General features: G+C 45.9%; 3 protein-coding genes across 3 annotated transcripts; all 3 read right to left on the minus strand.

Moving 5' to 3' along the window:
* Window positions 1–266: 266 nt before the first annotated feature.
* On the minus strand, window positions 267–1,861 carry LOC123131300 (cinnamoyl-CoA reductase 1-like). Its single transcript, XM_044551001.1, has 6 exons — window positions 1,702–1,861; window positions 1,481–1,611; window positions 1,169–1,351; window positions 1,063–1,083; window positions 546–877; window positions 267–450 (listed from the first exon to the last, which is right to left on the minus strand). The coding sequence occupies exons 1-6, from the start codon at window positions 1,859–1,861 to the stop codon at window positions 267–269; spliced, it is 1,011 nt and encodes a 336-aa protein (XP_044406936.1).
* A 25,827-nt stretch (window positions 1,862–27,688) lies between these two features.
* On the minus strand, window positions 27,689–28,840 carry LOC123131302 (dehydration-responsive element-binding protein 1H-like). Its single transcript, XM_044551002.1, has one exon. It carries the CDS (start codon window positions 28,745–28,747, stop codon window positions 28,007–28,009), a length of 741 nt encoding a protein of 246 aa, XP_044406937.1. The 5' UTR covers window positions 28,748–28,840; the 3' UTR covers window positions 27,689–28,006.
* A 2,323-nt stretch (window positions 28,841–31,163) lies between these two features.
* On the minus strand, window positions 31,164–54,968 carry LOC123129792 (cinnamoyl-CoA reductase 1-like). Its single transcript, XM_044549815.1, has 6 exons — window positions 54,806–54,968; window positions 54,551–54,708; window positions 54,285–54,467; window positions 53,859–54,211; window positions 53,652–53,690; window positions 31,164–31,314 (listed from the first exon to the last, which is right to left on the minus strand). Exons 1-6 carry the CDS (start codon window positions 54,966–54,968, stop codon window positions 31,164–31,166), a joined length of 1,047 nt encoding a protein of 348 aa, XP_044405750.1.
* Between the last annotated feature and the right edge of the window lie 17,121 nt (window positions 54,969–72,089).

The raw sequence follows: 72,089 nt of genomic DNA on the forward strand, positions 1-72,089 counted from the left end.
ATTTTTCTGTGATGAAATATGTGATAAGAAATAATTGTGTTGATAATTGAACGCCGAGACACGGCGAAACCACGCCGAATATGGGCCTATTATCGCCCACATGGGCCCTTTATTCGCCGAAATTAGGCTGCAAAGTGGGCCAATTTCGGCGCCTGGGGACGACGACTGGGCGCAAAACCGCCCCCAGCGCCGATTGTATCGCCGGCTCGCCCCCAGGGGGCGATTTTTATGCGTCCTGGGGGGGGGGGCAATGGCTGGAGATGCCCTTACAAGTAGGCACACTTTGGCGCCAGGGGATCAACGGGCAGAGGCAGGTGGCCCTTTTTCTGCAAGCACGTCACCCTCTCGTACAAACTTTCCCTCACTGGAGTGAACTCCAATCCCAGGTCCGTGAGCCTCCGGTTGGAGAACTTGTAGGGCTTCGCCATTGGCTTGCCATCGTCTTCACACCTGCCATGCCACCCCAACAAAATCCACCATGAGCAACCAATCAAATAGGTTGAAATATAAGGTCAATCGATATGGCCATCAATTATCATATGTACTTGGCGGTGATGTGGTACTGCGAAAAGAGCTCGCTGAGGAGCTGGAGGAAGTGTGTGCGATGCAGCACAGCGCCGATGCAGAGGTAGCGGCCGCAAGCCTCGGGATGCTCATAGACAAGGACGTGGGCGTGGGTGACGTCGTGGACGTCGGTGTAGGTGGCGACGGCGTTGGGGTAGGTGGGCTCGGCGCCGGTGAGGTAGCGGGCTACGTGGTTGCTGCTGAAGTTGAGCGCCGGCTGTAGCATGGGGCCCATGGTCATGGACGGCACCACCACCGCCAGCTCCAACCCCCTCTTGGCTGCCTCCTCCGTCGCCGTGATCTCCGCCATCATCTTCGCGCAACAGCAGTGGCGGAGCTTGGGCCAAAATTCTGGAGGGGCAATGGGCTGAGGGGGGGCTAAATTATGAGGTCTGGCCTTATTTTCCTATTCTTATGGCCCAAATACCTAGGGGTAGTGAGGGATTTCTTCATGGGCTGGGGGGGCGGTGGCCCAGGTTGCACTCCAAGAAGCTCCGCCACTGCGCAACAGTACACGTTCTGCAATGCACACGGAGATTAGTAAGTTCAGTTCAGTCGTGACGGGCAGAGCAGAGGATCCAGGGGGAAATGAGCTTGTTCTTACGCCTGTGCTTTTGCAGAAGTCATAGTCACTCCAACAGGTCTCGTCGAGCACGGTGTCGGGGCTGCGGTTAGGGTCCATGTGCACGGCGCCGTAGGACGACGTGAACACCACACGCCGCACGTCGGCGTCCGCGGCCGCGCTGATCACGTTCCTGGTGCCCTCTACGGTGACCGGCACGAGGTCCTGCAAAACCAGCAGCACATGTAGATGTAGCAGGTAAGTACGCGGCCCTTGCAGAAAGCCCGAAACTTCGAGAAGTAAGCAGAGTAGAGGAAGTGAACTGGCGGGGTCGTTGGATACTGACGAGGCAACGTGGAAGACGCCCTTGCAGCCGCGGAAGGCGGCGCGGAGGCCGTCGTAGTCGAGGACATTGGCGCGGCACAGGGTGAGCCTCTCATGGGCACCCTGCAGGGCCAGCAGCTGTGCGTTCTTGCGGTCAGATGCAGAAACCACTCCAGCATTAGATGTGCTACAGAATTGAGCAAGATCGATCATGGAGCAACGCACGGTGTAAGTAAACTATGACTTACCGAGGTCCCTGGCAGTTCCCCTGACGCGGTAGCCACGGAGGAGGAGCTCCTTCACCACCCACGAGCCGATGAAGCCTCCCGCGCCCGTGACGCAGACCAGCTCCTGCTCCGGCTGCCTCTGCTTTAGCTCACCGTTGTCGGTGGCCTTGTCAATCGACGGCATAGTGGATTAGTGTCTGGTGACCACGGTGGTCAGCCGATGTGTGGATGCAAGCTTGCTTCTTAGAGCATTTCTAGCCGTTCGCCCCCAGGGCGCCGAAAAAGAGCCGCCGCGAGATTGGCTTCTGAGGGCGACCTAGCTTCCAGTCGTCAGCCCACAGGTCGTCCCGGGTTCGGCGACGTTTCGTACAAAATATATGAAAACTCGACGATTTTTGCATGAACTCGGCGAAACTTCATTTAAATTTGTACAAAAAACACGAACACATGCAAACTACGCCTGAACCATACCAAACTACGCCTAGCCGCCACCGTCGTCGTCTACATGCCAAGAAGCCTGTAGAAGCGGATGTAGTCGCTGCCGTCGTCATTGTCATCGTCGTCGCGCGGCTGGCTTAGGACGGTGCCGTCCCTGCTGCAGCCCTGGCTCGAGTCGCCGAGGTGCGGTGGTGCGCTGGACGGCCCGGCCTCGCCCTCCTCGTTGCTGTCGAGGACGATGACGCCGCCCTCCTCACGACCGCGGCAACGGGCCTGGAGCTCCGTGTACGTCCGGCGCTGGCGGCCTACCTGCTCCCAGACATAGTCCTCCTTCGCCCACTTGAGTGCAGACTCGTCGTCGGGGGCCACCATTTCGACGTGCTCCGGTTTCATCGGGAGACCGAGAAGGCCTCGTGTGTGTTGCAGCCCAACACCCTTCCAATTTGGCCCAAAACCTCTTCCATCGTCTAGAGCGTTCGATCACGATCGCGTGGCCGAAAACCGTGCTCAATTTGGAGACTCCTAGCTCCTCCTACCTCTATATAAAGGCCTCTCCCCAAAATTCCCGGATCTCTTCTTCCCCAAACCCTAAAAATTCGCCTCGCGCCGCGCCGGACACATCCCCGCCGCCACCTCAGCCAACCGGGGGCCTCCACGTGGCGCGCCGCTACCCACAGCCACGCCGGCCCGCTCGGCCCGCCGCAGGCCCCGCCTCCACCGCCCGGGCCAGAGGCGCCCCGCGCCCTTCCTCCGCAGCGCCGCCCGCGCCCTGCCACGACGACGCCCCGCCGCCGTCCCGATCCGCTGCCGCCGTCCCGATCCGCCGGCGCGACCCCGCCGCCTCGCCCGCTCGCCGCCGTCAACAGCTTCGGCGCCGCTCGGCCTCCTCCGACTCCGGTGCCGCCTCGCCGCCCTCCTCGTCGCCCGCGCCGCCCGGCCTCGTACGACTCCGGCCGCCGCACCGCACTTCCTCTTCGGCGACAGCCCCGGCCGGTGAACCTCGAAGTACGTGCTCAAGCGAGATCCAGATCTGGATCTGGATCTTCACGGTTGACTTTTCCCCCTCCAAACCCTAGCTAATTTGCATTTTTCCGCATGCCATAACTCTGCATCCGTAGCTCCAATTTGTGTGTGTAGCATATCGGAATGTTCGTCTCGACGAGTACATCATTTCATCTCATTGCATAATTTTTATTTGAGCTCATCTTGTTGCCCGAAATGCTGTTGGAAGAGGGCTATGTGAGGAATTTGTCAGATCTATTTCAGCAAATAGCCTTTTGTCATTATTGCCATGATTAATGTGTGCATGATATGATCCTGAGCTCTAGATGTGTTTTGTTATATGCCATGCCATCTTTACAGAGGTGCTTGCCATGTATTTTTGTGATATTTGTGGTGACTAGCACAAGCTTGCAAAGTAGCGTAATCGGTAATGCTGATTTCAGGGACTTATAATTCCTCTAAGTCCTTGTCCTGATTTTGTTGTTATGCCATATGTTCATGTTGTTTCCTAGTGATCCGTGCCTCTTTTGAGGATGATCAGTAAGGATGTTTTGTTAACATTGTGGTGCTCCGTCCATCCATGTCCTTGTTTTCATTTATGGAGCAACCTAGCTTGAGTCAATCGAGCTCTACTTTTGCTATAAATTGATCCTGGCAGATTGTTGACATGTTTAGCGATTTTGCCGAGGATGTTGCTATTGATCCGTGCAAGCTATGTTGTTGTTCTTTCCATGTCTAGCTCCTATGCCATGTCTTCTTTATGGGTGTATGCTTAGTTTGTCATGCAATGCTCTGTAGTGAGTGCATGGAGCTCGTAAACATGCCTACTCGTTAACTGATTTGCATGCTCCAGTTTTTCACCAAGTCTGAATTTGTTTATGTTTTTGCCATGTTCACATGCTTGCAATTGTATTTTCTGATCCCTTTTGGCTCAAGGTCACTAAGGGACTTTTGTTTAGTGCTTTGAGTAGCTTCATGCCATGCCTTGTTTTGCCATGTTAAGTTCCTGTAGCATGTAGTTTTCATGCTCTAAAGTGTGCTTCCTGATGATAAATTCTAGACTTGTGTTAATTTCACAAAGTCTGAAACCTGTTATCATTTGCTTTTTTGCCATGCTTGTTTGAACCTGTTAATGGATGAATTAGCCGTAGCTCAGTGTTCATCTTTTGTCAAGATTTATGAGTGGATCCCTGCCATGTATCTTGTTGTCATGTTTGAGTGATGTAGCATGTTTATCTTGATGCATTTAGTTGGTCACTTGCTGATTATCGCGGACCAATGCCATATTTGTTTTGCTTGCCATTTCCAAACCGTGCATCCGATTCCGGTGATCTTTATATCGATTTCAACCGAAATCACCTCACCTTTCCAGTGGCACTCTTGGATTTCCAAGTTTGGGCCAGGTTTAATCATTCCTTGTCAAATCTTGCATATGCATCACATATCGCATCGCGCATATCATACCATGTTTGCATCATGTTATTTGAGCATTGCACGTGGTTGATTGTGCTCCCTTTGCTTGTCATTCTTGTTTGGGTAGAGCCGGGAGACGAGTTCGTGAATGAGGAGCCCATTGAGTTCGCTTACGAGGATCAAGGCAACTCTGAGAACTTTGCAGGCAAGATGACCATACCCTCGAAATCACTTCTATCTTTGCTTGCTAGATGCTCGCTCTTTTGCTATGCCTATGCTACGATACCTACCACTTGCTTATCATGCCTCCCATATGGCCATGTCAAACCTCTAACCCACCTTGTCCTAGCAAACCATTGTTTGGCTATGTTACCGCTTTGCTCAGCCCCTCTTATAGCGTTGCTAGTTGCAGGTGAAGATTGGGAATCGTTCCTTATTGGAACATTGTTTATTATTGGGATATCACTATATTATCTTGTTTATCTTAATGCACCTATATACTTGGTAAAGGGTGGAAGGCTCGGCCTTATGCCTGGTGTTTTGTTCCACTCTTGCCGCCCTAGTTTCCGTCATATCGGTGTTATGTTTTTGGATTTTGCGTTCCTTACACGGCTGGGTTATAATGGGAACCCCTTGACAGTTCGCCTTGAATAAAACTCTTCCAGCAATGCCCAACATTGGTTTTACCATTCGCCACCTAGCCTCTTTTTCCCTTGGGTTCCGCAGACTCAAGGGTCATCTTTATTTGAACCCCCGGGCCAGTGCTCCTCTGAGTGTTGGTCCAACCTGTCAGCTGCTGGTGGCCACCAGGGGCAACTCTGGGCTAGCCTACCAGAACCTTGGACAATCCGGTGTGCCCTGAGAACGAGATATGTGTAGCTCCTATCGGGATTTGTCGGCACATTCGGGTGGTTCTGCTGGTTTAGTTTTACCATTGTCGATGATGTCTTGTAACCGGGATGCCGAGCCTGATCAGATTGTCTTGCGAGAAGGAATATCCTTCTTTGACCATGAGAGCTTGTGATGGGCTAAGTTGGGACTCCCCTGCAGGGATTTGAACTTTCGAAAGCCGTGCCCACGGTTATGGGCAGATGGGAATTTGTTAATGTCCGGTTGTAGATAACATGAAACTTAACTTAATTAAAATGAATCAACCGCGTGTGTTACCATGATGGTCTCTTCTCGGCGGAGTCCGGGAAGTGAACACGGTGTTGGAGTAATGCTTGACGTAGGTTGTTCTAGGATCACTTCTTGATCATAGTTGTTCGACCATGCTTTTTCCTTCTCTTCTCGCTCTCTTTTGCGAATAGGTTAGCCACAATATAATGCTAGTCGCTTGCTACAGCTCCACATCATACCTTACCTTACCTATAAGCTTAAATAGTCTTGATCGCGAGGGTGTGGGATTGCTGAGTCCCCGTGACGCACAGATTCCTTCCTAAACCAGATGCAGGGACAAATGGTATCGCTCCAGACGTTGCGCTTGAGCTCAAGTGGGAGTTCGATGAAGACTCTCGTCGTTACTATGTGTCTTTCCCAGATGATCAATAGTGGTGCCCAGTTGGGGCGATCGGGGACTTTGTCGCATTTGGGGGTTGATCTTTATTTTGGTACCGTAGTCGGACCATGAGTGTATTGGATGAATGTAATGCTATTTATGTATTTGTGTGACGTGGCGAGTGTAAGCCAACTATGTATCTTTTCCCCTTTATTTATATTACATGGGTTGTTTGCGAAGATTGCCTCACTTGCGACATTGCTTTCAATGCGGTTATGCCTCTAAGTCGTGCTTCGACACTTAGGAGATATAGCCGCATCGAGGGCGTTACAAGTTGGTAATCAGAGCCTTCCCTGACCTTAGGAGCCCCCTGCTTGATCGAATCGTTGACGTTGTTGAGTCTAGAAAAATGTTTTGAGTCATTTAGGATAATATATATCGGAGAGTTTAGGAATTCTTTTTACTCCCCAGTCCCTTCATCGCTCTGGTGAGGCACCCTGACATAGAGTTTTGACTCTTCTCAAATTTCACTAAAAAAATTTAGGATCACGCGGGTATCTTGGAATCGTTCTGATGGTTTTGTGACGAGAACATTGTTCTTGGTGCCTCCTGTCATTTAGGGGTTGTGGCAGTGTTCCGGGGAGTTGAGCTCCGAGGTGTTGTCGTCACAATTTTATCGTTGAGATTCTGGAATACCTGAGTTTCGCCGACATCGAAAATCTCTTTTATGCAGTTGTTGGTGAGATAACCTCGACGCCACCCAGTACTGGGGCGGGAGTTCGGGAGTATTGCCATAACTTGTATAACGGATGCTTTTCTAAGGTTGAGGTAGATGATTTCCGAAGTTTTTCTCGGTTATGTGTTGAAGGATGGATACAGCTGGATGTAGGATTTGCTAGATTTGGGTGAGATATTATGCTTCCCCTGTATCCCCAACACCTGATTGCATAACCGGAAAGGTTCGGGAGTTTCATAGGTGGGAATTCTTGTAGCTCTAGTTCTTCTTCCGCGGATATTTGGTTTGTGATTGGGTAATCCTCACCAAGTATTCATTCTTGTCCGTACCTTGTTGTTATTCTTCTACCTCAATTCTAAGTGGCTTCTCAATTTATGGATATGTGACCATTTCAATTGGAATGCATTCGTTCATTTTGTTCGGATGTGAAGACTTTATGTTGCAATTTCAACCCGTTTGATTCAGCTTCAATATTTGTCTGTCAAGATGCTAATGGATGTCAACCTCTTCAGGATGGCTCCTCCAACGCGCACGACTCCGAATCCTGATCCGCCACCACCACCTCCACCTCCGGAGGCATGGCAAGCTGTGATGGCCGCTACCAATGCAAACACGCAGCTGATCATGCAACTTCTTCAAGAGCGCAACCAAGGGAACCAGGGCCATGGCAACAATCAGAATCAGTTTGCTACACTCAACTAGTTCCTTGCCAACCAGCCAAAGACCTTCAGCAATTGTGTTGAGGCAACATACGCTGATGATTGGCTCGTGGACATATGCAAGCATTTCGAGTGCAGTAACGTCAGGCCTGAGGACTTTGTCAAGTTTGCCTCCTTCCAACTCAAAGACCAAGCTGCAGAATGGTTTCAGCAGTACAAAGATTCCAGAGGAGGCCGTGTGATTACCTGGAATGAATTCCGTCAAGACTTCAAAACTCATCATATTCCTCAGAGTGTGGTTGAGAGCAAGCGTGAGGAATTCCGCAACCTGAAGCAAGGCACTATGTCTGTTTACCAGTACAACATCATGTTCCAGAAGGTCGCTCGTTTCGCTAAGCAAGACGTCCCTGACGAGAAGAGCGTGATATACCAGTTCAGGGGTGGTCTCAGAGAAGAACTCCAGCTAGCTCTCGTCCTCTTTGAGCCCAAGAAGTACGATGAGTTTTACAACATGGCAATGAAGCAAGAGACTGCTCAACTGAAGTGCGATGCTTCCAAGAAGCGAGTCAGAGATGCAACTCCTTCTTCTTCAACTCAAGTGGCTAAGTAGCAAAAGTATTGGCTTCCTCCTCCTCCGTTCCGCCAGCCTTATCAGCAGAAGAGCAAAGGTGGCAGTGGATCTTCCCACCCACCCAACCCTGGCTTTCAGAACAAGACTTCGTCTCAAGCTCCAAGATCAAGTGCTCCGTATCACCGTCTGCTTTCGGAGGTCATGTGCAACAAGTACCAACAGAAGGGTCACTATGCCAACAAATGCTTCAATCAGAGGCGTCTTCCTCCTCCTCCTCCTCTTGTGAGGTCTGCAAGTACAGCTGTGGTCAAGCATAACCCCAAGTACGCCAAGGTCAACTTGATGAATGCAGCTCAGGCAGAGGACTCGTCAGATGTCATCATGGGTAACCTTCCTGTTAACGATATTCCTGCAAAAGTTCTTTTTGACACTGGTGCATCACATTGTTTCATCTCGAGACCTTTTGCATCTAAGCATGAATTGGCTCTCCAAGTTTTGCCTAGACCGATAGCAGTTGTCTCTCCGGGTAAACGCATGAATGCTAACTCTATGGTTCCGGATGTTACTGTCATGTTGGGCGACTACAAGTTTCTGTCTTCTCCTACGGTTCTTGGTGACTCGGATATTGATCTTATTCTTGGAATGGACTGGCTTTCTAAGCACAAGGCTCAGCTTGATTGTGCTGCCAGGCAGATTCAATTAACTCATTCGTCTGAGGATGTAATTGTCTTTGCCGCTCGTGATGATACCATCCGTCTGTTTTCTCACAATGGGAAGGGTGAACTGGATGCCATCTCTCAAATTCCAGTCATTTGCGAATATCAAGACATCTTTTCAGAAGAGCTTCCGGGAATGCCTCCGCACCAGCCAGTTGAATTTGTCATCGATCTTGAGCCTAGGACGGAACCTGTTTGCAAGCATCCTTACAAGCTTGGATTTGAAGAGTTGAAAGAGCTGAAGAAGCAACTCGATATTCAAGAGCGTATGGGTCTCATCTGACCTAGTTGTTCTTTGTGGGGTTGTGGAGTTCTTTTTGTGAAGAAGAAGGATGGAACGGACCGACTTTGTGTTGACTACCGTCCATTGAACAAGAAGACTATAAAGAACAAGTACCCACTACCCAACATCAACGAGTTGTTTGAAGAACTCAAAGGTGCTCAAGTATTCTCCAAGCTTGATCTCCGTATGGGCTATCACCAGATTCGAATTCGTGAGCAAGATATCCCCAAGACGGCATTCAGAACAAGCTATGGTTCATATGAATACACTATCATGTCTTTTGGCCTCGTCAACGCTCCTCCGACATTCTCTCGCATGATGAACTTCCTCTTCAACCCCTACACAAATGACTTCGTCTTGGTCTACCTTGATGACATTTTGGTCTTTTCCAGAATAAGGAAGATCATGCCAAGCACTTGCGTTTGGTGCTGGATAAGCTCAAAGAACATCAGTTTTATGCCAAGTTTTCAAAGTGCGAGTTTTGGCTCGATGAGGTTCTCTACCTTAGGCATATCATTTTTGCCAAGGGCATAGCGGCGAATCTCGAGAAGGTGTCTGCAATTATGAATTGGGAACTACCTCAGAACGTGAAGCAACTCTGCAGCTTCCTTGGTCTCGCAAGCTATTGTCGAAGGTTCGTTGAGAACTTTTCAAAGATCGCGAAGCCTCTTTCAAACCTTCTCCAGAAGCACGTGAAGTATGTTTGGTCTCCTGAATGTGACATTGCTTTCAACACCCTGAAAGAGAAATTAGTCACTGCTCCAGTTCTGACTCCTCCTGATGAATCCAAACCGTTCGAGGTCTTCTGTGATGCCTCTCTTCAAGGTCTTGGTGCAGTGTTGATGCAAGAGAAGAAAGTTGTGGCTTATACCTCTCGCCAGTTGAAGCCCGATGAAAAGAACTACCCCACTCATGACCTCGAGTTGGCGGCAGTTGTGCATGCTCTTTTGACTTGGAGACATCTCTTATTGGGAAGAAAAGTGGACATCTTCACTGACCACAAGAGTCTCAAGTACATCTTCACTCAGCCTAATCTCAACCTCAGGCAGACTCGTTGGGTCGAAATGATTCAAGAGTATAATCCGAGCATTGAATATACTCTAGGCAAGGCCAATGTAATTGCTGATGCATTGAGCAGGAAGGCTTACTTCAACAGTCTAATTCTCAAGCCTTACTAACCCGAGTTTTGTGAAGCTTTCCGCAAACTCAATCTGCAAGTTGTTCCTCAAGGTTTCCTCGCCAATCTTCAAGTCTCTCCTACTTTGGAAGATCAGATTTGCGAGGCTCAACTTCTTGATGCTATGGTGAAGAAGGTGAAGATTGGGATTGCCAAGAGTCAATCCAAGTACAAGTGCTATCGCCTTGATGACAAGTATACTCTCATCTTCGAGGATCGCATTGTTGTGCCTAAAGGTGACCTTTGTAAAGTCATTATGAATGAGGCTCACAATTCACTCCTCTCTATCCACCCTGGAAGTACAAAGATGTACCATGACCTCAAGCAGGCGTATTGGTGGACTCGAATGAAACGTGAGATTGCTCAGTTCGTGAATAAATGTGATGTCTGCAGAAGAGTGAAGGCAGAACACCAACGACCAGCTGGCCTCCTCCAACCTCTTGCCATTCCAGAATGGAAGTTTGACCACATTGAGATGGACTTCGTGACTGGATTTCCAAAGTCCAAGCGTGGCAATGATGCTATATTCGTTGTCATCGACAAACTCACTAAAGTGGCTCACTTTCTGCCTATCAAAGAATCCATCACAGCAGCTCAATTGGCGGAGCTTTATACCTCTCGGATTGTCTCTCTGCACGGTATTCCGCAGTTGATTTCTTCAGATCGTGGCAGCATCTTCACCTCCAAGTTTTGGGATTCTTTTCAGAAGGCCATGGGCACCAACATCCGTTTCAGCACAGCTTTTCATCCTCAAACTAGCGGCCAAGTCGAGCGTGTCAATCAGATTCTTGAAGATATGCCCAGGGCTTGCGTTATCTCTTTCGGTATGAAGTGGGAAGATTGTCTTCCATATGCCGAGTTCTCCTACAACAACAGCTTTCAAGCGAGTTCGGGCAAGGCCCCATTTGAAATTCTCTATGGCAGGAAGTGTCGTACTCCTCTTAACTGGTCAGAGACCGGTGAACGTCAACTTCTTGGAAATGACTTGATCACAGAGGCAGAAGAGATGTGCAAAGTCATTCGTGATAACCTCAAAGCAGCGCAATCGCGCCAGAAGAGCTACTATGATAGTAAGCATCGTGATTTGGCTTTCGAGATCGGAGACCATGTTTACCTCCGCGTCTCTCCAATGAAAGGTACTCGTCGCTTCGGTATCAAAGGGAAGCTTGCCCCTAGATACGTGGGTCCTTTCAAGATCGTCAGCAAGAGAGGCGATCTCGCCTATCAACTCGAGCTTCCCTCCAACTTTGCAAATGTGCACGACGTGTTCCATGTCTCTCAGCTCCGCAAGTGCTTCAAGACCCCTGACCGCACCGTCAACTTCGAAGACATTGATCTCCAAGAAGACCTTTCTTATCGTGAGCACCCAGTTGCTATTCTTGAAGAAACTGAGCGCAAGACTCGCAACAAGTCAATCAAATTCCTCAAAGTCAAGTGGTCACACCATTCCGACCATGAAGCCACCTGGGAATGCGAGGATCACCTCCGTTCTGAGTACCCGGAGTTTTTCCAGTCCTAGATCTCGGGACGAGATCCTTTCGTAGTGGTGGAGTGTTGTAACACCTCGGATGTAATTTACCTTATCTGTACTCCAACTCTTGCCGTTTCCGGTCCTAAGTTATTTTATTTCCTCGTTGTCAGGTTTTTTGTCTCCGTGTGTTGTTGTCTTTGTCATGCATCTCATATCATGTCATCATGTGCATTGCATTTACATACGTGTTCGTCTCATGCATCTGAGCATTTTCCCTGTTGTCCGTTTTGCATTCCGGCGCTCCTATGTCCTCCGGTGGTCCTTTCTACCTCTTTTCGTGTGTGGGGGTTAAACATTTTCGGATTGGACCGAGACTTGCCATGCGGCCTTGGTTTACTACCGGTAACCGCCTGTCAAGTTTCGTGCCATTTGGACTTCGTTTGATACTCCAACGGTTAACCGAGGGACCGAGAAGGCCTCGTGTGTGTTGCAGCCCAACACCCTTCCAATTTGGCCCAAAACCCACCAAAACCTCTCCCATCGTCTAGAGCGTTCGATCACGATCGCGTGGCCGAAAACCGTGCTCAATTTGGAGACTCCTAGCTCCTCCTACCTCTATATAAAGGCCCCTCCCCAAAATTCCCGGATCTCTTCTTCCCCAAACCCTAAAAATTCGCCTCGCGCCGCGCCGGACACATCCCCGCCGCCGCCCGCAGCCAACCGGGGGCCACCACATGGCGCGCCGCCACCCGCAACCACGTCGGCCCGCTCGGCCCGCCGCAGGCCCCCGCCTCCACCGCCCGGGCCAGAGGCGCCCCGCGCCCTTCCTCCGCAGCGCCGCCCGCGCCCTACCACGACGACGCCCCGCCGCTGTCCCAATCCGCCGCCGTCGTCCCGATTCGCCGGCGCGACCCCGCCGCCTCGCCCGCTCATCGCCGTCAACAGCTCCGGCGCCGCCCGGCCACCTCCGACTCCGGCGCCGCCTCGCCGCCCTCCTCGTCGTCCGCGCCGCCCGGCCTCCTCCGACTCTGGCCGCCGCACCGCCGTGAACCTCGAAGTCCGTGCTCCGGCGAGATCCAGATCTGGATCTGGAACTTCACGGTTGACTTTTCCCCCTCCAAACCCTAGCTAATTTGCATTTTTCCGCATGCCATAACTCTGCATCCGTAGCTCCAATTTGTGTGTGTAGCATATCGGAATGTTCGTCTCGACGAGTACATCATTTCATCTCATTGCATAATTTTTATTTGAGCTCATCTTGTTGCCCGAAATGCTGTTGGAAGAGGGCTATGTGAGGAATTTGTCAGATCTATTTCAGCAAATAGCCTTTTGTCATTATTGCCATGATTAATGTGTGCATGATATGATCCTGAGCTCTAGATGTGTTTTGTTATATGCCATGCCATCTTTACAGAGGTGCTTGCCATGTATTTTTGTGATATTTGTGGTGACTAGCACAAGCTTGCAAAGTAGCGTAATCGGTAATGCTGATTTCAGGGACTTATAATTCCTTCCTTGTCCTGATTTTGTTGTTATGCCATATGTTCATGTTGTTTCCTAGTGATTCGTGCCTCTTTTGAGGATGACCAGTAAGGATGTTTTGTTAACATTGTGGTGCTCTCTCCATCCATGTCCTTGTTTGCATTTATGGAGCACCCTACCTTGAGTCAATTGAGCTCTACTTTTGCTATAAATTGATACTGGCAGATTGTTAACATGTTTAGCGATTTTGCCGAGGATGTTGCTATTGATCCGTGCAAGCTATGTTGTTGTTCTTGCCATGTCTAGCTCCTATGCCATGTATTCTTCATGGGTGTATGCTTAGTTTGTCATGCAATGCTCTGTAGTAAGTGCATCGAGCTCGTAAACATGCCTACTCGTTAACTGATTTGCATATTCACATGCTTGCAATTGTATTTTCTGATCCCTTTTGGCTCAAGGTCACTAAGGGACTTTTGTTAAGTGCTTTGAGTAGCTTCATGTCATGCCTTGCTTTGCCATGTTAAGTTCCTGTATCATGTAGTTTTCATGCTCTAAAGTGTGCTTCCTGATGATAAATTCTAGACTTGTGTTAATTTCACAAAGTCTGAAACCTGTTATCATTTGCTCTTTTCCCATGATTGTGTGAACCTGTTAATGGATGAATTAGCCGTAGCTCAGTGTTCATATTTTGTCAAGCTTCATGAGTGGATCCCTTCCATGTATCTTGTTGTCATGTTTGAGTGCTGTAGCATGTTTATCTTGATGCATTTAGTTGGTCAGTTGCTGATTATCGCAAACCGGTGCCATATTTGTTTTGCTTGCCATTTCCAAACCGTGCATCCGATTCCGGTGATCTTTATATCGATTTCAACCGAAATCACCTCACCTTTCCAGTGGCACTCTTGGATTTCCATGTTGGGGCCAGGTTCAATCATTCCTTATCAAATCTTGCATATGCATCACATATCGCATCCCGCATATCATACCATGTTTGCATCATGTTGTTTGAGCATTGCACGTGGTTGATTGTGCTCCCTTTGCTTGTTGTTCTTATTTGGGTAGAGCCGGGAGATGAGTTCGTGAACGAGGATCACGTTGAGTTCGCTTACGAGGATCAAGGCAACTCTGAGAACTTTGACGGCAAGATGACGATACCCTCGAAATCACTTCTATCTTTGCTTGATAGATGCTCGCTCTTTTGCTATGCCTATGCCACTTGCTTATCATGCCTCCCATATTGCCATGTAAAACCTCTAACCCACCTTGTCCTCGCAAACCATTGTTTGGCTATGTTACCGCTTTGCTCAGCCCCTCTTATAGCGTTGCTAGTTGCAGGTGACGATTGGAGATCGTTCCTTGTTGGAACATTGTTTATTGTTGGGATATCACTATATTATCTTGTTTATCTTAATGCACCTATATAATTGGTAAAGGGTGGAAGGCTCGGCCTTATGCCTGGTGTTTTGTTCCACTCTTGCCGCCCTAGTTTCCGTCATATCGGTGTTATGTTCCTGGATTTTTCGTTTCTTACACGGTTGGGTTATAATGGGAACCCCTTGACAGTTCGCCTTGAATAAAACTCTTCCAGCAATGCCCAACATTGGTTTTACCATTCACCACCTAGCCTCTTTTTCCCTTGGGTTTCGCAGACTCAAGGGTCATCTTTATTTAAACCCCCGGGCCAGTGCTCCTCTGAGTGTTGGTCCAACCTGTCAGCTGCCGGTGGCCACTAGGGGCAACTCTGGGCTGGCCTACCGGAACCTTGGACAATCCGGTGTGCCCTGAGAACGAGATATGTGCAGCTCCTATCGGGATTTGTCGGCACATTCGGGTGGTTTTGCTGGTTTAGTTTTACCATTGTCGAGGATGTCTTGTAACCGGGATGCCGAGCCTGATCGAATTGTCTTGGGAGAAGAAATATCCTTCGTTGACCGTGAGAGCTTGTGATGGGCTAAGTTGGGACTCCCCTGCAGGGATTTGAACTTTCGAAAGTCGTGCCCGAGGTTATGGGCAGATGGGAATTTGTTAATGTCCGGTTGTAGATAACCTGAAACTTAACTTAATTAAAATGAATCAACCGCGTGTGTTACCGTGATGGTCTCTTCTCGGTGGAGTCCGGGAAGTGAACACGGTGTTGGAGTAATGCTTGACGTTGGTTGTTCTAGGATCACTTCTTGATCATAGTTGTTCGACCATGCTTTTTCCTTCTCTTCTCGCTCTCTTTTGCGAATAGGTTAGCCACCATATAATGCTAGTCGATTGCTGCAGCTCCACATCATACCTTACCTTACCTATAAGCTTAAATAGTCTTGATCGCGAGGGTGTGGGATTGTTGAGTCCCCGTGACTCACAAATTCCTTCCTAAACCAGATGCAGGGACAAATGATACCGCTCCAGACGTTGCGCTTGAGCTCAAGTGGGAGTTCGATGAAGACTCTCGTCATTACTATGTGTCTTTCCCAGATGATCAGTAGTGGTGCTCAGTTGGGGCGATCAGGGACTTTGTCGCATTTGGGGGTTGATCTTTATTTTGGTATCGTAGTCGGACCATGAGTGTATTGGATGAATGTAATGCTATTTATGTATTTGTGTGACATGGCGAGTGTAAGCCAACTATGTATCTTTTCCCTTTATTTATATTACATGGGTTGTTTGCAAAGATTACCTCACTTGCGACATTGCTTTCAATGTGGTTATGTCTCTAAGTCGTGCTTCGACACATAGGAGATATAGCCGCATCGAGGGTGTTACACGTAGGTCTGAAGTAAACTACTCACACATCACTGGAGAGGCCATGTAGTTGATGTACAGGCCCTCCGTGATCAATGCCCCCTTCGGCAGAGCTCCGGAAGAGGCCCCAAGATGGGATCTCGGGTACAAAAGGTTGCGGCGGTGGAATTAGGTTTTCGTTGTGCTCCTGGATGTTTGGGGGTACGTGGATATATATAGGAGGAAGAAGTACGTCGGTGGAGCAACGGGGGGGCCCATGAGGGTGGAGGGCACGCCCGGGAGGGGGGGGGGGGGTAGGCGCGCCCCCTGTCTCGTGGCCACCTCCGTTGTTTCTTGACGCCCACTCCAAGTCTCCTGGATCACGTTTGTTGAGAAAATCATGTTCCCGAAGGTTTCATTCCGTTTGGACTCCGTTTGATATTCCATTTCTTCGAAACCCTAAAATAGGCAAAAAAAACAACAATTTGGGCTGGGCCTCCGGTTAGTAGGTTAGTCCCAAAAATGATATAAAAGTTTAAAATAAAGCCCATTGACATCCAAAATAGATAATATGATAGCATGGAGCAATCAAAAATTATAGATACGTTGGAGACGTATCAAGCATCCCCAAGCTTAATTCCTGCTCGTCCTCGAGTAGGTAAATGATAAAAGAAGAATTTTTGATGTGGAATGCTTTCTAACATATTTCTCAATGTAATTTTTCTTTATTGTGGCATGAATGTTCAGATCCATAAGATTCAAGGCAAAAGTTTAATATTGACATAAAAATAATAATACTTCGAGCATACTAACTAAGCAATTATGTCTTCTCAAAATAACATGGCCAAAGAAAGTTATCCCTACAAAATCATATAGTCTGGCTATGTTCTATCTTCACCACACAAAATATTTAAATCATGCACAACCCTTATGACAAGCCAAGCAATTGTTTCATACTTTTGATGTTCTCAAACCTTTTCAATCTTCACGCAATATATGAGCGTGAGCCATGGATATACACTATATGGTGGAATAGAATGGTGGTTGTGGAGAAGACAAAAAGGAGAAGATGGTCTCACATCAACAAGGCGTATCAATGGGCTATGGAGATGACCATTAATAGATATCAATGTGAGTGAGTAGGGATTGCCATCCAACGAATGCACTAGAGCTATAAGTGTATGAAAGCTCAACAAAAGAAACTAAGTGGGTGTGCATCCAACTTGCTTGCTCATCAAGACCTAGGGCAATTTGAGGAAGCCCATCATTGGAATATACAAGGCAAGTTCTATAATGAAAAATTCCCACTATTATATGAAAGCGATATCATAGGAGACTCTCTATCATGAATATCATGGTGCTATTTTGAAGCACAAGTGTGGAAAAAGGACAGTAGCATTGTCCCTTCTCTCTTTTTCTCTCATTTTTTGGGCCTTCTTCCCTTTTTTTCTTTTTGGCCTCTTTTCTTTTTTTATTTGGGCTTCTTTGGCCACTTTTTTTTCGTCCGGAGTCTCATCCCGACTTGTGGGGGAATCATAGTCTCCATCATCCTTTCCTCACTGGGACAATGCTCTAATAATGCTGATTATCACACTTTATTTACTTACAACTCAAAAATTACAACTCGATACTTAGAACAAGATATGACTCTATGTGAATGGCTCCGGCGGTGTACCGGGATGTGCAATGATGCATGAGTGACATGTATGAAAATTATGAACGGTGGTTTTGCCACAAATACGATGTCAACTACATGATCATGCAAGCAATGTGACAGTGATGAAGCGTGTCACAATAACGGAACGATGGAAAGTTGCATGGCAATATATCTCGTAATGGCTATGGAAATGCCATAATAGGTAGGTATGGTGGCTGTTTTGAGGAAGGTACATGGTGGGTTTATGGTACCGGCGAAAGTTGCGCGATACTAGAGAGGCTAGCAATGGTGGAAGGGTGAGAGTGCGTATAATCCATGGACTCAAAATTAGTCATAAAGAACTCACATACTTATTGCAAAAATCTATTAGTTATCGAAACAAAGTATTACACGCATGCTCCTAGGGGGATAGATTGGTAGGAAAAGACCATCGCTCGTCCTTGACCGCCACTCATAAGGAAGACAATCAATAAATAGATCATGCTCCGACTTCATCACATAACGGTTCACAATACATGCATGCTATGGGAATCACAAACTTCAAGACAAGTATTTCTCAAATTCACAACTACTCAACTAGCATGACTCTAATATCACCATCTCCATATCTCAAAACAATTATCAAGTATCAAACTTCTCATAGCATTCAATGCACTTGTATGAAAGTTTTTATTATTGCCATGTTGTTCTAAAGGACTCTCAAAATAATATAAGTTAAGCATGAGAGAACAATAGTTTCTATAAAACAAAACCACCATCGTGCTCTAAAATATATAAGTGAAGCACTAGAGCAAAAACTATATAGCTCAAAAGATGTAAGTGAAGCACATAGAGTATTCTAATAAATTCCCAATCATGTGAGTCTCTCTCAAAAGGTATGTACAGCAAGGATGATTGTGGTAAACTAAAAATCAAAGAATCAAATCATACAAGACACTCCAAGCAAAACACATATCATGTGCTAAATAAAAATATAGCTCCAAGTAAAGTTACTGATAGACGAAGACAAAAGAGGGGATGCCCTCCGGGGCATCCCCAAGCTTAGGCTTTTTGGTGTCCTTGAGTTTTACCTTGGGGTGCCATGGGCATCCCCAAGCTTAGGCTCTTTCCACTCCTTGTTCCATAATCCATCAAATCTTTACCCAAAACATGAAAACTTCACAACACAAAACTAAAAATAGAAAATCTCATGAACTCCGTTAGCGAAAGAAAACAAAACACCACTTCAAGGTACTGTAATGAACTCATTCTTGATTTATATTGGTGTTAAACCTACTGTATTCCAACTTCTCTATGGTTTATAAACTCTTTTACTAGCCATAGATTCATCAAAATAAGCAAACACTACACGAAAAATAGAATCTGTCAAAAACAGAACAGTCTGTAGTAATCTGTAGCTAACACAAACTATGGAACCCCAAAAATTCTACAATAAATTGCTGGACGTGAGGAATTTATCTATTAATCATCTTCAAAAATAATTAAATAAATATCACTTTCCAAATAAAAATGGCAGCAATTCTCGTGAGCGCAAACGTTTCTATTTTTTAAAGCAAGATCAAAAAGACTTCCCCCAAGTCTACCCAACGGATCTACTTGGCAAAAACACAAATTAAACACAAAAAACACAACCAAAAAAGAGGCTTGATAAATTATTTATTACTAAACAGGAGCAAAAAGCAAGGAATAAAAATAAAATTGGCTTGCCTCCCAACAAGCGCTATCGTTTAACGCCCCTAGCTAGGCATAAAAGCAAGGATAGATCTAGGTATTGCCATCTTTGGTAGGAAATTTTCAATAAGACACCTATAACACTTAGGGGTTTCTTTATTTTTATTAATTATCAAACTCCTAGGTACAAAATCAAGGAAATCATTTGTAGCAAAAGGTTCCTTAAGGATAGTGAGAAATTTGGGGTGAACACTTATGGATTTGAGGTCCGCATTTTCCTTACTAGAAGTTCCACCCTTATTTTTAGGAACATACATCAATTTGGCAATCTTAGCATTAGGAGGAGTGTTTTTCACGGAAGAAAAGGCAGACCCAAGGTTGGTAATAATATCCTCAATTTTATCAATTCTAGTGGAATCTTGATCTATCTTTTCATTAACCATAGGTTCCTTTTCTTTAAACCTTTTAAGAGCAACTCCTACCTTAGATCCGTATTGGGTAATTTGGTTATGGATATTTCTATCCAAATTTTCAATTAACTCTATGGTGGCAACTTTATTTTCAATAATTTCAAGCCGTTGCATCACATGTTCCAAAGTTAAAATAGTTCCATTAACCAAAAGAGGTGGTGGGCCAAACAGATCTATCATAGCATTATAAGAATCAAAAGTATGGCTACCCAAGAAATTCCCTCCGGTAATGGTATCAAGAATATATCTATTCCAAGGAGTGATGCCTACATAAAAATTGTGAAGAAGAACGGAAGTAGATTGCTTCCTAGTAGATCTATTTTGCGCAATGCAAATTCTGTACCAAGCATCTTTTAGATTTTCTCCCTCCCTTTGTTTAAAATTAAGAACTTCATTCTCGGGAGACAAAGGAGTAGATAAAGGACTAGCCATAACGATAAAGCAAGCGATCCAACACACAAGCAAACAAGAAACGGGCAAAAAGGCAAATAGAAAAAGAGAAGGGGAACGGAAAGAGAGGGAGAGAGGAAAAGAGGGCGAATAAAACGGCAAGGGTGAAGTGGGGGAGAGGAAAACGAGAGGCAAATGGCAAATAATGTAATGCGAGGGATAAGAGTTTGTGATGGGTACTTGGTATGTCTTTGACTTGTGCTTGACTTGACTTGGCGCAAATCTCCCCGGCAATGGCGCCAGAAATCCTTCTTGCTACCTCTTACGCACTGCGTTGGTTTTCCCTTGAAGAGGAAAGGGTGATGCAGTAAAGTAGAGTAAGTATTTCCCTCACTTTTTGAGAACCAAGGTATCAATCCAGTAGGAGATCACGCTCAAGTCCCACGCACCTACACAAACAAATAAGAACCTCGCAACCAATGCGATAAAGGGGTTGTCAATCCCTTCACAGTCACTTACAAGAGTGAGATCTGAAGGATATGATAAGATAATATTTTTGGTATTTTTATGATAAAGAGAAATAAAGATGCAAAGTAAAAAAATGGCAAAGGAAATAACTAAGTATTGGAAGATTAATATGATGGAAGATAGACCCGGGGGCCATAGTTTCACTAGTGGCTTCTCTCGAGAGCATAAGTATTATGGTGGGTGAACGAATTACTATCGAGCAATTGATAGAATTGAGCATAGTTATGAGAATATCTAGGTATGATCATGTATATAGGCATCACGTCCGAGACAAGTAGACCGAAACGATTCTGCATCTACTACTATTACTCCACACATCGACCGCTATCCAACATGCATCTAGAGTATTAAGTTCATAAGAACATATTAATGCTTTAAGGAAGATGACATGATGTAGAGGGATAAACTCATGCAATATGACATAAACCCCATCTTTTTATCCTCGCTGGCAACAATACAATACGTGTCGGTTCCCTTTATGTCACTGGGATCGAACACCGCAAGATTGAACCCAAAGCTAAGCACTTCTCCCATTGCAAGAAAGATCAATCTAGTAGGCCAAACCAAACTGATAATTCGAAGAGACTTGCAAAGATAAACCAATCATACATAAAAGAATTCAGAGGAGAATCAAATATTGTTCATAGATAAACTAGATCATAAACCCACAATTCATCGGATCTCGACAAACATACCGCAAAAGAAGATTACATCGAATAGATCTTCAAGAAGATCGAGGAGAACTTTGTATTGAGATCCAAAGAGAGAGAAGAAGCCATCTAGCTAATAACTATGGACCCGTAGGTCTGAAGTAAACTACTCACGCATCACCGGAGAGGCCATGGAGTTGATGTAGAGGCCCTCCGTGATCAATGCCCCCTCCGAAGGAGCTCCGGAAAAGGCCCCAAGATGGGATCTCTCGGGTATAGAAGGTTGCGGCAGTGGAATTAGGTTTCTGTGTTCTCCTGGATGTTTGGGGGTACGTGGATATATATAGGAGGAAGAAGTACGTTGGTGGAGCAACGGGGGCCCACGAGGGTGGAGGGCGCGCCCCCTGCCTCGTGGCCGCCTCCGTTGTTTCTTGACTCCCACTCCAAGTCTCCTGGATCACGTTTGTTGAGAAAATCACATTCCCGAAGGTTTCATTCCGTATGGACTCCGTTTGATATTCCTTTTCTTCGAAACCCTAAAGTAGGCAAAAACCAACAATTTGGGCTGGTCCTCCGGTTAGTAGGTTAGTCCCAAAAATGATATAAAAGTGTAAAATAAAGCCCATTGACATCCAAAATAGATAATATAATAGCATGGAGCAATCAAAAATTATAGATACGTTGGACACGTTTCATGGATCACACATTAGGGTTGGTTGTATGTTGATATAACTATGCATTTGAGGGCAAGAGTGACAAAAGCTTCTTTCTAACATAGAAATTGATGCATACAGGATTGAAGGAGGACCAGTATATCTTAATGCTATGGTTGAGTTTTACCTTAATGAACGTTAGTTGTTGCGGACGCTTGCTAATAGTTCCAATCATAAGTGCATAGAATTTCAAGTAAGGGATGACATGCTAGCAGTGGCCTCTCCCACATAAAAACTTGCTATCGGTCTAGTAACATAGTCGATTGCTTAGAGACAATTCCGCAAATCCTACCACCACTTTTCTAGACTCGCTATACTAACTTAATTGTACTTTTAATAGAACATCACCTAACTTTTATTTTTCACGTTCTTTATTATCTTGCAAACTTATCCTACTATACCTGCAAGGTACTTCTAGTTTTATTCTTGGTCTAGGTAAAGTGAACATTAAGCATGCGTAGAGTTGTATCGATGGTCGATAGAACTTGAGAGAATATAAATTCCACCTTTAGTTCCTCGTTGAGTTCGACACTATTACTTATCGATAAAGGCTACAATTGATCCCCTATACTTGTGGGTTATCAACAAGTTCCATCTTGGTTGCAGGGATAATTTGCAGAATTACTTCCGGTTCCTCTGCCCTATCAATGGTTGCCGAAGATTCACTAATCTCATGAAGTTATATCGTCCTTCCACTCACTTATTTAGTGAGAAATTCTTTTTCAAGAAAGTGCCCATTCCTAGCAACAAACACTTTGTTGTCGGACTTTTGGTAGAAAGAATACCAAACTGTATCTGTGAGATAACCTACAAAGTAACTTTTGCCTCATCTTGGATCAAGTTTGTTTGGCTATAAACACTTTACATATGCCTCACAAACACAAATTATGTGATGCGAGTGGGTTTCTTCCCATAGCATAATTAAAATGATGTCGTCTCAACAGACTTAGACGATGCTCTATTTAATGTATAAGCGGAAGTAGTAAGTGCATGACCCCAAAAATATATCGGCTGTTCTGTAAGAGACATCATAGACCTTACCATGTCCAACAAGCTACGGTTACATCTCTAGGAAACTCCATTCCTCTGTGAAACAATTCCATAACCACTAAGATGTTGACTAAACTCATGACTAAGATATCCACCTCCACGATCCGATTGCAGGAAATTAATCTTTTTTCCACGATGATTTTCTACCTCATTTTGAAATTCCTTGAACTTTTCAAAGATCTCAGACTTATGCTTCATCAAGTAGATATAACCATACCTACTTAAATCATTAGTAAAAGTCACGAAGTACAAATACCCACCACATCTTGTAGTGTTCATTGGACCACATACATCACTATGCATTATTTTCAATAATTCACGTGTCGGTTCAGGAGGACTCGGTGAACGGTGTCTTGGTCATCTTCCCCATAACACAATCCTCACAAGTCTCAAATGATTCAAAATCAAAAGACGGTAAAACTCCATCTATATGGAGTCTTTCCATGCGTTTTTTTCCGATGTGACCAAGACGACAGTGCCACATGAAAGTGATGGTGGCATCAACCTTCTTAAGGGGTTTGGCTTCTACTTTAAAGAAATCATTTTCACATTCAAGATTCAGAATGAACAGGCTCCCAACAATGGGTGGAAATCCATAAAATTTATCCTTACAATAAGGTTAACAACCATTGTTCTCAGATTTGTAGGAATACATGTCGTGTATCAAACATGATCCAGAGAGGGGATCCAATCGCCTCGCTCGCTCTTGTTGACCGTGACAGAAACCGCAGTGGAAGCGGTGTCCAAAGAACTCGAGCACTTCACCTTCTACAACTTTCATGTCGTCGACATTGGCAGAGGGTGAAAGGTGGGGAAGCAACAATTAGGGGAACTGCTCATGGGCGGTTTCTCTTTGATGGCGTCAGGGAGAAGATGGAAGAATGAGGAAGCATAGACCCTCTCTCTCACACACACACCTCTCCTATTTATAATGATGAGGAATCAAAACCGCCATGTGACACACGTCGTCACAAGAGCCAAAACCGTGCATGGAAGTTGAAACAGTCAACATTTAAAACCAACTATCACACAAGCAACAACTAGATTCTATGTCAGTCGGATCACAAAAGCCGAGGATTCCTCCCTCACAATAAATTCATAAGGGAGTCTAAGAACATGGAAAATATCTTGATGTAACAACACATCAAAACTAAAAATGATGACATTCATGATCCACCTTCCAGTCGGAATGTGGGACGAAGCGTCTTTTCGGCTACCTGGGTTAGTCCTGAGTCAGAATTCACGCACCCATTGTGTGGGAACAAACCCGAGCATGGAGGTGCTCGAGGAAAACCAAGTGAGACGACACTCATCACATAACTAATCCGTGAACAAAGCAAGGAGCACCCGTGATATCCTTCGTGGCACGAGTCAGACCCAACGAAGAGACCAAATATCCAGATGCGCAAACTTGGTTTGCGAGAAAGCTGTCTGACCGGTGTTTCACATAAAGGGTATTGACTAGGGATACTTCGTCAATTCAAGCCCAGGCGCCTCAAACCGCTGGTTGGAATTTGATGATACGTCCAGAATTGGGCCATGAGACATACTCTTCCGAAGACATTGAAATGGGGTATCACCAAGTTTGTTTCAAATTGCTCACCCTTTCGCCTTCAGAAGGCATGATCATTTGAGTCTGCGAGGTCTCTCAACCAACCAACCAATGGTGATCAGAGTCCATCAAATAGTCAGAATGTTCTCCAATGTTGAACAATCAGTTTCTTCATCCAGACCTCGACTGACTCGAGGGCTATTGTCGAAGTTATACCTACGGGGTAGGACAAGATATGTAAATGGTCATGCCAAGGGCCCATGCCCATCAAGAAAACGGTGCAGCAGATAATGGGCCGGCCAAGGGGCAACCTTTCCAACCCATTGGAGACATAACCTAAGATATCAAACAGGGGGGGGGGGGGTCCATAGCCCAACAATCGGATCCTCCACCCATGAAGGATAAGACCCAACAATCGGTAGTCACCAAGGCAACAACAGTCGGGAAGCTTACAGTCGGGTGTGCCATAGGATACCATGACCCCCACGATGCATTCATTACTATCATTACAGAAAGGTGGTATAATCTAGTTAAATACGACAGTTACAAGTAATAAGTGCAATGTATAGCCGGTCATGCATGTGACCGTTAATAGCTTTAATAGCAGCCAGTTATGGAACCCCTCCTAGCTAGCGCACTCTATATAATCTGGAAGGGGGCATCAGTGTGAGGGTTGAACTCTCTCACATTGTACCTGCGCCAATAGAAAGATCACCACACAGGATTAGGGACCTTCACCGTTGAGGACCCGAATTTGTAATTCCTTCTGCGTACTCTCATCCATGACATTGTGCATTAGAGATTTGGTCTTTGCAACACCTCTTGATCCATCCAAATCAAATTTCATAGCCATCTAACACAGAATCAGGGGATAACTACCTAAAATACCATATTGAGCCATTCTTCTTTCTTCCTTTTAGAACAATGATATGTAATTTTTGATTTACTACACAGTATAAAAAATTATAAATAAGATATAAATCAATAAAAAGCTTTGATAAAAAAGTAAACCTCTTCCATGTCTCCAATAATGATATAGTAGAAGACAACATCTTGGAGTGTTGGACTAGCCTCATATGTTTTAATGAGTTGTATGAGTAGTACACCCAAAACCATGGCAGCTTAAGGCCGGTGAGCACACCATGGTTGGAGACACAACTCTTCAACAAAATATTTTCAATCTGTTGCTCAATCGCTCCACCATTGTTGAAAATACCAACAAGTGTTATAAGATGAGTCATGAGAACTGCTAGCTCCATGGAGTTACAATGGCTAATGCAACTAAGGGGAGCCAGTAAGTCCTCTATAAGTTTGATACGACACCATCATCACAATTCAGATGTTGTTCTAAACATTTGCAGTAAAATATCTTTAGATGTACTATAAACTACGATCGTGTACTCTTTATACTCTAGTAGTGAGTACTGTAAGCTCTATGTGATCATGTATTTTGAATTACTTCATATTATAAATAATTGGGAAGCTAGCGAGGCTGAAGTGAACATATAAATTACTCATAAAACTTATGAAATTAATTGATGCCCAAGAAGTGAAACTTTTTGTTATCAATAGAATGTGAAAATCAAGAAGCAGTGCAGAGCCACCAAATAACGCGACGCTGAGCCACAAGATCCTCTGAGAGAAGTGGCCTACTCGGAAACTCTACCATTCAACACTACAAAACACATACATCACCTACCAGCACATGCTTCTCTCTCCCTTGCACGTTGTTCGAACTTTCTTCCATTGTTGGCCACAAGGTCAGATTTATTGACGACCATCAGTGCGAACCTCCATCTTTGTGATTGGCTGAGAGAAAAAACAACACGAGGAACGAAAAACACACACAATTAACTTCAACTTTAGCGTCTTTTTTTACTGAAAAAATGGTCCAACAATCGGCTTCACAAACCACAGGAAAACATCTACCATTTCACTATGGAGAGGATAAAGTATTTCAAGACCACGAACAAGCCTATGCATATGCATGTTCGGCACAGAAATGCCGATGAAGAGTGAAAATATATTTAAAATGATATTTCATTATAGAAAAACTCCTCCTGAGAATTTGACAACAATGTGTTTATAAACACGCTTAAAAGTGCAAACACACACTCACGCTTACATATCATCTACCAAAGAATGGAGTGGCCAATTTTAATACTCATGCCATTCGAAAGCATAAAGTTGCAGTTTGACCATCATAATTTCATGCTTTGACTATCAATGTTATAGAACAAAACAATATCTAATATTTAAGTCTACAAATTGTTTTTTCTGTTATACTCGTTTTGAAATTATCCATGTGGAAGTGTTCCATTGGTATAGATTTATGTTTACAAAACACCAAGACATAAAAATTATCGAACAAATGACATAGTGTAGTTGTTTCAAGTTGCTAGACATTGCTACATTAACTATTAAACTAGAGGATACCCCGCACGTTGTTGCGGGAATATTATGCAACACATTTCAATGTGATTCATTGTACGAAACATGAATATTTGAAGCAATAATATAAAAGGCTAAAACTAAAAATACATATAATTTATTATGTTTGATTACTATATAAATGTAAAATGTATAAATAGCATAATAGAATGAAAATTCTCATGTCCATTTGCATGTTGAGATGTGTCTTTTTTCATGCATATTTCATGATCAAGTGGCATGCTTGCATGTTAAAAGACATATGATAGTGGGGGTGGACTTTTTCTCATGCATGTTGTGTGATGATGTGGCATGCTTGCATGTTGAGAGAAATAGTTAGTGGGGGCTAGCTATTTAGATATAGAAGATACCATCTATTTTTTTGCGGGTGAAAAATAGCATCTACTTTCGCAAGAAAAAACTATTAAATACCATCTTCAAAATCAAACAAAATAGGGCAATTAACATTCTATAAATCTTTAGATATTGAAGGTGCTAAACTTAAAGTTATATGCATTCTCTTGGATCGGATTGATTTTATAGTAATAGTTTTCTAATAATAAGAGGAAGAGGAGTAGAAATGTTTTCTAAATTTAGGCACTGTTTCCATATTCCACAGCAAATTTAATTAGATGTGCTCTAGTTATTGCATATCTAAGTGAGTGAATCAAACATAAAGTGAGAAAAAAGAAAAAAAATATCCACACGAATCTCAACGTAAGACCAATGACATAAGATTTAGATGTGCAATACTTACATCACATCTAGATGTGCTTTAAGAAAACTGTTTAATAAAATATAACATATGATCAACAATATCTTATAATAGGCATATGTTTATGGAAAAAATAAATCTCAATGTTACAATTTCGTGAATATATCCATCTCTAAGAGGGCTACTGTGTTAGTTTAATGAGTCTAATGTAAAATTAGGGTGATGCATCGCATCAGTCCCACCAGGCCACCACTTCGTGGTTCTAGCTAAAGATATATAGCAAAGGGGCCGACAAGAAGGAATGAGACACTCGGAACGAAGAAGAGTCAAACATTGTCGATATAAGTCCTAGTAACTCCAGAGCGCGACATCAGCTCCGGCTCCGCCGTCGGCGCAGTCCCCATTGTCCCAGTACTGCCCGGTGGCCATGGTAGGCGGTGGCTCCATGAGCAGGCCCTGCGCAAGGTTCGCGTAGTAGTACGTGTCCGAGTCCGTCTCCCCAAACAGGCAGTCGAGGTCGAACATATCCATGCTTAATGCGCCTGGCTCTTCAAAATTGGCATCACCGGAGGTCTGCGCCGTCTCGGACGAGGGGACACTGCACGCCGCCGCCGACGGGATGTCCACGCTGGAGGCGACTTCCTCGACCGCCGCAGCGGCACCGGTGGCCTCCGGACGGCGCAGGAAGTCCGCGACGGCCTGGACGGCCGCGCGCCGGACATCAGAGAGGTTGGAGAAGGCGGGCGGCACCGAAAGCAGCCACGCGGAGTCCCGGAAGTTGAGGCACGCGGCGGAACGGCCGCGCAGCATGAGCATTGCGGCATCGTGCGCGCGCGCGGCCGCCTCGGCGGTGAAGTACGACCCGAGCCAGAGGCGCGTGCCGCGCTCCCCGGGGACGCGCACCTCGCAGACCCACCGGCCGGCGCTGCCACGGCGCCGCACGCCGCGGAACACGGGGTGCCGCGTCTCCCGGAACTTGGTGCGGCCCGCGGGGCGCTTCGGCGGCCACGGCCACGCCGTCCCCCCGTGCTCGGTCGTGGTCGTGGACGAGGAGGAGGGAGAGCTCGAGTGCTCGAGGCTCATGTCCATGGCTGCTGGCTGGCTGCCGGTCGATGGCTCGGTGGTGGTACTTCAGGAAAGCTCGAGTGCTTGAGGCTTGTGCAGTTGTGCTCGAGCGAAAGAGTGAGAGTGTTACTTAGTGTCGTGCTCGTGCGTGTGCGTATTTATGCGTGTAACAATAAGATGACAGCTGTTTCCTTAGCCGCGTTCCTGCGTCGCGTCCAGTCATTGTATGGCAAGCCGCGCTTTGGAAGCGCAGCATACGCTGCTTTGAGTGCACTCCAGCGGATAAGACGCGGCTTCGTATAGCTTCCTTGCTCGTAGGCGCGAGCTGAGTTCACATGTTGTTAAGTCGCTACCTGAAATGATTATGTGAGGCATCGTGGCGCTTTCCTGAAGCGTGTTATGTTACCACGTGGGAAGCATGGCGCTTTCCTGCCAGGCGTTTGCCTGTTCGCTAAGTGAGGCCGTGAGTATGAAGAAGGTCACGGGTGACTCGTGAACCTAGCGACTGGCATATTGGTGGCAACTGGCGTTTAGTCAGGGGTTCCATGTACACGCATGTCAATATCTTTTTTTTTTGCGGAAATGTCAGTATCTATTTAAAAATGAACGCATTTTCATCATTAGATTATTAGCACGAATCTCAGGGCAAATCTACTTTCATGTAGGCTTCTGGCATCCCTTATGGTCGAACTAACCGAACGACGACCGGCAGCCCACCCGGTCATCTCCCTGCTCACGGGACGTGGAGGCAAAGTGTTCCCTAAGAGCCACAATGGCTCATCGTATTTTCCTCACGCCCTTATACAATGCAAGGTGCCGTGAATTCACTAAAGGACTTTTGAGGGCGATCACCGAATCCGTATAAATGGAGACCCTTGTGGGCGGTTACCAAACCTGTACAAATTGCCCGGGGCAATCTCCACAACTTAATTGGAGGCTCTTGAAGATTGCCCAAAGCTTTACACCATAATGACTGAGCTCCGTGACAGCATCAACCATTTAGGGCACCCAAGCACCCAGGAGGAACAAATTGTAGGGTACCAAGCACCCAAGAGTTAAAAAGCTTCTCGAAATTTCACTTCCATGTATCACCGTGAAAAACTCAAACTTATGCACCAAAGGCAATGGCAAGAGCACACGGAATGCTCAAGTCATTCTCTCCAAATCCCACCACAACAAATAATGCTATGGCGATATATGAGAGAAAGAACAAAGGAGAAGAACACAAAAGAATGTCAAGATCTAAATTCAAAGGGTTCCCCTCACTTAGAAGATATGGATTGATGAAAATGTAGATATAGATCTTCTCTCTCTTTTTTTCTTAAATAGACGCAAGAATTAAGGGAGAAACAGAGAGAAAGCAAACTACAATAGGTCAACAATGGTAGGGGAACCTTGCTCAGATTCATTGGGGCCATTGGGGAAGAAGACCCCCTTAAATAGGCTCCTACGTACGAATCTAACCGTTACGATGTAGAAAAACACTGGAGCAGTACAACCACTTGGATAAGTGGTACAACTGCTCCAGGCAGTAAAACCATGAGGTGGTGGCCTAGGCGGTACAATCACTCATCACACCGGTTGCATCGTTTATTAAAACAACCGGAACTATGGTGCTCCCACCGCTCACTACCGCACCCCAAAACCCAGAGGAATCACCCTCGAGCGGTAGTTGCGGCGGTACAAATGCCGCTACAACCGTCCCAAAAGCTTATAGGAGTGGCTGTAAGTTCCATTGCAGTACAAATGTTGGAACAACCGTCCCAGAACCATGCACACACCAGGCAAGCAGCCCAATCGCCAAAGCCGTTGACGGAACCGATAATATCTGTTGACGCCTGAGTGCCTCCAGTTTGTTAATCAAACTGTTGAGAAGAGACAATCTGTCTAAAATCCCACATTGAAGATGCTACGGCAATCTTACGCATCCGACACAAGTCTATGTCAATAATAAATCTGGATGTTATCTCAGGTCCCAGAAAATACATCGCCTTTGCTGCACCTTCATAACCGCAACTAGCCATCAATATCTTTGTCAAACATGACCCGAACATTCCTTATCGAAAACAATAACATGGCCACCCAAACGAAAATAAATTGGAAACGTAAAAAAAGAAGATGGAACATGATAGTCAAATATGGTACTTGTGTACACATTTTTCTCTATTGATCCCAAATTACGATATCATTCATTCTTTCTTTCTCTGGTGAAGAGGAATTTATTAATAATGGGTAAAAATACATTCATTACAAAATAAATAATGCCCCCTCCGTTCCAAAATATCATGGTTTTAGTTCTATTTACATGCCACACTTTGCTTTGCAGAAATACACAATTGATTTTATGCAGAAGTTCCAAAATCCTGACAGTATTTTCTTTTGTTGTTGCAGCCTTGCTCTTGTTGTTTTATCAGATGGGCTTGTCCCCTGTCTCACCCTGTTACAACTTACAACTATGCGCCTTTTGTGCTATGGGAACAATGGGAAGAGGCAGGTAGCCCTTTTTCTGCAAACATGTCACTGTCTCGTACAAGCTTTGCCTCAGCGGAGTGAACTCCAACCCCAGCTCCCTCAGCCTCAGGTTTGAGAATGTAACACCCCATATGTAAACTGCCATATTTGTATTCCAACTCTTGCCATTTCCGGCACTAAGTTATGATATTTCCTCGTTGTCGGGTTTTTTTGTCTTCGTGTTGTTTTGCCTTTGTCATGCATCTCATATCATGTCATCATGTGCATCGCATTTGCATACGTGTTCGTCTCATGCGTCCGAGCTTTTTCCCCGTTGTCCGTTTTGCATTCCGGCGCTCCTATGTCCTCCGGTGCCTCCTTTTACCTCTTTTCGTGTGCGGGTGTTAAACGTTCTTGGATTGGACCGAGACTTGCAAAGCGGCCTTGGTTTACTACCGGCAGACCGCCTGTCAAGTTTCGTGCCATTTGAACTTCGTTTGATACTCCAACGGTTAACCGAGGGACCGTAAAGGCCTCGTGTGTGTTGCAGACCAACACCTCTCCAAAGTGGCCCAAAACCCACCTAAACCACTTCCATCATCTCAGTCATTCGATCACGATCGCGTGGCCTAAAACCGTGCTCAATTTGGAGCCTCCTAGCTCCTTTTATGTATAAATAGGTCCTCCCATTCCAAACCCCGGGTCAATCCACCCCTAACCCTAACCCTAGCCCTGCTCCTCTCCGAGCGCCGGACGCGTCCGCCCGCCGCCGGACAACCTCGCCGCCGCCACTCACCGCCCGCCACGTGGCGCCCCGCCGACCCGTCGCCGCCGAGGCCCGCGGGTTCCAGATCCGGCCCTCGCGGCCTGAAGCCGTCCGCCGCCCGCGCCCGAGGTGCCGCCCGACCGCGCTCGCCGGCCCCGCCGCCTCCGCCGCGCGCCCTGCCGCCGGCCTCCGCATCCGGTCGGCCGCCGCGCGTCGTCCCTCGTCGCCCTTCGCCGCGCCCGAGGCCCCTTCCTCGCCGCCGCGCCATCCCGGCCCCAGATCCGGCCGGCCCCGCCCGTTTCGGCCGGGCTCCTCCTCTCCGGCGAACCCCCGCGACGCTTCGGCCACCGCTGCTTCTTTTCTGGCGATTCTCGAAGAGCGTGCACGAACCCTAGATCTGGGAGAGAGGTTGACTTTTTCGTAAGTCCCCAGTATTTTTTGGGCATTTTCATCGCATCATATCTTTGCACCGGTGGCTCCGTTTTGGGTGTTTAGCATATCCAATTGTTCGTCTCGACGAGTACTTCATTTCATTCCATTGCACCATGTTCATTTGAGTATATCTTGATGCCCTAAATGCTATTGCAAGAGTGCTATGCAATGTTAGTTTCAATTTCTTATCAGCATTTGGACATTTGTCATTTTTGCCATGATTAATGTGTGCCTCCTATGAACTTGAGCCCTACATGAGTTTAGAAGTATGCCATGCCATCTTTACAGGGTGTATGACATGTATTTTTGCGATCTCTGTGGTGACTAGCACAAGTATGCAAAATAGCTCTCGTAATGTTGCTGATTTCAGGGACTTAGAAATCATCTAAGTCTTTTCCCTGATATTATTTTTATGCCATGTATTCATGTTGCTACAGAGTGATCCATGAATCTTTTGAGCATGATTAGAAAGGACGTTTTGTAGATATTGTTGTGCTCTATCCATCCATGTCTTTGTTTGCATTTGTGGAGCACCCTAGCTTGACTCAATCGAGCTCTACTTTTGCTATAAAATGTTACTGGCAGAATGTTTACGTGTTAAGCATTTTTGCCGAGGTTGTTGTAGTTGATCCATGCATGCTATGAGGTTGTTCTTGCCATGTTTAGCTTCTATGCCATGTTTACTTGCTGGGTGTATGCTTAGTTTGTCATGGAATGCCTTGTGGTGAGTGCATCGAGCTCGTAAACATGCCTACTTAATATCTGTTTTGCCATGTTTCAGTTTTCTTCTAAGTCTGAATCTGTTAACGAAACTTGCTATGTTCACATGGTTGCCATTGTATTTTCTGATCCCTTTTGGCTTATGGTCAGTAAGGGACTTTTGTTGTATGCTTTGAGTAGCTTCATGCCATGCCTTGCTTTGCCATGATATGTTCCTGTAGCATGTTGTTATCTTGCTCTAAACACTGCTTCCTGATGTTAAATTCCTGGCTTGTTAATTTCACTAAGTCTGTAACCTGATATCTTTTGCACTTTTGCCATGCTTGTTTGAACCTATTATTGAGTGAATTAGCCGTAGCTCAGTGTTCATCTTTTGTCAAGCATCTTGAGTGGATCAATGCCATGTGCTTTGTTGCTATGTTAGAGGGCAGTAGCTTGTTATTCTTGATGCATTTAGATGGCCTCGTGTTGTTAATCGCAGATCGGTGCCATATTTGTTTTGCTTGCCATTTGCAAACCGTGCACCCGTTTCCGGTGATCTTCATATCGATTTCGACCGAAATCAACTCATCTTTCTAGTGGAACTCTTGGTTTTCCAAGTTGAGGCCAGGTTCAATCTTTCCTTTCCGAAGCATGCATATGCATTGCATTTCACGTTCCGCATATCATGCCATGTTTTGCATCATGTTGCTTGTGCATTGCACGTGGTTGATTGTGGTTCCCTTTGTTTGTGTTCTTGCTTTGGGTAGAGCCGGGAGACGAGTACGTGAACGAGGAGCCCGTTGAGTACGCTTACGAGGATCAAGGTAACGTCAACTCGTAGAACTTTGTAGGCAAGATGACCATACCCTCGAAATCACTTTTATCTTTGCTTGCTAGATACTCGCTCTTTTGCTATGCCTATGCTACGATACCTACCACTTGCTTATCATGCCTCCCATATTGCCATGTCAAGCCTCTAACCCACCTTGTCCTAGCAAACCGTTGTTTGGCTATGTTACCGCTTTGCTCAGTCCCTCTTATAGCGTTGCTAGTTGCAGGTGAAGATTAGAGTTTGTTCCTTGTTGGAACATGTTTATTTTTGGGATATCATTATTATATCTTGTATTTTAATGCATCTATATACTTGGTTATGGGTGGAAGGCTCGGCCTTATGCCTGGTGTTTTGTTCCACTCTTGCCGCCCTAGTTTCCGTCATACCGGTCTTATGTTCCTTGATTTTGCGTTCCTTACACGGTTGGGTTATAATGGGAACCCCTTGACAGTTCGTCTTGAATAAAACTCCTCCAACAATGCCCAACATTGGTTTTACCATTTGCCACCTAGCCTCTTTTCCCTTGGGTTCCACGGACTCAAGGGTCATCTTTATTTTAAACCCCCGGGCCAGTGCTCCTCTGAGTGTTGGTCCAACTTGTCAGCCGCCGGTGGCCACCAGGGGCAACTTTGGGCTGGCCTACCAGAAGTTTAGACAATTCGGTGTGCCCTGAGAACGAGATATGTGCAGCTCCTATCGGGATTTGTTGGCACATTCGGGTGGCTTTAATGGTTTAGTTTTACCATTGTCGAGATATCTTGTAACTGGGATCCCGAGTCTGGTCGGGTTGTCTTGGGAGAAGGAATATCCTTCGTTGACTGTGAGAGCTTGTGATGGGCTAAGTTGGGACACCCCTGCAGGGATTTGAAATTTCAAAAGCCGTGCCCGCGGTTATGGGCAGATGGGAATTTGTTAATGTCCGGTTGTAGAAAACCTGAATCTTAACTTAATTAAAATGAATCAACAGAGTGTGTGGCCGTGATGGTCTCTTTTGTTGGGGATCGTAGCAGAAATTTAAAATTTTCTACGCATCACCAAGATTAATCTATGGAGTAATCTAGCAACGAGGGGAAGGGGAGTGCATCTACATACCCTAGTAGATCGCTAAGCGGAAGCGTTGCAAGAACACGGATGAAGGAGTCGTACTCGCAGCGATTCAGATCGCGATTGATTCCGATCTAAGCGCCGAACAACGGCGCCTCCGCGTTCAACACACGTGCAGCCCGGTGACGTTTCCCACACCTTGATCCAGCAAGGGGAGAAGGAGAGGTTGGGGAAGACTCCGTCCAGCAGCAGCACGACGGTGTGGTGGTGGTGGAGGAGCGCGGAACTCCAGTAGGGCTTCGCCAAGCACTACGAGAGACGAGGAGGGAGAGAGGTAGGGCTGCGCCAAGAGGGAGATGATCTCGTGTGTCTTGCAGCCCCCAATACCTCAAGTATATATAGGGGAAGGGAAGGGGCTGCGCCCCCATCTAGGGTTCCCTCCCTAGGGGTGGCGGCAGCCCCAAAACCCATCTAGGGTGGCGCCAATGGGGAGAGAGGGGGGCGCACCTAGGGTGGGCCTTAAGGCCCATCTGGACCTAGGGTTTTCCCCCTCCCACTCTCCCTTGCGCCTTGGGCCTTGGTGGGGGGCGCACCAGCCCACCTGGGGCTGGTCCCCTCCCACACTTGGCCCACGCAGCCTTCTAGGGCTGGTGGACCCCCGGTGGTCCCGGAACGTTACCGATAGCACCCGAAACCTTTCCGGTGAACAAAACGGGACTTCTCATATATAAATCTTTACCTCCGGACCATTCTGGAACTCCTCGTGACGTCCAGGATCTCATCCGGGACTCCGAACAACATTCGGTAACTGTGTACATACTTTCCATATAACCCTAGCATCATCGAACCTTAAGTGTGTAGACCCTACGGGCTCAGGAGTCATGCAAACATGGCTGACACAACTCTCCTATCAATAACCAACAGTGGGATGTGGATACCCATGTTGGTTCCCACATGCTCCATGATGATCTCATCGGATGGACCACGATGTCAAGGATTCAATCAATCCCGTATACAATTCCCTTTGTCAATCGGTACGATACTTGCCCGAGGTTCGATCGTCGGTATCCCGATACCTTGTTCAATCTCGTTACCGGCAAGTCTCTTTACTCATTCCGTAACACATCATCCCGTGATCAACTCCTTGGTTACATTGTGCACATTATGATGATGTTCTACCGAGTGGGCCCAGAGATACCTCTCCGTTACACAGAGTGACAAATCCCAGTCTCGATTTGTGCCAACCCAACAGACACTTTCGGAGATACCCGTAGTGCACCTTTATAGCCACCCAGTTACGTTGTGATGTTTGGCACACCCAAAGCACTCCTACCGTATCCGGGAGTTGCACATTCTCATGGTCTAAGGAAATGATACTTGACATTAAAAAAACTTTAGCATACGAACTACACGATCTTGTGCTAGGCTTAGGATTGGGTCTTGCCATCACATCATTCTCCTAATGATGTGATCCCGTTATCAACGACATCCAATGTCCATGGTCAGGAAACCGTAACCATCTATTGATCAACGAGCTAGTCAACTAGAGGCTTACTAGGGACATGGTGTTGCCTATGTATCCACGCATGTATCTGAGTTTCCTATCAATACAATTCTAGAATGGATAACAAACGATTATCATGAACAATGAAATATAATAATAACTAATTTATTATTGCCTCTAGGGCATATTTCCAACAGTCTCCCACTTGCACTAGAGTCAATAATCTAGTTCACATCGCTATGTGATTAACACTCACAGGTCAAATCGCCATGTGACCAACATTCAAAGAGTTTACTAGAGTCAATAATCTAATTCACATCACTATGTGATTAACACTCAATGAGTTCTGGGTTTGATCATGTTATGCTTGTGAGAGAGGTTGTAGTCAACGGGTCTGCAATATTCAGATCCCTATGTATTTCGTAAGACTTTATGTCATATCGTAGATGCTGCTACCACGTTCCACTTGGAGCTATTCCAAATTGTTGCTCCATTATACGTATCTGGTATCTCTACTCAGAGCTATTCGGATAGGTGTTAATCTTGCATCGACGTAACTCTTTACGTCGAACTCTTTATCACCTCCATAACCGAGAAACATTTCCTTATTCCTCTAAGGATAATTTTGACCGCTATCTGGTGATCCACTCCTAGATCACCTTTGTACCCTCTTGCCAGACATGTGACAAGGCACACATCTGGTGCGGTACTCAGCATGGCATACCGTATAGAGCCTATGACAAAAGCATAGGGGACGACCTTCGTCCTTCCTCTTTCTTCTGTCGTGGTCAATCTTTGAGTCTTACTCAACTTCACACCTTACAACTCAGGTAAGAACCCCTTCTTTGACTGATCTATTTTGAACTCCTTCAAAAACATGTCAAGGTGTGCGTTCTTTGAAAGTATCATCAGGCGTCTTGATCTATCTCTATAGATCTTGATGCCCAATATGTAAGCAGCTTTATCCAGGTCTTCCTTTGAAAATCACTCTTCAAACAACCGTTTATGCTTTCTAGAAATTCTACATTATTTCGAATCAACAATATGTCATCCACATATACTTATCAGAAATGTTGTAGTGCTCCCACTTACTTTCTTGTAAATACAAGTTTCTAGCAAACATTGTATAAACCTAAAAGCTTTGATCACTCCATCAAAGCATATATTCCGACTCCGAGATGCTCGCTCTAGTCCATAGATGGATCACTGGAGCTAGCATACCTTTTAGCATCCTTAGGATCGACAAAACTTTGATTGTATCACATACAACTCTTTCTTACGAAAAATGGTAAGAAAACTTGTTTTTGACATCCATCTGTCGGATTTCATAATCGAAAAATACAGCTAATGCTAACATGATTCCGACGGACTTAAGCATCGCTACGGGTGAGAAATTCTCATCGTAGTCAACTCCTTGAACTTGTGAAAAGACTCTTTCCCACAAGTCGAGCTTCATAGACGGTAACATTACCGCCCATGTCCGTCTTCTTCTTAAAGATCCATTTATCTCAATGGCTTGCCGATCATCGGGCAAGTCCACCAAAGTCCATACTTTGTTCTGATACATGGATCCTATCTCGGATTTCATGGCTTCTAACCATTGGTCGGAATACGGGCCCACCATCACTTCTCCATAGCTCATAGGTTCATTGTTGTCTAACAACATGATATCTAAGACAGGATTACCGTACCACTCAGGAGTAGTACATATCCTTGTCGACCTACGAGGTTTGATAGCAACTTGATCCGAAGCTTCATGATCACTATCATTAACTTCCTATTCAACAGATGTAGGCGCCACAGAAAACATCTTTCTGTGTTGCATCACTCTCTGGTTGAAGTAAAGGTTCGACAACCTCATCAAGTTCTATCTACCTCCCACTTAATTCTTTCGAGAGAAAACTCCTTCTCGAGAAAGGACCCGTTCTTAGCGACAAACAATTTGCCCTCGGATCTGAGATAGAAGGTGTACCCAACTGTCACCTTTGGGTATTCTATGAAGATGTGTTTGTCCGCTTTGGGTTTGAGCTTCTCTGGCTGAAGCCTTAGGCATCGCAGCCCCAAACATTAAGAAACGACAACTTTGGTTTCTTGCCAAACCAATGTTCATATGATGTCGACTAAACGGACTTAGATGGTGTCCTATCTAAAGTGAATGCAGCTGTCGCTAACGCATAACCTCAAAATGAAAACGGTAGATCGGTAAGAGACATCATAGATCGCACCATATCTCATAGGGTTCGATTACGACATCCAGACACACCATTACCCTGTGGTGTTCCAGGTGTCTTTAACTGTGAAACAATTCCACAATGTCTTAAGTGATTGCCAAACTCATAACTCAGAAATTATCATCGATCAGATCGTAGGAATTTGATCTTCTTGTTATGATGGTTCTTAACTTCACTCTGAAATCGCTTGAACTTTTCAAATGTTTCAGACTTGTGCTTCATTAATTAAATATACCTATATCTACTCAAATCGTCAGTGAAGATGAGGAAATAGCGATATCCACCGCACGCTTCAATTCTCATTGGATCACACGCATCAGCATGTATGATTTCCAACAAGTCACTTGCCCGTTTCATTGTACCTGAAAACGGGGTCTTAGTCATCCTGCCCATGAGGCATGGCTCGCATGTGTCAAGCGATTCAAAATCAAGTGACTCCAAACATCCATCGACATGGAGTTTCTTCATGCATCTTACGCCAATATGACCTAAGCGGCAGTGCCACAAGAAAGTGGTACTATCATTATTAACTCTACATCTTTTGGCGTGAACATGCGTATTACCACGACCGAGATTCAATGAACCATTCACATAGGGTGCATGACCATGAAAGGTATTATTCATGTAAATAGAATAACCATTATTCTCTAACTTAAATGAATAACCGTATTGCAATGAACATGATCTAATCATATTCATGCTCAACGTAGACACCTGATAACATTTATCTAGGTTCAATACTAATCCCGAAGGCAGATGGAGCGTGCGATGGTGATCTCATCAACTTTGGAAACACTTCCAACACACATCGTCACCTCGCCCTTAGCCAGTCTCCGTTTAGTCCGTAGCTTTTGCTTCAAGTCACCAATAATAGCAACTGAACCGGTATCCAATACCCAGGTGCTACCAGGAGTACTAGTGAGGTACACATTAATAACACGTATATACTTTGTTGAAGTTGCCAGCCTTCTTATCTACCATGCATTTGGGGTAATTCCGCTACCAGTGACCGTTCCCCTTACAATAGAAGCACTTAGTCTCGGGTTTGGGTTCAACCTTGGGTTCCTTCACTGGAGCGGCAACTGGTTTGCCATCCATGAAGTTTCCCTTCTAGCCCTTGCCCTTCTTGAAACCAGTGGTCTTGTTAAACCATCAACACTTGATGCTCCTTCTTGATTTCTACCTTTTGCGGTCTTAAGCACCGCGAACAGCTCCGGGATCAACTCCATCCCTTGCATGTCATAGTTCATCACGAAGATCTAGTAGCTTAGTGATAGTGGCTAGAGAACTCTATCAATCACTATCTTATCTGGAAGTTTAACTCCCACTTGATTTAAGTGATTGTAGCACCCAGACATTCTGAGCACATGCTCACTAGCTGAGCTATTCTCCTCCATCTTGTTGGCAAAAGAACTTGTCAGAGGTCTCATACCTCTCAACACGGGCATGAGCCTGAAATCCCAATTTCAGCTCTTGGAACATCTCATATGTCTTATGGCGTTCAAAACGTCATTGGAATCCCGATTCTAAGCCGTAAAGTATGGTGCACTAAACTATCAAGTAGTCATCAGGATGTGTCTGTCAGGTGTTCACAACATCCACAGACGACGTTGTAGGGGTTTGCACATCGAGCGGTGCATCAAAGACGTAAGCCTTCTGTGTAGCAGTGAGGACACTCCTCGGACTACGGACCCAGTCCGCATCATTGCTTACAATATCTTTCAACTTGGTCTTTCTCTAGGAACGTATTGAAACAGGGAGCTACAACGTGAGCTATTTATCTACAACATATTTGCAAAGACAATTTAGACTATGTTCATGATAATTAAGTTCATCTAATCAAATTATTTAATGAACTCCCACTCAGATAGACATCCCTCTAGTCATCTAAGTGAAACATGATCCGAGTCAACTAGGCCGTGTCCGATCATCACGTGAGACGGACTAGTCAACATCGGTGAACATCTTCATGTTGATCGTATCTTCTATACGACTCATGCTCGACCTTTCGGTCTTCCGTGTTCCGAGGCCATGTTTGTACATGCTAGGCTTGTCAAGTCAACCTAAGTGTATTGCGTGTGTAAATTTGGCTTACACCCATTTTATTTGAACGTTAGAATCTATCACACCCGATCATCACGTGGTGCTTCGAAACAACGAACCTTCGCAACGGTGCACAGTTAGGGGGAACACTTTCTTGAAATTATTGCGAGGGATCATCTTATTTAAGCTACCGTCGTTCTAAGCAAATAAGATGTAAAACATGATAAACATCACATGCAATCAAATAGTGACATGATATGGCCAATATCATTTTGCTCATTTTGATCTCCATCTTCGGGGCGCCATGATCATCATCGTCACCGGCATGACACCATGATCTCCATCATCATGATCTCCATCATCGTGTCTTCATGAAGTCGTCTCGTCAACTATTACTTCTACTACTATGGCTAATGGTTTAGCAATAAAGTAAAGTAATTACATGACGTTTAAGTTGACACACAGGTCATAAATAAATTAAGACAACTCCTATGGCTCCTGCCGGTTGTCATACTCATCGACATGCAAGTCGTGATTCCTATTACAAGAACATGATCAATCTCATACATCACATATATCATTCATCACATCCTTTTGGACATATCACATCACAAGGCATATGCTGCAAAAACAAGTTAGACGTCCTCTAATTGTTGTTGCAAATTTTTATGTGGCTGCTATAGGTTTCTAGCAAGAACGTTTCTTACCTACGCCAAAACCACAACGTGATATGCCAATTTCTATTTACCCTTCATAAGGACCCTTTTCATCGAATCCGATCCGACTAAAGTGGGAGAGACAGACACCCGCTAGCCACCTTATGCAACTAGTGCATGTCAGTCGGTGGAACCTGTCTCACGTAAGAGTACGTGTAAGGTCGGTCCGGGCCGCTTCATCCCACGATGCCACCGAATCAAGATAAGACTAGTAACAGCAAGTATATTGACAAAATCGACGCCCACAACAACTTGTGTTCTACTCGTGCATAGAAACTACGCATAGACCTAGCTCATGATGCCACTGTTGGGGATCGTAGCAGAAATTTAAAATTTTCTACGCATCACCAATATCAACCTATGGAGTAATCTAGCAACGAAGGGAAGGGGAGTGCATCTACATACCCTAGTAGATCGCTAAGCCGAAGCGTTGCAAGAACGCGGATGAAGGAGTCGTACTCACAGCGATTCAGATCACGGTTGATTCCGATCTAAGCGCCGAACAACGGCGCCTCCGTGTTCTACACACATGCAGCCCGCTGATGTCTCCCATGACTTGATCTAGCAAGGGGAGAAGGAGAGGTTCAGGAAGACTCCGTCCAGCAGCAGCACGACGGCGTGGTGGTGGTGGAGGAACGCGGAACTCCAGCAGGGCTTCGCCAAGCACTACGAGAGACGAGGAGGGAGAGAGGTAGGGCTGCGCCAAGAGGGAGATGATCTCGTGTGTCTTGCAGCCCCCAATACCTCAAGTATATATAGGGGAAGGGAAGAGGCTGCGCCCCCATCTAGGGTTCCCTCCCTAGGGGTGGCGGCAGCCGCAAAACCCATCTAGGGTGGCAGCCAAAGGGGGAGAGAGGGGGCGCACCTAGGGTGGGCCTTAAGGCCCATATCGACCTAGGGTTTGCCCCCTTCCACTCTCCCTTGCACCTTGGGCCTTGGTGGGGGGCGCACCAGCCCACCTGGGTCTGGTCCCCTCCCACACTTGGCCCACGCAGCCTTCTAGGGCTGGTGGCCCCACCTGGTGGAGCCCCGGGACCCTCCCGGTGTCCCTGTACGTTACCGATAGCACCCGAAACCTTTCCGGTGACCAAAACGGGACTTCTCATATATAAATATTTACCTCCGGACCATTCCTTAACTCCTCATGACGTCCGGGATCTCATCCGGGACTCCGAACAACATTCGGTAACCGTGTACATACTTTCCATATAACCCTAGCGTCATCGAACCTTAAGTGTGTACACCCTACGGGCTCGGGAGTCATGCAGACATGGCCGAGACAACTCTCCTGTCAATAACCAACAGCGGGATCTGGATACCCATGTTGGTTCCCACATGCTCCACGATGATCTCATCGGATGAACCACGATGTCAAGGATTCAATCAATCCCGTATACAATTCCCTTTGTCTATCGGTACGATACTTGCCCGAGATTCGATCGTCTGTATCCCGATACCTTGTTCAATCTCGTTACCGGCAAGTCTCTTTACTCGTTCTGTAACACATCATCCCATGATCAACTCCTTGGTCACATTATGCACATTGTGATTATGTCCTACCGAGTGGGCAAAGAGATACCTCTCCGTTACACGGAGTGACAAATCCCAGTCTCGATTCGTGCCAACCCAACAGACACTTTCGGAGATACCCGTAGTGCACCTTTATAGCCACCCAGTTACGTTGTGACTTTTGGCACACCCAAAGCACTTCTACAGTATCCGGGAGTTGCACAATCTCATGGTCTAAGGAAATGATACTTGACATTAGAAAAGCTTTAGCATACGAACTACGCGATCTTGTGCTAGGCTTAGGATTGGGTCTTGTCCATCACATCATTCTCCTAATGATGTGATCCCGTTATCAACGACATCCAATGTCCATGGTCAGGAAACCGTAACCATCCATTGATCAACGAGCTAGTCGACTAGAGGCTTACTAGGGACATGGTGTTGTCTATGTATCCACACATGTATCTGAGTTTCCTATCAATACAATTCTAGCATGGATAATAAACGATTATCATGAACAATGAAATATAATAATAACTAATTTATTATTGCCTCTAGGGCATATTTCCAACATCTTTTCGGCAGAGTCCGGGAAGAGAACACGGTCTCGAGTTTATGCTTGAACGTAGGTTGTTCTAGGATCACTTCTTGGTCATAGTTTCTCAACCGTGCCTTGCCTTCTCTTCTCGCTCTCATTTTCGTATGTTAGCCACCATATATGCTAGTGCTTGCTGCAGCTCCACATCATACCTTTCCCTACCTATAAGCTTAAATAGTCTTGATCGGGAGGGTGTGAGATTGCTGAGTCCCCGTGACTCACAGTTTACTTCCACAACCAGATGCAGGGGCCGATGATACCGCTCCAGGAGATTCGACTGAGCTCAAGTGGGAGTTCGATGAGGACTCAGGACAATACTACGTTTCCTTTCCAAACGATCAGTAGTGGAGCCCAGTTGGGGCGATCGGGGTCATTATGCATTTGGGGTTGTCTTTATTTTGGTTCCGTAGTCGGACCTTGATTGTATCTGGATGAATGTAATGATATTTATGCTATTGTGTGACGTGGCAAGTGTAAGCCAACTATGTAACTCTTTTCCGTATTTATTACATGGGTTGTGTGAAGATTACCCCACTTGCGACATTGCTTACAATGCGGTTATGCCTCTAAGTCGTGCTTCGACACGTGGGAGATATAGCCGCATCATGGGCGTTACAAGTTGGTATCAGAGCCTTCCCCGACTTAGGAGCCCCCTGCTTGATCGAACCGCTGGCGTTGTTGAGTCTAGAAAAATGTTTTGAGTCATTTAGGATTTTATATATCGGAGAGTAGGATTCTTTTTACTCCTCAGTCCCTTCGTCGCTCTGGTGAGGCATCTTGACGTAGAGTTTTGACTCTTCTCTTCTCAAATTTCACTAAATTTTTTTTAGGATCACGCAGGTATTTTGGAATCATTCCGATGGTTTTGTGACGAGAACATTGTTCTTGGTGCCTCCTAACATTTAGGGGTTGTGGCAGTGTCCCGGGGAGTTGATCTCCAAGGTGTTGTCGTCACAATTTTATCGTTGCAGTTCTGGAATACCTGAGTTTCACCGACATCGAAAATCTCTTTTATGCAGTTGTTGGTGAGATAACCTCGACGCCACCCAGTACTGGGGCGGGAGTTCGGGAGTATTGCCATAACTCGTATAACGGATGCTTTTCGAAGGTTGAGGTAAATGATTTCCGAAGGTTTCTTGGTTATGTGTTGAAGGATGGATACAGCTGGATGTAGGATTTGCTAGCTTTGGGTGAGATATTATGCTTCCCCTGTATCCCCAACACCTGATTGCATAACCGGAAAGGTTTGGGAGTTTCATAGGTGGGAATTCATGTAGCTCTAGTATTTCTTCCGCGAATATTTGGTTTGTGATTGGGAAATCCTCAGCAAGTATTTGTTCTTGTCCATACCTTGTTGTTTTATTATTCTACCTCTACCTAAGTGGCTTCTCAATTTATGGAAGTGTGACCATTTAATTCGGAATTCATTCGTTCGTTTTATTCGGATGTTAAGACTATATGTTGCAATTTCGATCCATTTGATTCATCTTGAATATATGTCTGTCAAGATGCTAACGGATGTCACCCTCTTCAGGATGGCTCCTCCAACGCGTCAGAATCCTGATCCGCCACCACCACCTCCACCTCCGGAGGCATGGCAAGCTGTGATGGTCGCTACCAATGTCAACCCGCAGATGCTTATGCAACTCTTGCAAGAGCACAACCAAGGAAACCAAGGGCATGGCAACTTTTAGAATCAGTTTGGTACACTCAACCAGTTCCTCACAAACCAGCCAAAGACCTTCAGTAACTATGTCGAGGCAATAGACGCTAATGATTGGCTCATGGATATCTGCAAGCATTTCGAGTGCAGCAACGTCAGGCCTGAGGACTTTGTCAAGTTTGCTTCGTTCCAACTCAAAGACCAAGCTGCTGAGTGGTATCGGCAATACAAAGATTCCAGAGGAGGTCATGTGATTACCTGGGATGCATTCCGTCAAGACTTCAAAGCTCACCACATTCCTCAGAGTGTTGTTGAGAGCAAGCGTGAGGAGTTCCGCAATCTGAAGCAAGGCAGCTTGTCTGTTTACGAGTACAACATCATGTTCCATAAGCTCGCTCGTTTCTCTAAGCAAGACATCCCTGATGAGAAGTGCATGATTTATCAGTTCAGAGGTGGTCTCAGAGAAGATCTCCAACTAGCTCTCGTGATTTTTGAGCCGAAGAAGTACGATGAGTTTTACAACATGGCACTGAAACAAGAGACTGCTCAGCTCAAGTGCGATGCTTCGAAGAAGCGAGTCAGGGATGCAACTCCTTCTTCCTCAACTCAAGTGGCAACTAAGCAGCAAAAGTATTGGTTGCCTCCTCCTCCGTTCCGTCAGCCTTATCAGCAGAAGAGCAAAGGTGGCAATGGATCTTCCCACCCACCCAACCTAGGCTTTCAGAACAAGACTTCGTCTCATGCTCCAAGATCAAGTGCTCCGTATCACCGTCCGCTCTCGGAGGTTACGTGCAACAAGTGTCATCAGAAGGGTCACTATGACAACAAATGCTTCAATCAGAGGCGTCTTCCTCCTCCTGTGAGATCTGCCAGCAACGCAATGGTCAAGCATAATCCCAAGTTTGCAAAGGTCAACATGATGAACGCAGCTCAGGCAGAGGACTCGTCAGATGTGATAATGGGTAACCTTCCTATTAATGATATTCCTGCAAAAGTTCTTCTTGACACTGGTGCATCGCATTGTTTCATCTCAAGACCATTTGCAACTAAGCATGAGTTGGCTTTACAAGATTTGCATAGACCATTAGCAGTTGTCTCACCGGGTAAATGCTTGCACACAAGCTACGTGGTTCCGGATGTTTCTATCACGTTGGGCGACTATAAGTTTCTGTCTTCTCCAATGGTCCTTGGTAACTTGGATATTGATCTTATTCTCGGAATGGACTGGCTTTCTAAGCACAAGGCTCAGCTTGATTGTGCTGCCAGGCAGATTCAATTGACACATTCGTCTGAGGATGTAATCGTCTTTGCTGCGCGTGATGATACCATTCGACTGTTTTCTCTCAACGAGAAGGGTGAGCTGGATGCCATATCTCAGATGCCAGTCATTTGCGAATATCAAGACGTCTTTCCAGAAGAGCTTCCAGGAATGCCTTCTCACCGGCCAGTTGAATTCGTCATCAATCTTAAGCCTGGCATGGAACCTGTTTGCAAACGTCCATACAAGCTTGGACCTGAAGAGTTGAAGGAGCTGAAGAAACAACTCGATACTCAAGAGTGTATGGGTCTCATCTGACCAAGTTCTTGTCCATGGGGTTGTGGTGTTCTTTTTGTCATGAAGGATGGAACAGACCGACTCTGTGTCGACTACCGTCCATTGAACAAGAAGACCATAAAGAACAAGTACCCACATCCCAACATCAATGAGCTTTTCGAACAACTCAAAGGTGCTCAAGTATTCTCCAAGCTTGATATCCGTATGGACTATCATCAGATTCGCATTCATGAAGAAGATATCCCCAAGACAGCGTTCAGACCAAGCTATGGTTCATATGAATACACTGTCATGTCTTTCGGTCTTGTCAACGCTCCTCCAACTTTCTCTCGCATGATGAACTTCTTCTTCAATGCCTACACAAATGACTTCGTCTTGGTCTACCTCGATGACATTCTGGTCTTTTCCAAGAACAAGGAGGATCATGCCAACCACGTGAGATTGGTTCTGGACAAACTCAGAGAACATCAGTTCTATGCAAAGTTTTCAAAGTGTTAGTTTTGGCTTGATGAGGTTCTCTACCTTGGGCATATCATCTCTGCCAAGGGCATAGCTGTTAATCCTGAGAAGGTGTCTGCAATTGTGAATTGGGAACCACTTCAGAATGTGAAGCAACTCCGCAGCTTCCTTGGGCTCGCAAGCTATTATCGAAGGTTCGTTGAGAACTTCTCAAAGATCGCGAAGCCTCTTTCCAACCTCCTCCATAAGCATGTGAAGTATGTCTGGTCGCCTGAATGTGACATCGCTTTCAACACCCAGAAAGAGAAGTTAGTCACTGCTCCAGTTCTGACTCCTCCTGATGAATCCAAACCATTCGAGGTTTTCTGTGATGCTTCCCTTCAAGGTCTCGGTGCAGTGTTGATGCAAGAGAAGAAAGTTGAGGCCTATACCTCTCGCTAGTTGAAGCCCAACGAAAAGAACTACCCCACTCATGACCTCGAGTTGGCGGCAGTTGTCCATGCTCTTTTAACATGGAGACATCTCTTGTTGGGAAGGAAAGTGGACATCTTCACTGATCATAAGAGTCTCAAGTACATCTTCACTCAGCCAAACCTCAACCTCAGGCAGACTCGTTGGGTCGAAATGACTCAAGAGTATAATCTGAGTATCGAATATACTCCAGGCAAGGCCAATGTAATTGCTGACGCATTGAGTAGGAAGGCTTACTGCAATAGTTTGATTCTCAAGCCCTACCAACCAGAGCTTTGTGAAGCTTTCCGCAAACTCAATCTCCAAGTTGTTACTCAAGGATTCCTTGCCAACCTCCAAGTCTCTCCTACTTTGGAAGATCAGATTTGTGAGGCTCAACTTCTTGATGCCATGGTGAAGAAGGTGAAGATTGGGATTGCCAAGAGTCAACCCAAGTATAAGTGCTATCGTCTTGATGACAAGGATACTCTATTCTTCGAGGATCGCATTGTTGTTCCTAAGGGTGACCTTCGTAAAGTCATTATGAATGAGGCTCACAATTCACTCCTCTCTATTCACTCTGGAAGTACAAAGATGTACCAGGACCTCAAGCAGTCGTATTGGTGGACTCGAATGAAGCGCGAGATTGCTCAGTTCATGAATGAATGTGATGTCTGCAGAAGAGTGAAAGTAGAACACCAACGACCAGCTGGTCTACTCCAACCTCTTGCCATTCCAGAATGGAAGTTTGACTATATTGAGATGGACTTCGTGACTGGGTTTCCAAAGTCCAAGCGTGGCAATGATGCTATCTTTGTTGTCATCCACAAGCTCACTAAAGTGGCTCATTTTCTTCCTATCAAAGAATCTATCACAGCAGCTCAGTTGGCAGAGCTATATACCTCCAGGATTGTCTCTTTGCACGGCATTCCGCAGTTGATATCTTCAGATCATGGTAGCATCTTCACCTCAAAGTTTTGGGATTCTTTTCAGAAGGCCATGGGCACCAACATTCGCTTCAACACAACTTTTCATCCTCAAACCAGTGGCCAAGTCGAGCGAGTCAATCAAATTCTTGAAGATATGCTCAGGGCTTGTGTCATCTCTTTCGGTATGAAGTGGGAAGATTGTCTTCCATATGCCGAGTTCTCCTATAACAACAGCTTCCAAGCGAGTTCGGGCAAGGCCCCATTCGAGATTCTCTATTGCAGGAAGTGTCGTACTCCTCTTAACTGGTCAGAGACTGGTGAACGCCAACTTCTTGGAAATGACTTGATCACAGAGGCTGAAGAAATGTGCAAAGTCATTCGTGAAAATCTCAAAGCCGCGCAATCGCGCCAGAAGAGTTACTATGACAGCAAACATCGTGACTTGGCTTTCGAGATCGGAGACCATGTCTACCTCCGCGTCTCTCCAATGAAAGGTACTCGTCGCTTCGGTATCAAAGGGAAGCTTGCCCCTAGATAGGTGGGTCCTTTCAAGATCATTGGCAAAAGAGGCGATCTCTCATATCAACTTGAGCTTCCATCCAACTTTGCAAATGTGCATGACGTGTTTCACGTGTCTCGACTCCGGAAGTGTTTTCAAGACTCCTGACCGCACCATCAACTTCGAAGAGATTGATCTCCAAGAAGACATGTCTTATCATGAGCACGCTGTTGCCATTCTTGAAGAAACTAAGTGCAAGACTCGTAACAAGTCTATCAAATTTCTGAAAGTCAAGTGGTCACATCATTCCGACTGTGAAGCCACCTGGGAACGCGAGGACCACCTCCGTTTCGAGTACCCAGAGTTTTTTCAGTTCTAGATCTCGGGACGAGATCCTTTCGTAGTGGTGGAGTGTTGTAACACCCCATATGTAACCTGCCATATTTATATTCCAACTCTTGCCATTTCCAGCACGAAGTTATGATATTTCCTCGTTGTCGGGTTTTTTTGTCTTTGTTTTGTTTTGCTTTTGTCATGCATCTCATATCATGTCATCATGTGCATCGCATTTGCATACGTGTTCGTCTCATGCATCCGAGCTTTTTCCCCGTTGTCCGTTTTGCATTCCGGCGCTCCTATGTCCTCCGGTGCCCCCTTTTACCTCTTTTCGTGTGCGGGTGTTAAACGTTCTCTGATTGGACCGAGACTTGCCAAGCTGCCTTGGTTTACTACCGGTAGACCGCCTGTCAAGTTTCGTGCCATTTGGACTTCTTTTGATACTCCAACGGTTAACCGAGGGACCGTAAAGGCCTCGTGTGTGTTGGAGCCCAACACCTCTCCAAAGTGGAACAAAACCCACCTAAACCCCTTCCATCATCTTAGTCGTTCGATCACGATCGCGTGGCCAAAAACCGTGCTCAATTTGGAGCCTCCTAGCTCCTTCTATGTATAAATAGGTCCTCCCATTCCAAATCCCGGGTCAATCCACCCCTAACCCTAGCCCTGCTCCTCTCCGTGTGCCGGACGCGTCCGCCCGCCGCCGGACAACCTCGCCGCCGCCACTCACCGCCCGCCACGTGGCGCCCTGCCGACCAGCCACCGTCGAGGCCCGCGGGACCCAGATCCGGCCCCCGCGGCCCGAAGCCGTCTGCCGCCCGCGCACGAGGTGCCGCCCGACCGCGCTCGCCGGCCCCGCCGCCTCCGCCGCGTGCCCTGCCACCGACCTCCGCATCCGGCCGGCCGCCGCGCGCCGCACCTCGTCGCCCTTCGCCGCGCCCGGGCCCCCTTCCTCGCCACCACGCCTTCCCGGCCCCAGATCCGGCCGGCCCCGCCCGTTCCGGCCAGCCTCCTCCTGTCCGGCGAACCCACGCGATGCTCCGGCCACCGCTGCTTCTTTTCCGGCGATTCTCGAAGAGCGTGCACGAACCCTAGATCTGGGAGAGAGGTTGACTTTTTCCCAAGTCCCCAGTATTTTTTGGGCATTTTCATCGCATCATATCTTTGCATCGGTGGCTCCGTTTTGGGCGTGTAGCATATCGAATTGTTCGTCTCGACGAGTACTTCATTTTATTCCATTGCACCATGTTCATTTGAGTTCATCTTGATGCCCTAAATGATGTTGCAAGAGTGCTATGCAATGTTAGTTTCAGTTTCTTATCAGCATTTGGACATTTGTCATTTTTGCCATGATTAATGTGTGCCTCCTATGAACTTGAGCCCTACATGAGTTTAGAAGTATGCCATGCCATCTTTACAGGGGTGTACGCCATGTATTTTTGTGATCTCTGTGGTGACTAGCACAAGCATGCAAAGTAGCTCTCGTAATGTTGCTGATTTCAGGGACTTAGAAATCGTCTAAGTCTTTTTCCTGATATTATTTTTATGCCATGTATTCTTGTTGCTACAGAGTGATCCATGCCTCTTTTGAGCATGATCAGAAAGGACGTTTTGTAGATATTGTTGTGCTCTATCCATCCATGTTTTTGTTTGCATTTATGGAGCATCCTAGCTTGACTCAATCGAGCTCTACTTTTGCTATAAAATGTTCCTGGCAGAATGTTTACGTGTTAAGCATTTTTGCCAAGGTTGTTGTAGTTGATCCATGCATGTTATGAGGATGTTCTTGCCATGTTTAGCTTCTATGCCATGTTTACTTGCTGGGTGTATGCTTAGTTTGTCATGCAATGCCTTGTGGTGAGTGCATTGAGCTCGTAAACATGCCTACTTAATATCTGTTTTGCCATGTTCCAGTTTTCTTCTAAGTCTGAATCTGTTAACGAAACTTGCTATGTTCACATGGTTGCCATTGTATTTTTTGATCCCTTTTGGCTTATGGTCAGGAAGGGACTTTTGTTGTATGCTTTGAGTAGCATCATGCCATGCCTTGATTAGCTATGATATGTTCCTGTAGCATGTTGTTATCTTACTCTAAACATTGCTTCCTGATGTTAAATTCCTGGCTTGTTGTTAATTTCACTAAGTCTGTAACCTGATATCTTTTGCACTTTTGCCATGCTTGTTTGAACCTATTATTGAGTGAATTAGCCGTAGCTCAGTGTTCATCTTTCGTCAAGCATCTTGAGTGGATCCCTGCCATGTGATTTGTTGCTATGTTAGAGGGCAGTAGTTTGTTGTTCTTGATGCATTTAGATGGCCTCGTGCTGTTAATCGCATATCGGTGTCATATTTGTTTTGCTTGCCATTAGCAAACCGTGCATCCGTTTCTGGTGATCTTCATATCGATTTCGACCGAAATCAACTCATCTTTCTAGTGGCACTCTTGGTTTTACAGGTTGAGGTCAGGTTCAATCTTTCCTTTTCGAAGCATGCATATGCATTGCATTTCACATTCCGCATATCATGCCATGTTTTGCATCATGTTGCTTGTGCATTGCACGTGGTTGATTGTGGTTCCCTTTGTTTGTGTTCTTGCTTTGGGTAGAACCGGGAGACGAGTACGTGAACGAGGAGCCCGTTGAGTACGCTTACGAGGATCAAGGTAACGTCAACTCGGAGAACTTTGTAGGCAAGATGACCATACCCTCGAAATCACTTCTATCTTTGCTTGCTAGATACTCGCTCTTTTGCTATGCCTATGATACGATACCTACCACTTGCTTATCATGCCTCCCATATTGCCATGTCAAGCCTCTAACCCACCTTGTCCTAGCAAACCGTTGTTTGGCTATGTTACCGCTTTGCTCAGCCCCTCTTATAGCGTTGCTAGTTGCAGGTGAAGATTAGAGTTTATTCCTTGTTGTTGGGATATCATTATTATATCTTATCTATTTTAATGCATCTATATACTTGGTTAAGGGTGGAAGGCTCGACCTTATGCCTGGTGTTTTGTTCCACTCTTGCCGCCCTAGTTTTCGTCATACCGGTGTTATGTTCCTTGATTTTGCGTTCCTTACACGGTTGAGTTATATTGGGAACCCCTTGACAGTTCGCCTTGAATAAAACTCCTCCAACAATGCCCAACATTGGTTTTACCATTTGCCACCTAGCCTCTTTTCCCTTGGGTTCCGCGGATTCAAGGGTCATCTTTATTTTAAACCACCGGGCCAGTGCTCCTCTGAGTGTTGGTCCAACTTGTCAGCCGCCGGTGGCCACCAGGGGCACATTCGGGTGGCTTTGCTGGTTTAGTTTTACCATTGTCTAGATGTCTTGTAACCGGGATCCCGAGTCTGATCGGGTTGTCTTGGGAGAAGGAATATCCTTCGTTGACCATGAGAGCTTGTGATGGGCTAAGTTGGGACACCCCTGCAGGGATTTGAACTTTCGAAAGCCGTGCCCGCGGTTATGAGCAGATGGGAATTTGTTAATGTCCGGTTGTAGAAAACCTGAATCTTAACTTAATTAAAATGAATCAACAGAGTGTGTGACCGTGATGGTCTCTTTTCGGCAGAGTCCGGAAAGATAACACGGCTCAAGTTTATGATTGAACGTAGGTTGTTCTAGGATCACTTCTTGGTCATAGTTTCTCGACCGTGCCTTGCCTTCTCTTCTCGCTCTCATTTGCATATGTTAGCCATCGTATATGATAGTGCTTGCTGCAGCTTCACCTCATACCTTTCTCTACCTATAAGCTTAAATAGTCTTGATCGCGAGGGTGTGAGATTGCTGAGTCCCCGTGACTCACAGTTTACTTCCACAACCAGATGCAGGGGCCGATGATACCGCACCAGGAGATTCGACTGAGCTCAAGTGGGAGTTCGATGAGGACTCAGGACGATACTACGTTTTTATTCCAGGTGATCAGTAGTGAAGCGCAGTTGAGGCGATCGGGGTCATTATGCATTTGGAGTTGTCTTTAGTTTGGTTCCGTAGTCCGACCTTGATTGTATCTGGATGAATGTAATGATATTTATGCTATTGTGTGACGTGGCGAGTGTAAGCCAACTATGTACCTCTTTTCCTTATTTATTACATGGGTTGTGCGAAGATTACCCCACTTACGGCATTGCTTACAATGTGGTTATGCTTCTAAGCCATGCTGCTTCGACACGTGGAACATATAGCCGCATCATGGACGTTACAATGAACTTGTACGGATTCGCCATGGGCTTGCCGTCATCGTCGCAACTGCTGCGCCAACAAATTCCACGGTGAGCAAGCAAGCAACGCCCAAAATCGAATCAAGCACGTTCAAATAAGATCGATCGTATTGCGCTCGTACTTATTCAAATAAGATCGATCATATTGCGCTCGTACTTATTCAAATAAGATCGATCATATTGCGCTCGTACTTACTTGGCGGTTATGTGGTACTGCAGGAAGAGGTCACCGAGGAGCTGGAGGAAGTGCGCACGGTACAGCACGGCGCCGATGCAGAGGTACCGGCCGTGTGCATCGGGGTGCTCGTAGACAAGGACATGGGCCCGGGCGACGTCACGGACGTCGGTGTAGGCGGCGATGGCGTTAGGGTAGGTGGGTTTGGCGCCGGTGAGGTAGCGAGCGACGTGGCTGCTGCTGAAGTTGAGCGCCTGCTGAAGCATGGGGCCCATGGTCATAGACGGCACCACCACTGCCAGCTCTAGGCCCCTCTTGGCCGCCTCCTCCGTCGCCGTTATCTCCGTCATCATCTTGGCGCAGCAGTACAGGTTCTGCAGTGCACACGAGGGCTGTTAGTGGGCTCAGCGACCGGCGAGAAAGATCGGGTGCGATGGAGTTTCTTACCCCTGTGTTTTTGCAGTACTCGTAGTCGCTCCAGCACGTCTCGTCGAGCACGGCGTCCGGGCCGCGGTTGGGGTCCATGTGCACGGCGCCGTAGGACGAAGTGAACACCACACGGTGCACGCCAGCGTCCGCTGCAGCTCTGATCACGTTTCTGGTTGCCTCAACGGCGACCGGCACGAGGTCCTGCAAAAACCGACAGCACATGTAACAAGTAAGTACCCGGCCCTTGCTGAAACTAAAAGAAGTGACCAGAGCAAAGTCTGTACTGACGGGTCGTTGGAGACATGCGAGGCGATGTGAAAGACGCCGTCGCAGCCACGGAAGGCGGCGTGAAGGCCGTCGTAGTCGAGGACGTCGGCGCGGAAAAAGGTAAGCCTCTCCTCGGCGCCCTCCAGAGCCAGCAGGTGCGCGTTCTTGCGGTCAGCTTCACAAACCAATGCAAACGCGCGCGCCATTAGATAAGCTGGTCAAAAACCACAACACTCGGCGAGATCATGGATGGTGTGTTAACTGTTGCTTACCAGGATCTCGGGCGGTTCCCCTGACGCGGTAGCCACGGAGGAGGAGCTCCTTCACGACCCAGGAGCCGATGAAGCCTCCGCCCCCCGTGACGCAGACCAGCTCCTGCTCCGGCTGCCTCTGCTTCAACTCGCCATTGTCGCTAGCGTTGGCAATCGACGGCATGGCGGATTGGTGGCCGGTGAGCACGGTGGTCAGCCGATGTGTGGATGCAACCTTGCTTCTCAACAAACTACACGGGCTAGCAGTACCAGTTTGCGCTTGCTTAAGCTGCTGTTGATCAGTGGGTTGAGCTTGTGTGAATATTTAGCGGCGCGACCGGATGGGTGGGTTTGGGGCTCAGCCGACATCGGAGCATGCCAGATTCTGTTTCCGCGAAGCGAATCCTTCCTCCTGCCACGGAAAGGTCCACGACCTCGCGCGTCATCGTTCCATGACAAAAACTATGCTGGTTTTCTCCGCCCAGTATGTCTTGGATTTGACTTTCCCTTCGGGTAAAGTGTTATCTGACTTTCAAGGCCAAAAAGTTCTCCTTAAGTCCGAATTTGAAGGCATTCCGGGCCTCCTGGCGCAAGCACGGAGTATTTTCTGGATTCGCACGCTCGGCGCGAGCATTTTGAATACTTGTGAGTCCGAAACGAATTCCGAATAAAAAAGTTATGACCGTTTTAGTAAACACCGGTTCGTGTATGTGTTTTTTTATCGCCACCGTTTCGTAATGGGTCTAACTTTTTTAACTCTTTATATAGTGTAATTTGTCCGCTAAAAGAACCACGAGAGGAGCTATCTGTAGTAGCCTAAAATATTTTCAAGGGGATGGAAACTGATGCAAGTTTTGTTAAATGGGGTACTCAAGATGAAAAAAATTGTTAAATGTAGGATGAAAAACAACAAAGTAGACATAAGAAAAACTGAAATTCACTCAACAAAATTATATTGTGATAATTTTTTTGCGAAAGAAACTTTTAGTCGATTCGTGATCAATCATGGTAGTACAAAGACGCTAGAGGTAACAAAAATTATAGAGGTCCATGGATCATCTCGCGACGACTATAAGCACTAGAGTGAGCCGAAGCGCGCCACCGTCATGACACCTACCACACTGGAGTGGCGCAAACCTTGTTGTAGTAGAAAGTTAGGAAGTCAACGTGCTAAGGCCCTATAGGTCCAGCGCATCAGAGCAGCAATCGTCGCTGATGAAGCGAGTCTTAGATCGGAAGGATCAAATATGTAAGCAGACGAATGAATGGACGAATACTAGATCTAAACAAATCCACCAAATACCAGCACCGACTGAATCTCATGATATCCGACAACGACACACCTCCACACACCCTCTAACGACACTAGACACACCATTCGGTCAGGGATCGAACGCGGGAGACATTATTTCTATTTAGGAATATCACTGCCGCCACACAGCCCCAACCAAATATGTTGACCCCTAACAAAAATGATAGTGCAATCCATTCCGCCGGTGGGGGCGGGGTCCTCTGCACCGCTATGGTCCATAGGCCATCGGAGGTGGGGCAGACTGGTGGTGGCACCGACGGGAGGAGGAAACCTAGTCACTGGAAAGAACATGATAATTTGGATCTAAGTCTAGGAATCACTAATTTACCTACATTTCATCCAATGGATGTGGACAAATATTAGTTTTTAAATATACATTTACGCCTTCTTAACTACCACACCAATTCGACCTGCATTCATGAATGCAATTTGTTGTTCACAACCTATTTCTCTATCTTTCTTTCAAAATAAGTCCATGCCCTTAATTTTGAGTTATGTGTGTGGTAATTTTTTTCAAATAATGATCAATATGTGTACTTATATCCATTTTTTTTCATGTAACACCATGTTAAATTTTTTTTGGTCACATTGGCGATACTTCAGGTAAGAATGAATGTTGATGTATTTATTTCCATGTTTTTATTTATGATACCTGAACATGATTTGCAATAAATGTTTTCGTCATGTTGAATGATAATACTTTTTGCGGTTAGCTATCTAAAAAAATGATACTATTTTTGAAGCCATGTGCTTTCTTTAACCCCAAGAACTACCACAATGATCTATGGGGTCGGGTTGTGTCTTGTAAAAAAATCTAGCCAAGTGAGGTGGTGGTGCACCCTAGGGTCACCACCATGGCCATGGCTCCATCGACAAAGGACACACTCATCACGTATTATGGATAATTATATCATTTATGTGTGTCTACTTGGTTCTCACACAAATGGTATACTACTTGACACACCTACCCTTTGCACCTTTAGGTTTGAGTCGAATGACGAACATGCAATGGAGGCAAACACACACAAGGAAGGGCCGACACCATCCACGAGAGAAACTTGTAAGGCGAGAAACAAGAAGCAAGGAGTACCTCAGACAAAGTCAGCCAACAACCAGTGGGAAAGTCGAACATTCTAACAGAGTGTCTGATCCAACATCCGACTTCATGTTTGTTCTTTGGGAACTGTCGGAATGTATGACAGGAATATCCGACACAACCTCCGATACGTCGGACAAAACATCAGACCACCTGTCCGACTTACCCGGAGCCCTCATACCCTATCAGCCGTAAGTCAGATAGAGGGTGCGTCACATGCCTGTTACCTTTCCCGACATAACTATCTCTTCGTGGCTAAACTATATATACCATACTCCTCCTCCTATCTAGAGTTAGCAAAATATAAACTAAATCTTAGGAGAGCTTTGCTCAATCTACCTCCTCCTTCCGGATCAAGATCCCTTGCAAGAGAAGAATCTGTTGGATTGCAAGACCTCTTACGAGAAGATTCCTATAGGAATACAAGACCCCATCTCTCAAGACCTCCAATTCCTCTTGAATTTGGAGAGGAGCCTACCTTAGCTAACTTTTACTTTGTTATCGTTTGGATCTTGGAGTGTATCACCTTTTGCATTGGGATTTGACTAGTTGTGTGTGAATCTTGTCTATGAGAGTGGTTTCCTCTTGAGTGTTGCTCCTTGTTCCTCGTGTACTACCTCAAATACACCCCTAATTCGTGAAGATCGGGCCACTCCAATGGCTTGCCCTGTATCATGAGGTCAAATGGTCAAACGGGCTACGGTCAAACGGGCTACGACGTGGCCCTAGTGCCTATAAGTGTGCACTGTTGATGAACATGTGTTTGTCGCCTATTAAGATCTGGCAGAAAGCCAACTAGAGCTTATTGTACCGTGTTTTTTATGAGACTCACTATACCGTGTGGATGGGGCGTATCTGGTGCACCGGAGCATTTGATGCTACTTGTGCACCCAATCACCGTAAATATCATTTGAAATATTGAAAGACTGAAATTTCAACATGATATAAGTAAAATACGTATCTAGTCTGATATAAAATTTTGGATCTAAATTCAAAATGCTTATCTGGAAAGTAAAAAATCAAATCAAATCATGGCGCAAATAGAAACAAATGCGGACTGGGCTTGAATATGGCCCATTTTCTTCATTGTAAATGGACCCAATCTTTTTTTTTTCTGCTACTATGTTCCAGATTTAAATGTAAAATCTATGGTATAACAAATTCAGAATATTTGCGGCGGGGGTGACAGCCCACCGGAGGCATCGCTGAAGGAGCACGAGTTGCTTCTTGCTTCTTGGCTGCGCGAGGAACAAGCCGTCAAAGCACGCCAGACCAGAATAAAACTGGTATTCTTCCGGTACGTTCTGAAAAGAATCTCAAACATAGGGCAGTAGCACCATCAGTGTCACTACGGAACCATCAACGGTTTCCGTCAGGCTCCCGAGCATATGCCATCCCAGTCAACTCCACTAACACCACTTCCAGAATATGTGCGGCGTATCGGTCCGACTGTTTTGATCAGGAGAGGAGATGATATATAATATTCTTCCGTTCTAAAATAAGTGTCTTTATACTAACTCTAGTATAAAGTTATACTAACCCTGAGACACTTATTTTGGGACGATTGAAGTCCACAATATTTTAAAGTGTACTAAAGCTGTGACAAATAATATTGACGAAGAGAAATACAGTCTTTTGATAAGTATGAACCGAAAAAAGATCGGAGCAGCTTTCTGGTTCACTCTAGGGGCCAACAAGTTTGAGTGTTAATGCCAGGTTGCCAAAGTATGTGAGTGAAGTGAGTCAACTCGAGGCAGGCCATCTCTAACATGGATCATTCCCACCGTCCGTTTGGACAATTTTAGTACAGATCACCAAAACAGATGATATCGGTCCGAATGTCTGATATTCTATAAACTGGCTCCAAATCGAGGGAGCTCTGGGGGAGTTTGGACGCCTGCCACATCAGACTCCGACACCCCCGGACCCATTCAAAAAACCCTTCCGAACGGCCTTAAACCATTAGCATGTCAGCATTTGCATCGTGTGGTCATCCACCTGCTTACCCGCATCGACTTTGCTGTCCGCATTGAACCTTCACCGCTCCCTGCCATGACTAGTTAAAGCCAGCCAGCCTCCCCCACAATAACACCTCCGAGCCCATCCTCCCACCATTCGCATGCAACTTTAGAGCCGTATGAGCCCCTAGTCCACTCCATATCTTCGGCCATCGGGCATGGTGCGGTCCTTGGCTACGTGGTATAATCAGCTCACGTTGGAGTGACACTAAAATCGTGGCAGAGGTCCGCGCCCTAGACACCCGACGCCAGGCCTGCATTGAGGCGGGCCAACATCCGAGCCCTCCGAGTCGAGTTCAAAGGAGGAGGAGATGGAGGATGAACAGGAGGGCGATCTCATGACCAAGCCCCGCGGCCGAAGAGGAGGGGTGATGGTCGTCGACACTACGCTGGCGCCCTGCTTCACCATGCTGCAGGTGGAGCAGCAGTTCAACCTTGTGCTCTTGGATGAGCAACCCGCGGCAGTGGCTCAACTTGAGGCGGAGCGTTTGGATGCCACTGCAGTGGCGGAGCTCCTTGTTAACCTAGGCGTCTACAACAAGAATAGGGCGATGCTCGCATCTGTGTGAAGCCGCCGCAAGGACTACATCACCAACGCACAGCGGGAGTGACTCTTCGAGGAGCTCGAGGCCGACGACAAACATGTGTCGGACTAACAGAACAACAATGTCAAAACGACACTTGTTGGCGGCTCTAGCTGGTTGGCGCGCTGCCAATGACAATGAGGCCGGCTGCTCCAGTGTGGGGATCGTTAACCTCACCTACAACGTGGAGTAGTCTTCCTTTAGTTTTAAATTTTTTTATTAAGCTCGGTGTCCAGCTTTGTGACGTGAAAAAAAAAATACATGTTCGTTTTTATTTGATGAACTGCGTTGGATGGTCGACGTCTCGACTGTCCAGGGAGATTTGGTGATTTCCACTTGATTAACTGCATTCAAGATTCCCACATACCTCTTGTCAGAATATAATGTTGCGGGCTATTTTGGGCAAAAGACTCAAGGCAATCACGAACTAAGAGCAAATCCAGCGCCGTGCACCAAATCTGTTGGACATATGCCCTATAGGTACTTCCACCTTCATAATTAAGTTTACATTTCTGCACTATAACTGTAATGGTTTCAGAATATGAGATTCGGATGAAAATCCAGTTTCATGTGTAGAAAGACAAACACCAACTAACTACATAGTCTCACCTCTTAGACTAGCTCATGTATTGTAGATAATCTAGTTTTCTTGATTACGGTTATTGTTAAAATAACAAGGATGCCACTAATAATGAGAACACAATGTCGAAGAACAATGTGTTAGACCCAACTAATGATATAGTATGAGATCTCATCGTCAAGTTGTTATCAATATTATTATGTCAAGTGTTAATGTATACCCACATCACATCCTTAGACCATGAGAATGTCGGGTACCTTCATATCGGATGGTTCATTTGGGTTTGCCAAAAGTTACTAATAACAGGGTGATCATAACGGTAACTTTCGGGTACATAAAAAATGTCTAAGGACATGATAGTTCAAGAATGGGATTTGCTCCTCCAACAATGAAGAGGTACTCCCTAGGTCCACTCAGTATTACGATATACATCATCGTCTAGACACACCATTTATATAATCACGGTGATACCGGAATACAGAAATGAGAAAAGAGAACAAAACTAGGATGAGGATAACTTGCTATTGTGATCAAGTAAGTGATTCACAAGGATACCGTAAGTCTCACCTCAGGTTTTGTTTAGTACTATGAAACAAAGGAAAATGTGTATGTAAACAAAAGGTTCACTCGATAAATATCTACGTGTGTATATGGGAATCAATTTGTGTGTCTACACTCCACTTTTGATTATTGATCGAAAGGTGTTCTGAGTCATGTCCACATATTGTCGAACCTGTAGGGACAGACGCTTAATTGTTAACAGTTTGATAGAGAACGGGGAAGTGTTAAGATTAAGAGAGAAATGCATCTGAGATGTATAGGATGAAACCAAAAAGGTTCCAACGGTCCCATAAGTACTCCGGTGAAATTGATGAGAATGTCCTTGAGGTACCCTAAAAGATTAGAAAATGTTTTGAAACCTTCTGAAAGGTTCTAGGTGGTCGTAGTGGGCTGCCTTCTTGGTTGTACCAAGGGGAAATAGCTGCATCGGCTCATAGTCATACGCCCCCTCTTTACTTGGGTGGCAAGGCACTTGGGGAGTGGAGAAGGAAAGGATCTCCAGGAGGATCCACCTTCTTGGTGCGGCTGACTCTAGGACACTTATTCAGGCCGGGTACTATGCCAGGTGACATTGGGAGTAAGCCTTTCTTGGTGTTCTCCATATTAAAACTTTTTTATTACCTTATCAATGTACATGATTTGGCTAAGTGCTATCAGATGTATCGAGTTGCAAATGTTAGCAACTGAACCAGTATCAAATAACCAGGCACTACTGCGAGCATTAGTAAGGTATACATCAATAACATGTATAACAAATATACCTTTCACTTTGCCATCCTTCTTCTCCGCCAAATACTTGGGGCAGCTCCGCTTCCAGTGACCAGTTCCTTTGCAGTAGAAGCACTCAGTCTCAGGCTTAGGTCCAGACTTGAGTTTCTTTACTTGAGCAGCAGCTGGCTTGTTGTTCTTCTTGAAGTTCCCCTTCTTCCCTTTACCCTTTTTCTTGAAACTGGTGGTCTTGTTGACCATCAACACTTGATGCTCCTTCTTGATTTCTACCTCCGCAACCTTTAGCATTGCGAAGAGCTCGGGAATCGTCTTATCCATCCCTTGCATATTATAGTTCATCACGAAGCTCTTGTAGCTTGGTGGTAGTGATTGAAGAACTCTGTCAATGACACTATCATCAGGAAAATTAACTCCTAGTTGAGTCAAGTGGTTGTGGTACCCATACATTCTGAGTACATGTTTACTGACAGAACTATTCTCCTCCATCTTGCAGCTATAGAACTTATTGGAGACTTCATATCTCTCAATCCGGACATTTTCTTGGAATATTAACTTCAACTCCTGGAACATCTCATATGCTCCATGACGTTCAAAACGTCGTTGAAGTCCCGGTTCTAAGCCGTAAAGCATGGCACACTGAACTATCGAGTAGTCATCAACTTTGCTCTGCCAGGTGTTCATAACATCTGGCATTGCTCCTGCTACGGGTTTGTCACCTAGCGGTGCTTCCAGGACGTAATTCTTCTGTGCAACAATGAGGATAATCCTCAAGTTATGGACCCAGTCCGTGTACTTGCTACCATCATCTTTCAACTTAGCTTTCTCTAGGAACGCATTAAAATTCAACGGAACAACAGCACGAGCCATCTATCTACAACAACATAGACATGCAAAAATACTATCAGGTACTAAGTTCATGATAAATTAAAGTTCAATTAATCAAATTACTTAAGAACTCCCACTTAGATAGACATCTCTCTAATCATCTAAGTGATCATGTGATCCATATCAACTAAACCATGACCGATCATCACGTGAGATGGAGTAGTTTTCAATGGTGAACATCACTATGTTAATCATATCTACTATATGATTCATGCTCGACCTTTCGGTCTCAGTGTTCCGAGGCCATATCTGCATATGCTAGGCTCGTCAAGTTTAACCCGAGTATTCCGCGTGTGCAAAACTAGCTTGCACCCATTGTATGTGAACGTAGAGCTTATCACACCCGATCATCACGTCGTGTCTCGGCTTGACGAACTGTCGCAACGGTGCATACTCAGGGAGAACACTTATATCTTGAAATTTAGTGAGAGGTCATCTTATAATGCTACCGCCGAACTAAGCAAAATAAGATGCATAAAGGATAAACATCACATGAAATCAATATAAGTGATATGATATGGCCATCATCATCTTGTGCCTTTGATCTCCATCTCCAAAGCACCGTCATGATCACCATCGTCACCGGCTTGACACCTTGATCTCCATCGAAGCATCATTGTCGTCTCGCTAACTATTGCTTCTACAACTATCACTCCCGCTTAGTGATAAAGTAAAGCAATTACATGGTGATTGCATTTCATACAATAAAGTGACAACCATATGGCTCCTGCCAGTTGCCGACAACTGTGTTACAAAACATGATCATCTCATACAATAAAATTTAGCATCATGTCTTGACCATATCACATCACAACATGCCCTGCAAAAACAAGTTAGACGTCCTCTACTTTGTTCTTGCAAGTTTTACGTGGCTGCTACGGGCTGAGCAAGAACCGTTCTTACCTATGCATCAAAAAACCACAACGCGGTATAGTGATTGCTTTTTGATCTCCAGAAAGAACCATGTTCATTGAATCCGATTCAACTAAAGCTGGAGAAACAAACACCCACTAGCCACCTGTGTGCGAAGCACGTCGGTAGAACCAGTCTCGCGTAAGCGTACGCGTAATGTCGGTCCGGGCCGCTTCATCCAACAATGCCGCTGAATCAAGAATCAACTAGTGACGGCAAGCAATATGTATATACCCACGCCCACAGCTCCTTTGTGTTCTAGTCGTGCATATAATATCTACGCATAAACGTAGCTTTGATGCCACTGTTGGGGAACGTTGTAATTTCAAAAAATCATACGCACATGCAAGATCATGGTGATGCATAGCAATGAGAGGGGAGAGTATCGTCTACGTACCCTTGTAGATCATAAGCAGAAGCGTTATGACAACGCGGTTGATGTAGTCGTACGTCTTCACGATCAACCGATCTAGCACCGAAGGTACGGCACCTCCGCGATCTGCACACGTTCGGCTCGGTGACGTCCCGCGAACTCACGATCCAGTAGAGCTTCGAGGGAGAGCTTCGTCGGCACGACGGCGTGATGATGGTGATGATGTAGCTACCGGAACAGGGATTCGCCTAAGCACCGCTACTATATTACCGAGGTTGATTATGGTTGAGGGGGCACCGCACACGGCTAAAGATCAATGATCAACTTGTGTGTCTATGGGGTGCCCCCCTCCCCCGTATATAAAGGAGTGGAGGAGGGGGAGTGGGCCGACCTCTCTAGGCACGCCCCAAGGAGTCCTACTCCCACCGGGAGTAGGATTCCCCCCCTTCCCTTTGTTGGTTCTAGGAGAGAAGGAAGGAGAGGGAAGAAGGAAGGAAAGGGGGGTCCAGCCCCCCTCCAATTCGGATTGGGCTTGGGGAGGCGTGCCCCCTCCTTTGCTTCTTTCCCCTCTCTTCCACTAAGGCCCAATAAGGCCCATATACCTCCTGGCGGGTCCCGGTAACCTCCCGGTACTCCGGTATACTCCTGATTTCATCCGAAACCATTCTGATGTCCAAACATAGGCTTCCAATATATTGATCTTTACGTCTCGACCATTTCGAGACTCCTCATCATGTCCGTGATCAAATCTGGGACTCCGAACTACCTTCGGTATATCAAAACACATAAACTCGTAATACTGATCGTCACCGAACGTTAAGCGTGCGGACCATACGGGTTCGAGAACTATGTAGACATGACCGAGAGATGTATCCGATCAATAACCAATAGTGGAACCTGGATGCTCATATTGGTTCCTACATATTCTACGAAGATCTTTATCGGTCAAACCGCATAACGTTATACGTTGTTCCCTTTGTCATCGGTATGTTACTTGCCCGAGATTCGATCGTCGGTATCTCAATACCTAGTTCAATCTCGTTACCGGCAAGTCTCTTTACTCGTTCTGTAATGCTACATCCCGTCACTAACTCATTAGCTACATTGCTTGCAAGGCTTATAGTGATGTACATTACCGAGAGGGCCCAGAGATACCTCTCCGACAATCGGTGTGACAAATCCTAATCTTGATCCATGCCAATTCAACAAACACCATCGGAGACACCTGTAGAGAACCTTTATAATCACCCAGTTACGTTGTGACATTTGGTAGCACACAAAGTATTCTTCCGGTATTCGGGAATTGTATGATCTCATAGTCATAGGAACATGTATAGTTATGGAGAAAGCAATAGCAACAAACTAAACGATCATCGTGCTAAGCTAACGGATGGGTCAAGTCAATCACATCATTCTCTAATGATGTGATCCCTTTAATCAAATGACAACTCATGTATGGTTAGGAAACATAACCATCATTGATTAACGAGTTAGTCAAGTAACTGGGTGACTATGAGATCATGCAACTCCCGAATACCATAGGAACACTTTGTGTGCTACCAAACATCACAATGTAACTGGGTGATTATAAAGGTGCTCTACAGGTGTCTCCGATGGTATTTGTTGAGTTGGCATGGATCAAGATTATGATTTGTCACTCCGATTGTCAGAGAGGTATCTTTGGGCCCTCTCGGTATGTACATCACAATAAGCCTTGCAAGCAATGTAGCTAATGAGTTAGTTACGGGATGTAGCATTACGGAACGAGTAAAAGAGACTTGCCAGTAACGAGATTGAACTAGGTATTGAGATACCGATGATCGAATCTCGGGCAAGTAACATACCGATGACAAAGGGAACAACGTATGTTGTTATGCGGTTTGACCGATAAAGATCTTCGTAGAATATGTAGGAACCAATATGAGCATCTAGGTTCCGCTATTCGTTATTGACCGGAGATAAGTCTCGGTCATGTCTACATAGTTCTCGAACACGTAGGGTCCGCACGCTTAATGTTCGGTGACGATCGGTATTATGAGTTTACGTGTTTTGATGTACCAAAGGTAGTTCGAAGTCCCGGATATGATCACCGACATGATGAGGAGTCTCGAAATGGTCGAGACATAAAGATCGATATATTGGACGGCTATATTCAGACACCGGAAGTATTCCGGGTGATTCCGAAGAAAACCAGAGTGCATGAGGGGTTGCCGGAACCCCCCGGGGAAGTATTGGGCCTTAGTGGGCTTAGGGGAGAGAGAGGGCAACAGCCCAGGAGGTGCCCCCCAAGGGGAGTCCGAATAGGACTAGGAGAGGGGGTGCGGCCCCACTTTCCCTCTCCCTCTCCCTCTCTTTCCTTCCCCCTTCCTCCTTCCTAGTAGCACTAGGAAATGATGAATCCTACTCCTACTAAGAGGTGGATTCCTCCTCTCCTTGGGTGCCACTAGGGCCGGCCGGCCTCCCCCCTTACTCCTTTATATACGGGGGCAGGGGCACCCTAAGACACACAAGTTCGCTGTTCCAAGCCGTGTGCGGTGCCCCCCCCCCCACCACCATAATCCACCTCCACTACTAGGGAAAACCTTATATACAGAATTTTAGCAGTAGTGAGGGTCAAAAAAGCACGCTGGTGCTAAGTAGCAGTAGCGCGCCTGTGCAAACCGCGCTGCAGATAAAGTTCTAGAAGTAGCGCGTTACATCATAAACACATTACTACTAAAATTCCCATGACCCCGCCACGAAGCTAGTTCTAGCAGGAGCGCGTTTACTCGGACAACGCTACTGATAGGTAGTTTAGCAGTAGCGCCTTTGCCTTTAGAGCGCTACTATTAAAACTAGCTATCTCCACCCCCACTACCGCTCCTCTCCGCGATACACACTCACACACTCAGACTCACTCCCCCTCACCCCCCCCCCCCCCCCCCCCCCCCCGCGCGTCGGTCCTCCCCCGCCGGCCGCCGTCGCCCCGGCCAGCCGCCATCGCCTACCCCTCTTCCCTCTGTGCCGCCGTCAACTTCTCCTCCTCGCTGGACTCGGTACCGCCCTCCTCCTCCGTCCTCCCTCGACTCGCCGCCGGCCGGCCCCTCCTCGCTCCGCCTTCCTCCTCCGTCCTACTCTCTTCTCCCTCCTCGAGTCGCCCCTCCTTCTCCCTCCTCCCTGCTACATTTTGATTTAGTAGGCTAGTTCATATGCAACATTTTGATTTAGTTGATTTAGTAGGCTAGTTGATTTGGTTGATTTAGAACATTTTGATTTAGTAGATTTAGTAGGCTAGTTGATTTAGTTGATTTAGAACATTTTGATTTAGTTGATTTAGTAGGCTAGTTGATTTAGTTGATTTAGTAGGCTAGTTGATTTAGTATGCATCATTTTATTGTTATTTTTTCTGTACATGGATATGTAGATGTTTTTGTTTTTTTGTAATAAGTTATTTTTTGGCAAAATGTAGGTGCCAATTTAGTTACAATCACATGCTACTGTTTTTCTTCCCTGTGAAGTGGATCATTAATCCTTTGCTCATATTGCTTTAGGAAAATGGCGCCGCCACCACCACCACTATGTCGACTGTGCAAGTCAAGGTGCGCCAGCAGCCTTGCAACTGGCAAGCTGTTCGGTATCTACTTCCAGCCGAGTTTTCATCATGCGGCGGTAAGAAATTAGATGAAATGTAACAACTACTTTATTTTTAGTGTTGACATTACTGCATTGTGTCATTTTGCTTTTTTTACACAGATCGTCCCATGCAATGTGAGGTTGAAATTCAACAAGCTGACAGGAGACACTGTGACATTTGAGGCTCCTGGGGGCCCGTACACTATGGAGGTCGAGAAAGGAAGCAATATGTCGCAGATTGGAGGAGATGGATGGGCCCGTTTGTCGCCCACATGCGTCTTACTGGTGGTGAGTTGATTAGGTTCTCCTTCAGAGCAGAAAGACCCAAGCTGGGTGTCATATATCTCAACCTGGAGGAAGATGATGAAGATGACGAAGATGATGAAGATGACGAAGATGATCAAGATGATGAGAACCCACTTCGTGAAGCCATCATAGCTCAAAGAATGAGGCTGGCGCGAGGAGGAGGTGCGCAACCTATGGGACATAATTCCGCCACGTGATGACTTTGTCGGGGTGCCATTCGTGACCCGCCTGACAAGTACCATGGTCGATCGGCATGAAATGGTATGTTATACTGACTGTAGTAAGTTGATGATATATATATATATATATATATATATATATATATATATATATATATATATATATGCTTTATTGTTATACTTACAAATGCAAATTATCCGATGATATGCTTAGTGAATCCGATGATATGCTTAGTGTAGAGTCCAATGATAAGCTATGTGGACTCTAGTTGATGATATGCTATGTGGAATCTAGTAGATAATCCATATATACTTATTAGTAGAATTCATGATTAATTAGTACAAATGCGTAGTACTGTGTCTTTTGATAGTGTAGAAATGTAGACTTAATAGAAATATATTTGCAAGAGTATGTGCCAAGCTATTTATTAATTGATATGTTTTTCTTATTCAGAAATTGCCAAAGAACCTATCTGCGAGTTGTGGTATCGAGCCTGATGAAGAAGGCTCAGCTGGACTACGCCTTACCGCAAGGGGCTCCGTCACCACCTGTACTTACCACATGGACACAGACGACGGTCGCACACACTTAAACTCGATTGGCTGGACGAGATTCCTCGTTGGCAAGAATCTTCGTGTTGGGCAGGCCATCCTAATTACTATCAGGAACACCCGCCGTCCAGGCTTGAGGATGATGATCGTCGTCGATATCATCTAGAACTACATATGTGTGTGTGTGGCTATATCATCTAGAACTACATATGATGATTGCCGTCGATATCATGTAGAACTACATATGATGATCGTCGTCGATATCATCTAAAACTACATATGATGATCGTCGTTGATATCACCTAGTACTGCTTGAGGATGCATGTTGAGTATATATGAAATTGTTATCTGGTACTCCGTCCATTTCAAATTACTCGTTGTGGTTTTAGTTCAAATTTGAACTAAAACCACGACGAGTAATTTGGAACTGAGGGAATACTACCTAGTACCTATAATGCTTTATGCCTTTATGAAATTGATATCTAGTAGTACCTAGTATCTCGAAATTGTAGTTTATTGAAGCTGAAACGGGGTTGAAATGATGAAAGATATAGCAGTAGCGCAGGGCTAGGAAATCGCTATAGCTAACTAATAGCAACGCGTTCTGTAAAAGTGCTGCTGCTATAGTCAATAGTAGTAGCGCGGGTGAATACATCGCTACTACTAGGAGTTAGCTGTAGCGCCTTATTGGTAGCCCCCCCCCCCCCGCGCTGTTGATAGCCTAAAAACCCGCGCTACTACTAGGCTTTTCCCTAGTAGTGCTCGGTCATATCGTAGCCGTGCTTAGGCGAAGCCCTGTTCTGGTAGGAACATCATCACCGTCATCACGATGTCGTGCTGACGAAGCTCTCCCTCGAAGCTCTACTGGATCATGAGTTCGCGGGACGTCACCGAGCCGAACGTGTGCAAATCGCGGAGGTGCCATACCTTCGGTGATAGGATCGGTCGATCGTGAAGACGTACGACTACATCAACCGCGTTGTCATAATGCTTCCGATTACGATCTACGAGGGTACGTAGACGATACTCTCCCCTATGCATCACCATGATCTTGCGTGTTCGTAGGAAATTTTTTAAATGACTGCGTTTCCCAACAGTGGCATCCGAGCCAGGTTTTTGCGTAGATGTTATATGCACGAGTAGAACACAAAGGAGTTGTGGGAGTGGGTATATACATATTGCTTGCCGTCACTACTTGATCCTTGATTCAGCGGCATTGTTGGATGAAGCGGCTCAGACTGACATTACGTGTACACTTACGCGAGACTGGTTCTACCGGACGTGCTTCGCACATAGGTTGCTAGTGGGTGTCTGTTTCTCCAACTTTAGTTGAATCGGATTCAATGAACAGGGTTCTTTCTGAAGATCAAAAAGCAATCACTATACTTGTGGTTTTTGATGCGTAGGTAAGAATGGTTCTTGCTCAGCCCGTAGCAGCCACATAAAAATTGCAACAACAAAGTATAGGACGTCTAACTTGTTTTTGCAGGGCACGTTGTGATGTGATATGGTCAAGACGTGATGAGATATAAATTGTTGTATGAGATGATCATGTTTTGTTGAAGTTATAGGCAAATGGAAGAAGCCTTATGGTTGTCTCTTTATTGCATAAGATGCAAGTGCCAAATAAATTGCTTTACTTTATCGCTATGCAATAGCAATAGTTGCAAGAGAAATAGTTTGCGAGACGACCATGTGAAGACACGTTGATAGAGATCAAGATGATGGAGATCATGGTTGAGGGAGTCATGGACAAAGGGGTCCTCGGGCGTCCGGCCTGTTATCCATGGGCCGGACTAATAGGCTGTGAAGACATGAAGACCGAAGATTGTACCTATGTCCGGATTGGACTCTCCTTTATGTGGAAAGCAAGCTTGGCGACCGGCTATGAAGATTCCTTCTTATGTAACCGACTCTATGTAAACCCTAGATCCCCTCGGTGTCTATATAAACCAGAGGGGATAGTCCGGAGAGGATACATTCATTACCATAGTCATATAGGCTAGGCTTCTAGGGTTTAGCCATCATGATCTCGTGGTAGATCAATTCTTGTAACACCCATATTCATCAATATCAATCAAGCAGGATGTAGGGTATTACCTGCATAGAGAGGGCCCGAACCTGGGTAAACATTGTGTCCCCTGTCTCCTGTTACCATCGATTCTAGACGCACAGTTCGGGACCCCCTACCCGAGATCCGCCGGTTTTGACACCGACATTGGTGCTTTCATTGAGAGTTCCACTGTGCCATCCACGAAAGGTTCGATGGCTCCTTCAATCGTCTAAGCGACGCTGTCCAAGAAGAAACCTTCCTCCCCGGACAGATTGTCGTGTTCGGCGCCTTCGTACTGCGGGCCAACTCGCTTGGCCATCTAGAGCAGATCGATAGCTACGCCCCTGGCCACCAGGTCAGGTTTGGAAGCGTGAACTATGTCATGGATATCCGTGGAGACTTGATCTTCAATGGATTTGACACTGCAGCGATCGCTGCCCCTCGCTCCGATGAACATGACCTAAATCTGTCACCGGATCACATCTAGCGGATGGTCCCTGCTGCTGTGACGACCTTAGAACCGGAGCAGGTCGTGTCATTCGAAGCCACAGAGTCCCTGGCATTGGAGCCGCACACGGACTCGGCACCCCGCGATATCTATGTCAATGGAACTCCGGACTCGTCTCCGGCTATGAGTCCCGAATCGGGAACGCTTGCGGACATCGAGCTAGATCGGTTATCGATTTTTGAATTTAGCGCCGCAGACATCTTCCGGCACTCGCCCTTGGGTAATGTGCTAAACTCTTTAAAGAACTTGTCCTTGGAGAAGGACTCACAGCCGAACTATGTCCGGTTCGAGCCAAAGGCTGATGATGGGTAATTTTGTTTCCCACCCGCCACCCACTTCATAGCCACCGTCGATGATTTAACCGACGTGCTCGATTACGGCTCGAAAGACATCGATGGTATGGACGACGACGCCGACATGGACCAAGGCCAAGACCCACCATTCACTGGACATTGGACGGCCACCTCTTTGTATGATGTGTACATGGTCGACACACCTAAAGAAGCTAGCAATGATGACAAAGGGGATCCAGTCGCGGATAAACCTTCGGAGACACAGTCCAAGCGCCGGCGCCCCAAACACCGCTCCAAGCTTCGTCGCTCAAGAAATGACAACACTGGCACCAGAGAAAATGGTACTCCAGGCGACGCCGAAAACAATGAAGACCCTGTTGGAGCCGCATCCGAACAGGAGGAACAAGACAACGGGCAAGATGACCCTGATAAACAGGCCATGCCCAATGACTCGGATGATGATAGTTATCATCCAGTTTCCGAAGATGAGGAGAGCCTCAGCAGCGAGGATTTCATCGTGCCAGAGGCACCCCTAGAGCAGGAATGCTTCAAGCGCCAGCTAATAGCCACCGCCAGAAGCCTGAAAAAGAAACAACAACAGCTCTAGGCTGATCAAAACTTGCTCATTTACAGGTGGACTGATGTCCTGGCAGCCGAAGAATATGGCCTCGAGCGCCAAGTCAAGAGTTACCCAAAGCGTAGACTGCTACCTCAGTTTGATGAGGAGGCACCAAATCCCATACCTCCCTCAC

This window comes from Triticum aestivum, chromosome 6A (genome assembly GCF_018294505.1).
Source record: "Triticum aestivum cultivar Chinese Spring chromosome 6A, IWGSC CS RefSeq v2.1, whole genome shotgun sequence".
Taxonomy (NCBI): Eukaryota; Viridiplantae; Streptophyta; class Magnoliopsida; order Poales; family Poaceae; genus Triticum; species Triticum aestivum.

Coding starts and splice junctions, on each gene's coding strand:
- LOC123131300 (XM_044551001.1), bottom strand. CDS start 1,861: ATGCCGTCGATTGACAAGGCCACCGACAACGGTGAGCTAAAGCAGAGG. Junction 1,612..1,701: donor CAGGGGAACTGCCAGGGACC/TCGGTAAGTCAT, acceptor GAGTGGTTTCTG/CATCTGACCGCAAGAACGCA. Junction 878..1,062: donor ACGTGTACTGTTGCGCAGTG/GCGGAGCTTCTT, acceptor TGTTGCGCGAAG/ATGATGGCGGAGATCACGGC.
- LOC123131302 (XM_044551002.1), bottom strand. CDS start 28,747: ATGGACATGAGCCTCGAGCACTCGAGCTCTCCCTCCTCCTCGTCCACG.
- LOC123129792 (XM_044549815.1), bottom strand. CDS start 54,968: ATGCCGTCGATTGCCAACGCTAGCGACAATGGCGAGTTGAAGCAGAGG. Junction 53,691..53,858: donor CAGTACCACATAACCGCCAA/GTAAGTACGAGC, acceptor TTGGCGCAGCAG/TTGCGACGATGACGGCAAGC. Junction 31,315..53,651: donor CCCATGGCGAATCCGTACAA/GTTCATTGTAAC, acceptor ATGGGGTGTTAC/ATTCTCAAACCTGAGGCTGA.